General features: G+C 56.1%; 4 protein-coding genes across 4 annotated transcripts in view; 1 reads left to right on the top strand and 3 right to left on the bottom strand.

Annotated features, from left to right (window-relative positions):
• Nucleotides 1–8,290: 8,290 nt before the first annotated feature.
• Nucleotides 8,291–26,202, bottom strand: RFX7 (regulatory factor X7). The gene is made up of 9 exons (XM_056866012.1): nt 26,045–26,202; nt 18,552–18,585; nt 16,608–16,690; nt 16,271–16,393; nt 15,165–15,281; nt 14,783–14,867; nt 14,450–14,657; nt 13,456–13,751; nt 8,291–11,828 (listed from the first exon to the last, which is right to left on the bottom strand). The coding sequence occupies exons 1-9, from the start codon at nt 26,200–26,202 to the stop codon at nt 8,517–8,519; spliced, it is 4,416 nt and encodes a 1,471-aa protein (XP_056721990.1). The 3' UTR covers nt 8,291–8,516.
• A 6,193-nt stretch (nt 26,203–32,395) lies between these two features.
• On the top strand, nt 32,396–40,391 carry TEX9 (testis expressed 9). Its single transcript, XM_056866016.1, has 12 exons — nt 32,396–32,410; nt 32,606–32,694; nt 32,797–32,860; nt 33,651–33,727; nt 36,039–36,087; nt 36,599–36,684; nt 36,937–37,100; nt 37,590–37,672; nt 37,852–38,025; nt 38,743–38,877; nt 39,446–39,580; nt 40,314–40,391. Exons 1-12 carry the CDS (start codon nt 32,396–32,398, stop codon nt 40,389–40,391), a joined length of 1,149 nt encoding a protein of 382 aa, XP_056721994.1.
• A 628-nt stretch (nt 40,392–41,019) lies between these two features.
• Nucleotides 41,020–49,123, bottom strand: MNS1 (meiosis specific nuclear structural 1). The gene is made up of 11 exons (XM_056866017.1): nt 49,096–49,123; nt 47,745–47,911; nt 46,656–46,889; nt 45,676–45,803; nt 45,321–45,423; nt 44,104–44,333; nt 43,149–43,365; nt 42,958–43,065; nt 42,001–42,258; nt 41,507–41,632; nt 41,020–41,157 (listed from the first exon to the last, which is right to left on the bottom strand). Exons 1-11 carry the CDS (start codon nt 49,121–49,123, stop codon nt 41,035–41,037), a joined length of 1,722 nt encoding a protein of 573 aa, XP_056721995.1. The 3' UTR covers nt 41,020–41,034.
• Nucleotides 49,124–52,744: 3,621 nt separating this feature from the next.
• The window catches only part of ZNF280D (zinc finger protein 280D), a 16,440-nt gene continuing 1,191 nt past the window's right edge, over nt 52,745–67,993 (bottom strand). Inside the window, exons 2-19 of the mRNA XM_056866018.1 lie at nt 67,554–67,619; nt 67,181–67,452; nt 65,817–65,910; nt 65,218–65,358; nt 64,044–64,147; nt 62,896–63,122; nt 61,953–62,110; nt 61,086–61,186; nt 60,836–60,982; nt 60,312–60,446; nt 59,122–59,399; nt 58,731–58,868; nt 58,564–58,626; nt 57,893–58,011; nt 57,761–57,797; nt 56,983–57,031; nt 55,947–56,002; nt 52,745–55,040 (exon numbers count right to left, since the gene is read on the bottom strand). Coding sequence (XP_056721996.1) covers nt 52,745–55,040; nt 55,947–56,002; nt 56,983–57,031; nt 57,761–57,797; nt 57,893–58,011; nt 58,564–58,626; nt 58,731–58,868; nt 59,122–59,399; nt 60,312–60,446; nt 60,836–60,982; nt 61,086–61,186; nt 61,953–62,110; nt 62,896–63,122; nt 64,044–64,147; nt 65,218–65,358; nt 65,817–65,910; nt 67,181–67,452; nt 67,554–67,619 — 4,481 coding nt within the window. The remainder of the gene's footprint in view (nt 55,041–55,946; nt 56,003–56,982; nt 57,032–57,760; nt 57,798–57,892; nt 58,012–58,563; nt 58,627–58,730; nt 58,869–59,121; nt 59,400–60,311; nt 60,447–60,835; nt 60,983–61,085; nt 61,187–61,952; nt 62,111–62,895; nt 63,123–64,043; nt 64,148–65,217; nt 65,359–65,816; nt 65,911–67,180; nt 67,453–67,553; nt 67,620–67,993) is intronic.

The raw sequence follows: 67,993 nt of genomic DNA on the forward strand, positions 1-67,993 counted from the left end.
CCCCTCCCTCATTCTGATGGCGGGGTGAGGGGGCAGAGGCCCCCTCCCATAGGGTAGGGGGGTGGGGAGGCCTGACCCCCGTTACAGCGAGGCTCCAGCTGGCCTCTCTCTCTCTCTCTCTCTCTCTCTCCCCCTCCAGGGCTCCACACCTGGCAGTGGATGCACGGCTGCGAACTGAGCCAGGAGGGGCACAGAAGGGGGTACTCCCAGTTCGCCTACGATGGCAAGGACTACCTCAGCCTGGACAGAGAGACCCTCACCTGGACAGCGGCCGACACCCGGGCTCAGGTGACCAAGCGGAGGTGGGACTCCGACAGGGTGTGGACTGAGGGCCGCAGGAACTTCGTGGAGGGGCGCTGCGTGGAGTGGCTGCAGAAGTACCTGGACTTCGGGAAGGAGACCTTGCTGAGAAAAGGTGAGGAGGCGGGGGGGCGGGGGGGAGCAGCCCCCCCACATTATGCCGAGACTGAACCACCACGAGGCACTGTCGGGGTGGTAGAAACCTCTGGGGCTGTTGACATTCGGGCCACACAGCTAGGGAGGGGCAGGGAAACCACCTTTTGGTTTGTTCCCCCATATTTGGGGGGGGGTCCCCACAAATGGAGAACTAACACACTGGAGAGAAACCTAAACTGTCAGCAATGCTGATTCTATGATCTCAGGCAGACCACGGGGGGGGGCACCTTGGCCATTTTCTGGGCATGGGTCGCTGGGTGTGTGTGTGTGTGGGGGAGGTAGTTGTGAATTTCCTGCATTGTGCAGGGGGGGTTGGACTAGATGACCTTGGTGGTCCCTTTCGACTCAATGATTCTAATATGATTCTATAAACTAGAACTTTCCTCGTATATCTGCCTGCTTTCTAGTTGCAGGTATTCAAAAAACCCCACCATTTAATTTCTTGTTTAAAAAAAAAATCCAAGGCAGAATTCAAACACACAGCTTCTCCCTAACCAGCACTCTAAACTGGAACAGTCTTAGACCGGCACCTACTTAATTCGTAGCAGGGCGGACTGTACCACTGCCTTCGGCTGCTTGGACAGATCAGGCCTGAGGGCAAGGCAGGAACACACCGGTGGTGTTTCCCCCCCCCCCTTTTTGCCTGGCTGGCCCCTTTCAGGTGGCAGATAAGGAGAGGGGCATACTGAAGCCCGCCCTGCTGTTCTGTCCCCTACAGCCCCCACCTTGAGTCACCCCCCCACACGCCTTGTGGGTGCACGTCAGAGACCCATTCGTGTGGGTCTCACCCACACTGCCAGCTCTAGAGGCCAACTTGGTATCCCTGGTTGGTCATTCCCCTCCTCCTCAGGTTGCTTCACAGGAAGGCTGTCTGGGCTCGCTGAGGCCTAGGGCGGGGGGGTTTGCTGGTCTGCCGCTAGACGACCACCACCAGGAAGGGACGTTGTTCACTCACCCCGTTGTCATTTCCACAGAGCCTCCCACGGTGAGGGTGGGGCGCAAGGGGGGCTACGGCGACCTGGAAACCCTCACCTGCCGGGCCCACGGCTTCTACCCCAAGGAGATCGCCGTCGTCTGGAAGAAGGACGGTGAGGTCTGGGAGCAGGACACCTACCACGGGGGGGTGGTCCCCAACTCGGACGGGACTTACCATACCTGGATCAGCGTCACGATCGACCCCAAGGACCGGGAACGCTACCGCTGCCACGTGGGACACGACGGCCTGCAGGAGCCCGTGGAGGAGGCCTGGAAGGAAGCTGGTGAGATACTGGGGGGGCTGGGGGGGGGTCACCTCAGGAGGGTCTCAGAGGGCATCCTGCCCCACGGTGTCAGTCTTTCAACAATAACTCTGAATGCATTTCGTGAAATAAAGGTGAGAAAACTCCCTTGTGTTGAAGGTACCCGAGGGAGGGGCTGGGGTTGCTAAAAGGAGAAGGCAAAGTTATTCAGCAAAAAAAAAGGGGGGGTCGGTCTCCCTGGGACCCCAGTTTACCATCCTGGCTTGCTGGGAGGAGCTTCATGCAAAAGCCCTCTCTCTGCTGCTGCTCTTATTTCTGTGCTAAATCAACTTAACGACTTGAAAATGAAAGCAGAAGAAAGAGACGTCGCACTGTACAAAAACTATTAAATTCGGTAAAGTGTAATAGAAAATTACAAAGGAAGCCCTTTTGGAAGAGATCTGGGCTCTGGTGCCGCTGCAGAGAGGGCCCTGCTCCTCGCACACTGCAGTTTCAAACCTTCTCTGTGGGTTCCTTCTCCCTGCCCCCTCCCCACTTCCCGCCAGCTGCAGGCCCTGACCCAGAGCCCCCCCCCCACCCAGTGTTTCCTTTTCTCGTTTTTCAGCCTCTGCCTGGCCTGCCGTGGGGGGCCTCTTGGCAGCAGCAGCTGCCACCATTCTGCTAGTGGTCAGGATCATCTTCTGCGCCAGTAAGTGAGCGGGGAATGCCTTCGCTGGTCCCCTGGTTCTGTGGCAGATTCTTATTGCGCATGCGCTCATTGGTCCAACCATTGGATAGGTCCTGGTGTGCCGCCACCTGGAAAGACATGTTGACTCTAGCCGCTGTTACCTGAGGGGCTCTCTGGCTCTCCTCCTTCCTCGGAGGTGCTCAGGAAGAGTCTGCAAGAGCAGCTGGCAGGCAGGGCTCAGGGTTTGGGTGCTCCACCTCCCTCCAGAGGGTGGGAGTAGATGATCTCAGGCGGTCTCTTCCTGCTCTGACTTGAGGATTCTGTCTCTGCAGGGAAAAGAAGAGAGGAGAACTACGCAGCGACACCCAGTGAGTGGCAACCGCTTCTTTGAAAGGGCTCCACTGGGGGGGGGGGGAGCGGAGGGGCTCTGAGGTATTGCCCGCACTCTGTGGGACAGATGGATGTCCGTCTGGGGAGCTCCGCTGTGCTCTTGGAGGGGCCTTGTCCAGATGCTTGTCTCTGCCGCTCTGGGGCTGGATGAGGATCATCAGAACCACCCGGCCAACCCAAGTTTGCCCTGCTTGGGAGAGGACTGCTTTCGCTTTCTTAATCAGCAGTTGGAATAGTTTGGAAATAGTTCAGGGTGTGGCCGGCCAAGGGCGGTGGGGAGGCGGCCGGAGACACAAGTGTATGAACCAGGGGGGAGTCTGGGCAGGCTGGCGGTCAGCACACTCTTCAGAGGGCGAGAGCGAACGTCCCAGGGCTGGCCTTGATTCGGTCTAGCCGACTCTTGCATGTGTGCCTGACCAGGCCGTCCCAGCCCTTTTGGCCAGAAGTGTCCAGCCCGCTTTGGAGAGAGGGAAGGGGCCGATCCCAGCTCACCCTTCTGACTCCCTCTTTCTCTCCCCCTTTTCTCAGCAAGTGACCGGGAGACGGAAAACTCCACCACGGGGGGTGAGTGAGCTGGTGCCTGTTTCAAAGGGGGAGATGTTGTGACTGGCACTGAGTGAAATGTGCTACAAATTTGAAGAGGTTTTGCGTTCCCTCTGGTCCAAACTTGGAGCCTCCCCTGGAGTTACAAGGGGGGGGCTCCCCCTTAGCTGGGAACAAGGCCTGCCTCCCGGGGCTCTCTTGACTTGCATGGGGTGGGGGTGGAAAGAGATTTCTGGCTCGAGTCTTTCTCTGAAAGGCACCTGAGATCCAGGGCACCTCCAGACTGGGGCCAGGGCCCTGCCTTCTATCACGTTTTGTTGGTGGCTTGTTGGGGTGGGGGAGAGGGGCTTAGAGGGCCCTGCCTTAGTCAGGGCTGGGACCTGGTGATCGTCTCCCCCTTCCCCATCAGCCAGTTCCACAACAAGAGCTGAGAATTTTGCTGTGCTTTGGTGTTTGCAGTCTGACCTGCCTGCCTGTTGGAATCCCTGAGGCGTGCCAGCTGAGCTGTCCTAGACCCCTCTGCACCGCCAGTTGGCCCCGAGTGTGGTTTGGTGAGCTGTCTCATCCCATGTGCATCTGAACATCACCGCCTGGCCTCCAACCGGAAATACAATTTGGGTCTGGGGGGAAATGGCATTTCTGTGGACTTTCTGTGGACATGTGCCAACTCCTTGCAAATGGAATCATAGAATCATGGAGTTGGAAGGGACCACCAGGGTCATCTAGCACTATGCAGGAAATTCACAACTACCTCCCCTCCCTCTCGTCATCTGCCTAAGGTCACAGAATCAGCACTGCTGACAGATGGCCATCTAGCCTTCCCTTAAAAACCTCCAGGGAAGGAGAGCTCACCACCTCCCGAGGAAGCCTGTTCCACCGAGGAACCGCTCTGTTAGAAAATCCTTCCTAATGTCTAGACGGAAACTCTTTTGATTTAGTTTCAACCCGTTGGTTCTGAAATTAAATCGGAGATGCCAGCTTACCAGAAACAGCCAAGTGCTTGGGGTGAAAACATTTGCTAGCGACTATTTACCAGGCTTGGGGTGTTTTGTTCTTTTAATGTATTGACTATGTGTAACTTTCTCTTTTTGGCATGCTGTGTCTGTAGAGCTTATGGTTGTTACATGTACTGTGACTGTATAGTTTTGTGTAGTGTCTCAGGTGCTTTTTCCTGGGCAGAAAAGCAGTGATACAAATAAATTTATTTATTTATTAGAACATTTATGCCCCACCTTTCCTTGTGGTTCAAGGCAGAAAGGTGTGGGAGAGCCATTCTTGGCCCCTCCATGGCTGCCACTTTCCCATCAGAAACTTTCCCCAGTGCTACCCCGCCCCCCACCTTTCCACCTCATCCTCTCCAAGAGCAGGGGCCAGCGCCCCACTGCTGTCCAGGCAAGGGTCGCCAGCTCCCCCCTCCATCCTCAGGGCTGCCCCAGCCCCCCCCCCCCCCGCAACCACCCACAGCATTTCCCTCAGCGCCTTTAATAAACCGCTCCTTGGATCCAGTTTAATATAAAATGATTTATTGTTTCTGAAAACATTAAAAAACAAATTTTGAGCACTTTCAATAAAAAAATTAACTGAAATGCTACTGCAATACCCAACGACCTGTCATTTCAGCAGTACAACAGACAACGTAACACTGGGGGGGTGGAGGGGTTGGGGGGCAGACTGTGCACTTGATGAAGGGGAGGGGGGGGAGTCACTTTTTTTTCCTTTCCTTATAGAAAGCACGGGGTAGAGTACAAGACTTTATACCAACTTCAACGGCACAACTTCCTTCTTTTCGTCCAACAGTCAGTGCTTTTTCTGCAAATATCTGCAAATGCTTTTTTACTTCATGAATTCTCATCATGAACCAACGATGCAAAAAAGGGGTTTTTTCCCCCAACACCAGCGCAATAAAAATAATCAGAGAGAAGAGAACATAGTTAACAATAACTAAGCAGAATTAGTAAACGTAAAAAAAAAATGTAACTAACTGGTGATTCAGCTATGCTTCGCCTGGTTAACGCGGAACCAGTTTCCAATACAGCGCCAACGAGAGAGAAAAGAGCGAGAGACAGCGAGAGAGAGAGAGGCGCAGTGGTTACAGAAGTCTACCTAGCACTGTACAAGGTAAGTCAAAGAACGCTCATGCACGGCGGGGTGATCCGGTATTAACACGGAGAGGCAAACAAAAACATCTTTTTTGTGTTTTTTTTTTCCTGCTGTAATATTCTCAGGTAAGAGAACAAGAAATAGAAATATCTCATTGAGATCAATGCACGATTGCTACATAAAGACAATTTTTTACCTGTCATTCGGATGACATTTTGCCTTTTTAATAGTTGAAAATACGTTAAAAAGTTTTCTGTAGTCGTTCGTTTTCTTGTTTTTCTCTTTCGTCTGTGGGCCAGATTGGTTGCATTTATCCTAAGGAATGTGCCTGCCACAGGTTCAACAGAAGGGCGGGGGTTAGTGCAACGGATGACCCCACCCCTCGGAAAAAAGTCCGATGGGCCTTGCCGACCAAATCCAGAATACTGCTCAGGGCTACAAGATCAGCCACAAAAAGCTGCTCTCAATTTATTCCCAAGAATGTAAACAGGGTCAGAAGTGCCTCCACTCTGGGGAGCCGTCCCGGTCCCTGGGGCTTCTGTCGCGTTGGTCAGAAACAGACCCCCCCCCAAGCTGCTCCCTGCAACCCCAAACACACAAGGCAGCAGCCACAGTGGCCCTCGGGGAGGATGGATTAAGCCAAGGGCAAAAGGGAACCCACTGGGGGAAGGGGGGCCCCTCTCACACCAAAGGGAGCAGATCTCCCGTGGTGGTCACGCGACAGAACGTTTCCACCGACTGAATCAGAAACTTCCTTCTGTGTCTCCCCTCCCTCCCTCCCTGCTCGGGATTAGGCAGGGACCAGTTTGGCAGACTCCCTGCCAGGCAAACAGCCCACAAGCACAATGCCGGCCCCATCTTTGGTGGAGGGTGCTTCATCTAAGCACCCCCCCCCACGGCACCCAAGCTGCTGGAGGAGTCCCATGTGCTTGAGTGGGGGCCAACCAGCAGCAGTACCCCCTCCACCTTTCAGAGGTGGTCCAGAGGGAAGAGGAGCATGTGCCCACTTATCCTGGGCCCCACTGCCCTGCAGAGCCTGCCTTGGAAAACGATGGGCGTACTTGCCCCTCATCCCCCACCCTCTGCAGACTCATTCCAGACAGCAGCTTGTGACCCCTTGCTCCTGCCCTGGGCGGGAGGGGAGGGCATCTCCCCCTGCTTGGCCTGTCCTGGGCAGGCTAAAGAGAACGGCCACTGCAAAAGGGAGCAGAAATGGCCTTTGGCCCTCCCAGCTCTTGTGCCTTCCTCACGGTCAGGAACTGGCCAGCGCCCCCAGGGGGGCCTCCTCTCTCCCTTCTCGGAGGTCTGTGGGGCTGATTAGGTCTCTGGGTCATGCATATTCAGGAGCTGGCAACCCTCAAGCAAGCTCCCTTGGGAACCTTAAAGCCAGTGGTCGGCACAAGGAGGGCTGGAAAGAGAAAGTGGCACCCCCGCCTCTTGCATAAGAGAGGTGCTCCCTAGAAGGGAACCCCAGCATCGACTACTCTGGGGTGCCCCCCCCACTTCTGCGGCCAAGCCAGGCCAAACTCCAACCAGCGGCAGCACCTGAGGAGTCTTGTAGGCACTAGGCTGGCGCGTGCCAGGTGCTGGCCCTATTTTGCCAGGGCTGCGGGGTGAAGAGCGGCCAGCGCTTCCCAAAGAGAAAGCCATGCTGCCCCCCGCCCTGGCCTCGACCAGGGTTTTCTCACCCGCCCCACTGATGCCAGCGGGGGCAAAGAGGTCTGCGCACAGATGCTGGCACAGGTAAGGCCGCAGGTGGTTCGCTGCCACTCTTTCACTCTTCGTGACCCTTACAAAGGCCAAGGACACTATCCCCTGGGAATCTCTCCCACGCAGAGCACTCACTGATTCCTACACTGGTTGTCAAAGAGAGGATCCCAGGCCTCCAATCTCCTGCCGCGTCTGCTAAGCACCAGGAGGCACCCGGCTCTCTTCACCGTCTCCTCTCAACATAACCAGCAACGTCCCTGATATTTTCTCCTCCCGGAAATGCCGATCAACAAGAGGGAAAGCCACTGATTTTGCAACCAAAGTTATTTCCCGGAGTGAGGCAGCAGTTGGGGTTGAAAGGGAAACTACCGCCTCCCTATCAGGCCTGATCATAAAACAGAAACCTACACCCAGCACTACAAAACAGACATGCCGAGGAACAGAACACAGATTATATCGTCTCCAGGGCTCAGAATCCATTTTCGCACCTGGATGTTAAAACCAAGACTAACATTAAAAAGCCTGAAATTATTGTTTAAGATGAGCCTGGGAACACACCGAGAACTACAAAGACCCCTCCCTCCTCCTCCAGTCCCTTTGGTTTTTTCCTAAAAAGCTGTTCCTGCCGTTCCCTCCGCCCCTTTAGCCCTTATCTGGAAAGTTTAATGGTGGTGGCGGCAGGGCCCCCCTCTCCCATCTGAGCCCCCACCCCCTGCAGCACTTCTGCTTCTGCCCCCAGGGGAAGGGGATGCCACGCCTTTCCCTGCAGGGATACACACACACACACACACATAAAACTACTCTGGAAAACCCAGGAAGAGCAGACATGGCAGGAGGCTGGGATCTTCTGGAAGCAAAAATGGGGAGCCCTCTCCTGCCGACGGGAGCAGCTTCCCTGCTGGTTTCCTGGGTGGTGGCACTCAGATCTGCTCCCTCCCAGGCAAAGGGGGCAGGCCAATGCCCACAAAAGGCCAGAGCGGGCACCTGAGTTGATGGGAGCTGGATCTGGGGACGCAGCTTGCTCAGTAAGGCTGGGGGGGGGGTGGCCAGAAGGGAAGGGGGCCGAGGCTTTGCTTGGCGGATTGAGGCTCGCTGACTTTGAAGGTTGTTTTTTCTCAACTGATCTCACTTTTGCTCTAGCAAGAAATGCTAGGAAAATTTAAAATCTAATACTGGTTTCTGAATAGGCCATCTCTCCTTCAGAAATGTCTTTAAAAGTGACACAACTGGATTCCCTGCTGAAGAATAAAGCAGCTGGTGGTATAGCAAGTGTTTTTTTTTAAATGCCACAATGAATTAATCGAAAATGTTTCTACTGCAGGAGGCACTTCCGTTAAGACAAATACAAGACATCTGTCTTTAGATACAGTGTGCTACATACATATGTTTTTTTTTGTTTAAAAAAGAGAGAGTTAACCCAACATCTCCACGGCAGGGTGGTCCTTGCTCTCCATCCAATCAAAACCCGCCGAAGTAATCGAGTTAATGGACTCGTTGCAGATCTGTTGGAACAGGGGGTCATTCTTCAACTCTTCCAGTGTGGCCTCGTCGTCCTGGCCCTGCTGGTGAGCTGGGTCAAACAGCAGGTTGGTGTCCAGTGTGTTCAGGTCGCTAATGCTGCCCGAGAGCTCAGAAGTCAACCGGATGTCACTGGAGAAGACGGAGGCCGCGCTGCCCAGGTCCGTGGCCACCTGGCTCACCAGCTGCTGGCTGGCCTGCAGGCCGTCCTCCCCCAGGAGGTCCTTGACAGCACTGCTGAAGTCCAGCGAGGGCTCTGAGCTCTCCGATTGTGCTTGGTTCTCTCCCGGAGGGAAAGCGACCTGATCCACGCTGCTGCTGCCGCCTCCGCCACTTTTGGTGAGGTAACTCGGGGCCTGGAACTCAAACACAGAAGGGCTGGCGTTGAGCAGATCCCCCTGGGCGTTGGCACCCGGGAAACCACTCGACGTTTCCAAAATCTGCGTCAGGTTCATCCTGGCCGTGTAGTTGGAAGGCATGTTGTTCATCCCCAGCCCCCTCACCGCGTCATCGTTCTCCGGGTCCAGTTTGTTGAGCAAGACGTTTATCATCTTTTTAGAATTCGTCTGTTTCGCAGGCGGAGGGAAAGCCGTCTGCATCATGACCGTCAAGGGGACCGACTGGCTCCTCTGGGCGAGGGTGTTGGCACTCGTGTCTGCGGGGACATTTGCGAAGGTGGCGTGGACCTCCGGGGTGACGGGGCTGCCAAAAGACGCCACGCTGGAGTGGGGCACGTTGGCGACGGGGCAGACGGCGGAGCCGCTGCCGCTGAGGTTGCGCTGGCGGTGGACGGCGGGGCTCACGCTGCGGCACCGGAAGCTGCTGTTGTGCGAGGAACCGGCCCCTTTGCCGTCAAGAGGCGCAGGGACGGCAAAGCCCTCTTGCTTGGTGCTGCTGATGGGGGAGACGGGGGTCACGCGGCCAAAGTGGGCATCGTGGTGCCGGGACTGAGTCTGGTAGGACTGGCCGGGAACTGCAAAGGCGTGCGGCTTCCGGAAACGGTCTTCCACCAGCTCCTGGTAGCTGGGGAGGATGCCGTGGCTGGAGACCACGGGGTTGCTCACCCCGCCGTACCCGGCGTTCATCCACTCCAGCTTGGTCTTGTCGGGGTGGGTGGCCATGGGCCGCTGCATGGGCTTCACGGGGCTGCTGGAGACGATGCTGGCGTCGTGGTAGGCCATGCTGGAACTGATGGGCGTGAAGGCGAAGGGGTTCCTGCACTCCACGGGGCTGGGCGGGACGCTGCTGCTGCAGTTGGAGTGGGGCGTGCCGATGGGGGTGTGCCGGCTGCTGCCCAAGGCGCTGTCCACGGGGGTTGTCTGAGCCATCCGGGAGCAAGGGCTCTCCCGCGAGACGCCCTGGGACCCGGCAATGATTTCCGAGGTGGGAGTAGGCGTGGGCGTAGGGGTGGGCGTGGGCGTGGGGGTGTGGACGGGAGTGCCGCTGTTGTGGATGGGGTGGTAGAAGTGGGAGCTGCTCGGGTGGGAGGACAGGGCTGCCCCCTGGGCCATGCCCGGGTTTTGGAGGGCCATCCCCAGGCAAGAGCCGTACGGGTGGGAGCTGCCCATGGACATCTGCTCCTCCATCAGCACCAGCTCCTCCACGATGCTGTCCTGCGTGAGGTCGTCATCGAAGGAGAAGAAGGCCTCGCTGGGCTGGGAGGCTGGATCCTCCAGCCCCTTGAGCTCCGGCTGCAGAGGGAATTGGCTCGGAGTCTGCACCGGCAACTGCTCCGCTGGCCCCTCCGGTGCCTGCTCCAGGAGCGGCGGGCCGTAGGCGGCCTCAGGTAGTCCCTCAAAAGGCACCGGCTCCCAGGCAGACTTCTCCACCTCGTCCGCACCGGAAGGCCCGGCCAGCGTCAGGACGCCCAGATCCTCCTCCTGCTGCTGCTGCTGACCCTCGCAGGTCACGGGAGCAAAGTCCGAGTTTTTCACCAGCTGCTGCCACACTTCGGGGCTGAAGCCGCCGTCGGGCTGAGTGCTGTTTTCCAGGATCAACATGTTTCCTTCCAACTTCACTTTGATGTTGGGGGAGGAGGCCGCCAGCTGTGGCCCCAGCGCGGGGTCACCAGACGTGAGAATGATGTCCGCGTCCAAGGGGCAGCTGGTGGCCAGGCCGCCGGCGGCCGCGCTGACTTGGATGGTCACCTTGCCAGGGAGCTGAAGCAGGGCCGCTGGGCCGTCGTTCTTAGCCAGAGACACCACCCGCGGCAACGGCGGAGCGCTGCGGCTCCCTGCGGGGGCGTCCAGGCCTGCTGCAGGGGCCTGCTCCGCCAGAAGCTTCTTTGCAGGGGGCAGCTGGGATTCCGGGAAAGGAGGCGCCACCCTCTTCCTGGGGCTCTTGGAGGACAGTCTGTCACCCCCGGGAGACGAGAGGCTTCTGGCGCTGGGGCAGGTTTGGGCGGTGGCAGCAGCCGAAGTGGCAAGAACAGCAGGGCTGCTTTCTAAAGAAGGAACCAGTCCGGAGTCTGCAGGCCGGGCAAGGCACTTCCGCCCCGACTCTTCCGCCCTCCGATCACAGACCTGGGCAGGCTTTGCTTCTCCAGCCCTCTCCTCGCTCACCGCCTTCTGGGGGGGCTCCGCTTCGCGCCTCCGCAGTTGAGGGGCCGGCGTACTTGGAACTCCCCTCGCAGCCTTGGAAGCGTCTGGGTTCTCCTGGCCCCGCGGCAGGTGGTCATCCAGCACGGCTTCTGGCTCCATTTTGACCTCAACCGAAGAGGTGGCCGTGGTTAAGCCTCCGCCACTCGCCCGGACCACGGGAGACTGAAGCGGCACGACAGACCCGTTCTTCATCTGTTGGACGGTCCTCGGCTCCTCTGCCGCTCCCGCACTGCCCACCACCGACGCCGTGGGCTTGATGGAGGCGCCACTGGTGCCGCTTGGGGCAAGAGATATTGCTGTCATCTTCACCACGTTCATGTGCTGGGTGGGAACCATGGTCTTGATGGGACTACTGGTGAAAAGCACGGTTGTTGGAGAGCGGATGGTGAGGGCGCTGGTGTTGGCTGGCTTGGGGAGGATCTGGGGGTACCGATGGCGGGCAGAGCGGTCGCCCACGGGGCTGGCGGGGACATTCTGAGGAGTCTTTGGCGACTGCTTGACCGACTGCATGTGCTGAGTCACCACCTGGACGTTGAGCGGCAGGACTTTGCCTTCCGAGGCGCTGCCCGGGCTAGGAGAAGTCACCAACTGCCTGGTCCTCGGCACCTGCGGGTGGATGACGAGACAAATTTCCATAACACTTCACGGAAGTAAAAACAGTGATGCAAAACAGACGTACCAGAAAGTCGAGAAAGCCAGCCCTGAACACATGAAGCTGCCTTATACTGAACCAGACCCCCCTGCCCCAGTCCATCAAAGTCAGTATAGTCCACTAGGTAGACCGGTGGAGGCTCTCCAGGGTCGCAGGCAGGGTGTCTTTCCCATCACCGACTTGCCTGGTCCCTTTAACTGGAGATGCCCCTGGGGATTGAACCTGGGACTTTCTGCATGCTAAGCAGAGGCCCTGCCACTGAGCCATGGCCCCTCCCCAGAGAACCTTCCACTCTTATGCCCAGCTCCCAGTTCCGATTCGTACAGATCCCCACAACAGCCCATGTGAGTTTTTACCCTCCCATCATGTTGTGCACTGCAATGTTCTCCCCCCTCTCCACCTTATATCCTCAACCCATCCTTTTCTGACAGTGGCCAAACACACAACTGTTTTTCTTCCAGCTATCACCCACTTTCTCTTCTCCTGTTCAGCTCTAAACTCCTGGACCGGACCACCCTGCATCTTGTCTTTGTCTCCTCCACCCCTCTGCAAACTGGCATCTGCGTTCTGCCCACCACAGAACCGGCTCTCCCTCAAACCGCCTCCAAAGTTGGCCTCCAAGTCTGGGGGACCATCTCTCCACAGGCCTCGGTGTCACCACGATTGGCCGGTTCTCCTCCCACCTGTCCCGTCAACATGCCCACCTCTAAGTCACCAGAGGAAAGGATTCACAACGGAAGATTAATTAATTGGCACCTGGTGACGGCAACAAACAGGTTCCAACAAAATGGGCTGACACCTTTCCTGAGAAGTTCTCTTTGGAAGTGGGCTATATATTCAGAATGGGCCATGTTTTGAATTTAGAATAGGCAGGATCAAGATATTTATAGCTTTGGTAATGGCTTCAGAAAATCTGATACTTCATATGAACGTTTGTGTACTTTAAACTATTCTCTCTCTAGTTCCAGACCCTGCTGTACTGTCTGACCCTTTCCGGCTGAGGGACGAAGGGGCCGAGCAGGTGGAAAGTCCCACATAAGAACATCGGGCCCCTCGCCTCCAGCTGTGCAGGCCTTCCTAACCATTTCCATCTAGACAATAGGAAGGACTTTCTAACATAGAGGGGTTCCTCAGAGGAACATGCTTCCTCGGGAGGTGGTGAGCCCTCCTTCCCTGGAGGTTTTTAAGCAGAGGCTAGATGGCCATCTGTCAGCAATGCTGATTCTATGAACTTAGGCAGTTCATGAGAGGGAGGGCATCTTGGCCATCTTCTGGGTCACTGGGTGTGTGTGTGGGGGAGGTAGTTGTGAATTTCCTGTATTGTGAAGGGGTTGGACTAGATGACCCTGGTGGTCCCTTCCAACTCTTATGATTCTATCCGACCGGAATTCTAACTAATTTGCTCAAATTGCTTCTACAGAGGGCTTTTGGTTCTCCACCATGAAAGCTGGCACGCAGTCGATGGGGGTGTGTGAGCGTGTTTCTGGGCCTCTGCGGAACAGCTCCTTCAGAGGCCCTCCCCTCTGGGTCCCGGCCCCTCCTCCTGCCTGCCGTCCTTGGGCGACCTCTCCAAACCCTCACCGTAATTGGGCTGGGGACGGCGGCCACCACAATCCCGATGGGCTGAGGAGACAAGATGGCGGGGCTCCCATTGGACAGGCCGGCCACCCCGTTGCCCATGGCACTCTCGGCCTTCTTGGCGGGGGCCTCTCCAGGCAGCGGGGACTGCAGCTTCTGCTCCTGCTGCTTCTTCTGGATCTTGCGCTGCAGCTGCTGCTTGGCGTCGACGGGGGAGGGGAGGGTCTTCACCTGCGGCTGGAAGGAGTTGCTCTCGGCAGTGGGAACAAATGCCGACGGCTGAGGGAGCCCTTTGAGCCCTGGGAAGGAGAGAGCCAAACTCTCTGAGCACATGCGCTGTGGCCGCCTTTCCCCACAATCCCTTACTCACGCCCACGAGACATGCACAGAGGTCGCTGTGTTCTCCTAGGTCAGGGGTCCCCAATGTGATGCTACGGCACCCACTGATACCTTTTCTGATGCCCAAGTGTTTTTAGGAAGCGGGTGGGGCCAGGTAGGGCTTTTGCCCAGCACGGCTCCTCATTGGCCGTGCAGATTTTTTAAAACATCACTTTGGGCAGCAGCTGCCACCACAGCACAAGGAACTGCACTGTGTTAGAAGAAGAAGAAGAGTTGGTTTTTATATGCCGACTTTCTCTACCACTTAAGGGAGACTCAAATGTGGCATCTGATGAACACACATGCACATGAACACATGAAGCTGCCTTCTATCGAATCAGACCCTCGGTCCATCAAAGTCAGTACTGTCTACTCAAACCGGCAGTGGTTCTCCAGGGTCTCAGGCAGAGGTCTTTCACATCACCTCCTCGCCCAGTCCCTTTAACTGGAGATGCCACTGGGGATTGAACCTGGGACCTTCTGCATGCCAAGCAGATGCTCTACCACTGAGCCACAGCCCCTCCCCAACCCCTCAGGTTCTCTCTTTACATTAGATTTATTTAAAATATGAAGAGAACCCCCCCCCACCCAGGCACCAGAGAGGCAGCCAAGCTCTGACCTGCCGGTGCCCCTGCCATCACGGTGAGCGCCGCCATGGACTTGGTGCCGATGTAGTGGCTTTTGACCAGGAAACGGGCTAAATCCAGGACCGTGTCGAAAGGCTGGCTCAGCACCTTCTGGGCCCACTCGCAGACCAGCTGGCAGGCGGCAGACACCACTTCCTCGTCCGCGTTGTGCAGGTGCCCGGCAGGCTCCGCCCCTTCCAGCTGAAAGACAGGCAAAGAGCAGGCGGCCTTGAGCCCCGGCTGGCCCCCCCGGCACAGGAGGGGAAGCCCTGCCCCACGGCCCACCTGCTGGAGGAAAAGAGCAGGCCCAGGTGTGTATACTTTACCCCGTCTCCCGTTTTGTGGAAGTCCAAGTTGGGGAGCGACGGCATCTGCACAAAGGCTTTCTTCCGAAGTCCACTATAGCAATACGTGAATTAAAAAAATTAAGGGAAACAGACTTGCTACTCTTTGGTATATTTGCTACCAGTGCAACACATTCGTGTGGACAATGGCTGTTTCCCAGTAGGGTTTCCTGCTGTATGAACTTCTTTAGGAAGAAGTAAAACTTACCATACAATACTTGTTTGACCAATGCAGAACTCCCCAAAAGGGGAAAAACAGCCCAGATCTTTCCCACCAAGGATAGAGGGCTCGGGCACAACCACTCTCCCGTGCTGGGGTCCCAGCAGAGGAAGCTGGCCGGCCCCACTTCCCTCCAAAGGATATTTCGATTTGCCTCTTGTGCCCAAGCGGCGGGCCTTCATGTTGGGAAAGACGTTCTTCATGATCTTCCCAAAGTCAGCAGCACTGAGCGGGTGGTAGCCAAGATTGTCGCAGTAGCTCCTGGAAGGAGGGAAGGAGTGGTGAATTCAGGAGACCCCGAGGCCTAATCCCTTCACCACCTCCAGAGGTGGCGAGCGCTCCTTCCCTGGAGGTTTTTAAGAAGAGGTTGGACAGCCATCTGTCAGCAATGCTGATTCGAAGATCTTAGGCAGATGATGAGAGGGAGCGGCATCGAGGCCATCTCCTGGGCATGGAGTGAGGGTCACTGGGGGTGTAGGGGGGAGGTGGTTGTGGGTTTCCTGCATTGTGCAGGGGGTTGGACTAGATGACCCTGGTGGTCCCTTCCAACTCTAGGATTCTGTGACCTTAGGAAAATGATGAGAGGGAGAACAGCCAGGCAGCATGACCAAGCTCTCTTCTACTGAGTCAGACCCCGGGCCTTCGGAAGTCAGCATGGCCAGCTCTGACTGGCAGCAGCTGTAGAGAGTCTCAGACCAAGGCCCTTCCCAGCTATCTGCCACAGACTCTTTCAAGGGGATTCTGAACCTGGGACCCTCGACGCCCTCTTCCACGTGGCCAAGGCCCCAGCCCTGATGCCACACTGCAGCCAGGCACACCCCAAGCAGGGTGCAGACCCCAAGAGGCACCGAGAAGCCACAAAGAGGCGAACTCCTACCCACCCACCCCGTCCCAACTTGCCCAGAGGCAGGAGGAGGCCCGGCAGGAGCTGCTCTGGTAAGTCCCCCAGTGCACGGTGGGAGTTGCCTCTTTCTGCCAATGCCACCCCACCCCAGGAACGCTGCCATGCCGGTCCCACAAGGGCAGGGCCAAAGACACAGGTACTTCCTGCCACCACCAGAACACACAAGCACAAAACCCTCTGACTGGGCAAGGCCCCAAAGGTAGGACCGGCTGCCGCTATTCAGATTTCACCTTCCACCCCCAGGTTCGGAGGCCCCTCCACAAACAGGCAGGTGCCCCTTTTCTCTCCGGGCCCCCAGCAGACCCACTGCCCCCCCCACACACACACACTGCTGGGCATCACTCACTTGTACTCATCGTACACCTCCTGCTTGGGGAGGGAGGTCTCAGGGTGCTCCTCCAAGGTGTTCCGGATCCAGGAGAAGGCGTGCATTTGTTGTGCGCGGCTGGACGACACCGACAGCTGATCGCTGGGCCAGGAGGGAAGACGGACCCCCGGTCAGAGGGTGAGTGACGCCTCCCCAACTCCCAGCTCCTGGCGGAGGGATACAGGGCGGCCCCAGCACCCAGCAAGCGCTGTCCTCTGCTCCCCGCCCACCCCAGCCTCGGAGGGCAGCGGCCCCTGGGAGCCAGGCCACCGGGGGAGACCAGGGGCTGTGTGTGAACTACGAGGGGCAGACTTACCTTCTCTCGCCATTGCTGGGGCCAGAAGGCAGTTGAAGGTAGAGGTAGAGTTTCTGTAGGTCTGTAAACTTCTCAACTTCTTGCTAAAGACGGAATTTTGGAAGAGCGCAAGGGTCACTGACTGGCATTGCCAAGAGGGGGAGGGGGGAGCCAGGTTTACACAACAGACTCAACAGGTACGAGCAGCCGAACTTCACTGGGCAGGAATCCCTCTTTAACTGAATTTAGCACCTGTCCTATCCAACCAGGTGTTCTGTCTCCACAGTTCCAATGTACCAAATATTGTAGATCACCCTCTGTTATTGAAAGCCTCGTCTTACAAAGCAGTCCACTAATTCCCAGTATATATTATGGAACTAGTCTTTCTCTGTTTTAGAAGAAGGAGGAGGTTGGTTTTTATATGCCGACTTTCTCTGCCACTTAAGGGAGACTCAAACCTGCTTACAATCGCCTTCCCTTCCCCTCCCCACAACAGACACCCTGTGAGGTAGGTGGGGCTGAGGGAGCTGTGACTAGCCCAAGGTCACCCAGCTGGCTTCATGTGCAGGAGCGGAAAAACAAATCCAGTTCCGCTTAATCTCCAAACATGCAGGCAGTCCTAACTATTGTGATTCCATGAGTTTCTGTCCAGATAATACAATTTATCTTGTTTACTACAGAATTTGTTTTATATATCTCCCTAGATGGCAAAAGTTAAGCTCCATATGCTATGGCAGCATAGGGTGTAGCAGTTTGAAACTCTCTCTCAAATACTGAGTATACCTGCAACTTCTTATAGAAAATGAAAGTATTTAATTAATTCATTTGTCTAGAAATCAGAAGGAGATTGAGACTAGGAAGGGCAACCGTGAAGGAGCTAGAAAAGATTCTGAAGTATAAGGATGTGTCACTGGCCACCAAGACTAGATTAATTCATGCCATCGTATTCCCTATTACTATGTACGGGTGTGAAAGCTGGACAGTGAAGAAAGCTGATAGGAAGAAAATAGATTCCTTTGAAATGTGGTGTTGGAGGAGAGTGTTACGGATTCCGTGGACTGCCAAAAAAACAAATCAGTGGATTATAGATCAAATCAGGCCTGAACTGACCCTAGACGCTAAAATGACTAAACTGAGGCTATCGTATTTTGGTCACCTTAGGAGAAGACAAGAGTCACTGGAAAAGACAGTCATGTTAGGAAAAGTGGAGGGCAGCAGGAAAAGAGGAAGACCCAACAAGAGGTGGACTGACTCAATAAAGGAAGCCACAGCCTTCAATTTGCAAGATCTGAGCAAGGCTGTCAAAGATAGGACATGTTGGAGGACTTTCACTCACAGGGTCGCCATGAGTCAGAAGCGACTTGACGGCACTTAACACACACACACACACACACACACACACCACCTTCCTCCCCATTGGAGACCCAAGGTGGCTCACATCGTCCTCCTCTCCTCCGTTTTATCTTCACAACAACCCTGTGAGGCAGGCTAGGCCGAGTATGACTGGAACCCAAAGTCACCCAGCAAGTTTTCATGACACAAGTGGGGATTCGAACCTGAGTCTCCCAAATACTAATCCAACCACTGCGCCACTCTATTTTTACTTTTAAATGTCATAAATATAACAAATACAATTTTATATGACAAGTAAGTTATAAGTTATGAATTTTATGTTGTTCAATCAGTAGAAGTAGTTTAGGCTTTGATAAGAAAGTAAGTCTTGCAAATATTTCCCCCCACATTTCCATTTTTTTCCTGGAAAATTGGGGGTGGGGTATCCCCTGTGGCTTCAAAATTTCCCGAAATTGTACAGCTATTGTCCAGCCCACCCCACACGCTGAGGGCCGCTTCAAAAAGGCAGAAAGAATTTCCAAGACTGAGCAAAGTCTACCATTCCTGCTCTTTTCATCCCTTCCCACAAACCAGAGCGAGGATCAGAACAACCAGCCCGGAAGTCCTACTCACCAAAATGCAGTCCACTTTCGATTGTACAGTTTTGCTAGAGAGAAGGGGGAAAAAAAGAAGAGTCAGGATTGACGCACGCGATCATTACTGAAGAACGCACACAGCAGGATCTCCGCCAGTGAGAAAGAGAAGCCGAACGCTTCTTCTTGGTGGTCAGCAACCAGCCTATTCCCACGGCGTGTCTTAAGGCGAGAGAAAACCCATCCCTGGTTGACACGCAGCCAAGCACCACTTCCCCTGAAAAAAAGCAAGACGCCTCCTGCTGCAACACGGTGCTTACTCTGAGTAATACCAAAGACCTGTTAGTTCCAGAACCAGAGGAGTTCCATCTTTCCCCAGGCAGAAATAAGATACAGCTGCTTTCCCATGAAGGAGAACCACGGTTGAGCGAGCATTTTTTTGCACATGCACACATAGAGCCATAACACTGGCCCCTCCTCCTCCAAACTTCCTGATGCAGAAGTCTGTCTCCCACACCTGCAGGCCACTCCACAGTGCCCCCCACCCACTTCCCCTGCCTCTCTTTTTCCCACTTCCCCCCCCACCTTGCCCTGCTCTGCCTTCTTTCCCAGGCTGCCGCTTACCCCTCCCATCCAGACCCCTGTGACCCTCTCCCCCACCCCCGCCGCTGCCTTCAGCACTCCTCTCTCCCAGGAGGCCTCTGGCTTCACCAAGGGGCCCCTCCATGAAACCGTCCCCGTCCTGGCACGCTCTCCGTTTCTGCACTGTCCAGCACAAACGGCCCCCGCCCTCTCAGGGGGGACCTCATGGTGTTTTCCAGGGGCTGCAATCCTGAAAGTGTTCTCTCGCGGAGGAAGGCTCAGATCCTAAGCTAACCCCTGTTCACCCCCTGGAGGGCAGGAGCTCCCTGTCCTCACCCAGTTTCAAGGGTGCCCCACATGAGAAGGGCTCCCTTGCCCCTGCTGGAAGCCCCCCACAGTAGCAGGGGGGGCAGTCTCAGACCAAGAAGCCCCGCTACACCTCCAGAGGGAAGAATATCGGCTTGCTCACAAACCTAACGAAAGACGCATGATTCTAAAACAACTGCCATGGCTCAGTGGCAGAGCCTCTGCTCGGCATGCAGAAGGCCCCAGGTTCAATCCCCGGTGGCCTCTCCAGTTAAAGGGACCGGGCAAGGAGGTGATGGGAAAGACCCTTTTCTGCCTGAGACCCTGGAGAGCTGCTGCCGGTCTGAGTAGACAATACTGACTTTGATGGACCAAGGGGGGGTCTGATTCAGTAGAAAGCAGCTCCATGCGTTCATGTGCTTTCCTATTCAAGCCATCCATGAGCAGACCGCTCTGAGAGTGAGGTGTAGCCGCGTCGGGCACTTAACGGAAAGAAACAGCAATCTTTCATCGACCGAGGCAGCCCGTAGTTTTTCCAAGAGTGTCCCCACAGCAGCTCCTGAGGCATGTACGCGTGCCTACTTGTGGTCACTCACTACTGGATGCGTGAACTGGACACAGAAGGAGGTGATCTGGCATGGGCAACTACGCTTAGTCAATTTCCATATTGTTATTGATTTATTTTTAGTCTGGGGAAATATCCTCTTTCTCCAAAGCCACCTGCCTTGTGACCACACCCAGATGCCCCCATGTGGCATCAACACTGCTGCTCAACGTTAACATCGCTAGACCCTCACCCCCTGATGATGTCATCAGATCCCATCCAATCAGTCTCAGGATCTTGGATGCTGGGGGGGGGGCTGGCAACCCCGCCCTCTTCAGTGTACTCTGCCCCCTTGCCTCTCATCAGCCCTCCCCCCATTCTGCTGATGGAGCCCCCGCCTCCAAGCCCATGGCCTTTTCAGCCTCAGCCCTTGCCCTTTTGGGGACCCCCCTCCCCGCATTCCTTTGCTGCTGGCCCCGGCCTGTCTGCAGACTGCGGCTGTTTCCCCCCCCCCTCCTCCTCCCTGGTTCTCTTTCAGGCTCTTCTATTCCACCACACACCCCTCATGCCTTTGCGACCCTTAGCACCAACCTGCACCATTTCAATAGCACTGTTTGTTTTCATGACAAAGTGCTTTGGGCAACGTCTTTAGCGAGCACGCTGTATAAAAAATATTAGTGCACAAGAGCTCACAAGAGAGGCGGGCGTGAGCAGGGCCAGGAGTGGCCCCGGTGCCAGGCGACCAACACCTTGGCACGGAGAAGCGCCCTTCCCTTGCCTTCTTCCTCGAGGCTCTTAAAAACCCTGTTACCAGGCAGCAGCCCGAGGAGGCGAAGGTGGGGCAAGTAAACACCCTCAACCAGACCTTACAAGGGAACCACCAGGATCGGGCCACTGCTGGCGACAGAGCTAGATCGGGACAGAAGGAGCTGGCCTTTCAATCCCCGCTCAGCCGTGACGTTGGGGGGTGGGGGCAACCTTGGGCCAGCTTCTGCCACTTGCCCGGCCCCAAGATCCTCGGAGGAAAGGCAGAAACGTGCATGTGGGGACTCTGATAAGTAGCTCCCCCCTCCCCCATCCGCAGCTGCAAGACCGCGAGAGACGCGCACACAGAAACTTTCCATTTCACACACGGTCCCAGAACAAAGCTCATGCGCGGCTCAGCCAGGCCTTACGCAGTTGCATCTCCCAAGGCTCAGAGCACAGCGAACCATTCTGCACAGCCAGGAAACCCTCCCCCCCCCCAAAAAAAACTTATTCATAAGCTACACTGAAGACACCTGGAGAAGTAACCTGGAAGCCGGGCTCTTGGTAAAAAGCAAGCCAGGAGTCGAAGCCCCAAGGGAACCTCATCCTGCGCTGGAGGGCAGAAGAGACTAGTCAGCCCCAGAGACTAGGCAGCGGCTCTCCAGGGTCTCAGACAGGGGTCTTTCCCATCACCTCCTTGCCTGGCCCCTTTAACTGGAAATGCCAGAACCTGGGACCTTCTGCATGCTGAGCAGATGAACACATGAGGTTGCCTTATCCTGAATCAGACCCCCCTTGGTCCATCAAAATCAGTATTGTTTACTCAGACCAGAAGCTCTCCAGGGTCTCAGGCAGGGGTCTTTCCCATCACCTACCTGCCTAGTCCCTTTAACTGGAGATGCCACTGGGGATTGAACCTGGGACCTTCTGCATGCCAAGCAGAGGCTCCACCACTGAGTTCACAGTCCCTTTCAAAGCCCAATAACTATTTTGAGAGCCCAATAACAGAACTGCTCTTGTTTGCCACAGGGCAGGAGGCCTCTAACGCACTTTGTCTTCTTAAGAACATAAGGAAAGCCCTGCTGGATCAGACCGAGGTCCATCAGGGCCAGCAGTCTGTTCACACAGTGGCCAAACAGGTGCCTCCAGGAAGCCCCCAAACAAGACGACTGCAGCAGCACCATCCTGCTGCTTATTGTTCAGGCAAACAGGTGTGCATTTGGGGAATAAGGCACTCTGGTCAGCGTCCGGTCCTGCCGAATTCAAGAGGGCACTCCCCGCCCCCCCCAGTGAGCACGCTCAGAAAAAAGCGAAGCAGGAGAAGGCTGCCACCACATCCTGACACCGGAGAATAGTTGTGGCCATTGTCTGAGCAGGAGCTTAAATCTCAAAGCAAACAACTCTTCTCCACGCTGACCCCCGAATACATTTTGCACGACACACTTCACTTCCTTCAGCTAGTAAATAACACTTAACAGTTGATATGTGTTGCTTCGCTGTGGATTTCTGCCAAAAATTTCCTCTCCCCACCAAAACATTTCTTGTGGCAACTTCACATGGCATTTCTAGCTGTCCTCCCCCCCTTTCCACACCCACCTGCTTTACCTCTGAGGGGTCTGCAGGCCTGGCGCGCCGCAGCCCACCACCCAAACGCGACCTCCCACCCCACGCACTCCCCCCTTCCTCTTGCCTGACTCTTAAGGCCCCACGCCAAATGTCCTCTCAGCCATGAAATTCATGGGAGAGGGTGAACAGGGCACACACCCATTCCCCAAACCCTGGGGGAGAGGAGGGGCTGGAGAAGAAGCTCCCCCCAAAAGGGATATACCTGGGAATGCAGAGCAAATGCGGTGATGATGAAAGCAACGTCTCTGGCTTTTTTCAGGAAGCAAACTTGCCAGAAATATTGTCCTGGCGACACCATGGATGATTCATTGCCTGGAAGAAGGTTCAGGAGCTTCTGCCAATGGGCATGGGGCATGGAGTAGGGGGTCACTGGGGGTATGTGGGGGAGGAAGTTGTGAATTTCCTTCATTGTGCAGGGTTTGGACTAGATGACCCTGGTGGTCCCTTCCAACTCTATGATTCTGTGACCTTAGGCAGATGATGAGAGGGAGGGCACCTTGGTCATCTTCTGGGCATGGAGTAGGGGGGGGTCACTGGGGGTGTGTGTGGGGGAGGTACTTGTGAATTCCCTGCATTGTCAAGGGGGTTGAACTAGATGACCCTGGTGGTCCCTGCCAACTCTATGATTCTATGGTTAACACCCCCCCAAAAAAATGCATTGGAGGTTGCAACTGTCAACTCCGAACAAGTGAAATCTTATCTGATTTGCTTTCAAAGAAGGCATCCCCGGTTGCTAGTGGAACAGTTACATTTTTGTCAAACTAAAGTTAATCAATGAAACAATTAATGGGTAGCTAAAATAATAAACTCTTTGTGATGCAAAGAGCCAACTCTGCCACCGTCCACACTGACTGTCGCCACACAGGATTGCGGGTGACCCCCCCACCCAAGACTCTCAGATCCCGCAGCTGCCCTCCCCAACAGCAAACAGAAGAGGAAGTTTAGTCAACAGTCACCTAAAGCAGCAGATGACCCACCCCCCATTAATTGGGGTGCTCCCGTTATAGTCCCTGGGTCTGAAAATCAAAGGCAAACTGTGTGTGTGGGGGGGGGGGTGTTCACAGATTCATACAGTTGGAAGGGACCGCCAGGGTCATCTAGTCCAACCCCCTGGACTATGCAGGAAATTCACAACTACCTCCCCCCCCACTCACACCCCAGTGACTCCCTACTCCATGCCCAGAAGATGCCCAGGATGCCCTCTGTCATCAACTGCCTAAGGTCATAGAATCAGCATTGCTGACAGGCGGCCATCCAGCCTCTGCTTCAAAACCTCCAGGGAAGGAGAGCCCACCACCTCCCGAGGAAGTCTGTTCCACTGAGGAACCCCTCTGACTGTTAGGAGATTCTTCCTAATGTCTGGACGGAAACTCTTTTGATTTAATTCCAGCCTGTTGGTTCTGGTCCGACCTTCTGGGGCAACAGAAAACAACTTGGCTCCCTCCTCTATATGACAGCCCTTCAGGTACTTGAACATGGTTATCATGTCCCCTCTCAGTCTTCTGCTCTTCAGGCTAAACCTACCCAGCTCCTTCAACCTTTCCTCATAGGACTTGGTCTCCAGACCCCTCACCATCTTTGTTGCCCTCCTTTGGAATATTACTGTAGCAGGGTAAGAGAAGGGGGATTATTACCACACAACAAAGCAGAGGCTTTTATTGAGGACTGACTTCCTCCAGTGCCTCAAAAAAATACCAGTGTCGAGGCCCTGACAATTCATTCATCTGCTCAGCTTCTTCCTGGCACCACAATTCACTCGCTCCCCAAGCAAACACGCCCTCTGCCACCAGCACGTGGCTCCCCGTTGCCATTCTGGGAACTCCCGAATCAGCTGCGTTACACCTCCCCGAGTATTGGGCCCTTCAGATGCTTTTTTTCAGCCAAACTCCTTGGAAAGACGAGATGTCACCTTCAGCCCTAACAGGTAGCTCAGGCAGCCCTCCGTTTTCTGTGCGCTGCGCATGTATTGGTGGGATCAGCACCCTGCCCTGCTCCAAAGGAGCTGCTGTTATTTAAAAAACAACAACCAACCACCTGGAACTTCTTCTAAGGAGCTCAGGAGGACAGCACGTGCGGTTTCTTCTTCCTGCTTTTCACCCTCGCTACAGCCCTGCGAAGTAGGCTTGGCCGCGAGAGGGTGACTGGGTCAAGGTCACAACAGGGTGGGGGATTGGAACCCGGGCCTCCCTAGCCCAACACACCGGCTCAGGGGGCTCCGCCGGTATGGTTTTCCAGCACCGCTGTTAGGCTTAAGCCAAAGGGAAGGGCACGGATCCCTATCTCGGCACCCTGCAACCAGCCTGCCCAGGGTTCTTCGGCCCGTCTCCGGAGGGCCAGCAGGGCAGAAAACCACCGTCAGTGGGACGCTGGTGCCAGGGCCCAAAGGAAGAGGGCACGTGCCAAGTTGACGCCCACTCCGGACGCTTTTGGTTGGCATCTTGCAGACAAAGGCCCCGGGGGCGAAACCCTCCGCAGGCCGGCTGATGCTCCAGCCCTGGCAGGGCGGCCAGTCAGGGTCTTGGGGGGTTTTGCATCGGATCGGATCGCTGCCGGTGCCGAGCCCCTGGGAGGCAAACCCCAGCGAGGCCCACCCCTCCCCTTGGGGGCGCGGGGCACAGGGCTTGGGAGGGTTGCTTCTCAAGCCTTATCTTTTTTCAAGGGGGGGGGGATCTGTCTCTTAAATGTCCCGCAGGGCCCCCTCGCCCGCCCCAAAGGGCCACCAGGGCTTGACTCCCCCCCCCCCGCAATTGCAGTTTGTGCCGAAAGGAGAGGGTCTGGAGCCCTCTTGTCTCCCAGCGTGGATGGTGCCGCCCCTCAGCGGAGCGCCAGCCGTGTCAACAGGGGCCCGAAGAAGCGCATCTCGGCATGCCAGGGGGGCGCGGGACAATGGGGCAGCCCGCCAGGCCAACCAACCAACCAACCAAGGGCAGGCGTGAGCAGCCCCCCACGCACCCGCAGCGAGGGGGGGCACCAAGGAGCCAGGGGGGCGGCGGCAGTGGCGGGGCTCTCTCCCCCCCCCCCACAGGGCACCCTGTCCACAAACAAAGGCGGCTGCAGCGTGGCACAGGGCGCCCTGGCCCCCACGGCAGGCGGCAGCAGCGTGCCTGCCCACCCGCCGTTCACCTGGCACGGCTGGCACCCCTGGCCAGCCCCGCCCGCACGCCCGCCCGGGGGGGCCGGGGGGCCTGCCTGCCTGCCGCCAGAGGGGTCGGCGGGCTCGACGGTGCCAAGCAAGCACAGCTGCCCCCTCCTCCTCCTCCTCCTCCTCCCCCGGGCGGCGCCCAGCCCACCGCCCCACCGCCCGGGGGGAGGGGGGGGAGGGGAGGGGGCAGCTCGGCGGCTGTAAACAAGCGAGGGGGCTGCGGCGCCGCCGCCGCCGGAGCCACCATGCGGCAGAGGGAGGGAGGGAGGGAGGGAGGGAGGGAGGCGCGGCCCCGCCGCTCGTGTGAACGCGGCGCCTGCTTCCCGCACGCCAGCCAGCCAGGCGTGCGCGCCCAGGACCCCTTTTGTGTCTTGCTCGCCCGCCAGCCAGGCAGGCAGGCAGGCAGGGCGCGTGTGCGCCGCCCGGTAAACACCGTGTGTCCCCCCCCCCCCACCGGGCGGGCGGGCAGGCAGGCACCCCCCTTCCTCCTCCTCCTCCCCCCCCCGGGCCCGGGCCTGCCCCTTCGGCCGCCCCCCTCCCTCCCTCCCTCCCCCGGGCCCCGCCGCCGCCGCGCGCGCCCCCTTACCAGATGGAGGTCTTGATCTTGTGCCGCAGCGCGCTGGCCTCGCTGGCCTGCAGGCCCGGCACCAGGGCGGGCAGCGAAGGAGAGCCCCCCCCAGCCGACGCCGCCGCCACCGCCACGCCGCCGCCGCCGGGGGGCTGTGGCGGAGGCTGGTCGGCCATGGCTGCGGGAGCGGGGCGCGCCTGGCTGGCTGGCTGGCTGGCTGGCAGGCAGGGGCGGCGGGGTGGGGAGCGGGGCTAGGCCTTCCTCCTCTGGCCCGCCGCCTGGCGCGCCGGCCGGCCGCGGGGGCTCATCGCCCGGCCGAGGGGGGCAGGGGGGGCGGCGGCGGCGGCACCAGCTACGCCCCGCGCCCGGGCAGGCGCATCGCTTGCAGAGCTGCCGCCACCCCGCGCGCCCCCGCCGCACCAGCCGCCGCGCGCCCCCGCCGCCGCCGCCTCCCGGCAGGCTGGGCTGGGCTGGGCTGGCTGCTGCCTGGGCCGGCCCTGGTGCGCGCACGCTCCGTGGCTGGCGTCGCGGGCGGGGAGGCGGAGGGCGCGCGCACGCGGCCGGGCCGGGCTGGGCGGCGCTCCGGGCGGGGGCGTGGGGAAGGCGCGCCGCTGGAGAGGAGAGGCCCGGCCGGAGCCCCGCCCGCCCGCCCGCCCGCTCGCTCGCTCGCTCCTGCCCCGCGGCGGGGTCTGGGCAGGTGCGGCGCGCCACCCGCCACCCGCGCCCTCCCCTCCCCGGCACGACCCCGCAGCCTCGCGGGAGGGGGCCGCGGCTCAGCCGCACAGCCCGTGCTCGCCAGGCACCAGGCCCCCGGGTCAATCCCCAGTGGCCTCTCCAGTTCAAGGGACCACCGGGCAAGGAGGGGATGGGAACGACCCTGGAGAGCCGCTGCCCGTCTGAGCGGACAAGACGGACTTTGATGGACCAAGGGGGGGGGGCCTGATTCAGTAGAAGGCAGCTTCACGTGTGTTCACGGCCAAGGGGGCTTTTGTGCGGGCCCCTCCGAAGCCCAGGATGGGCCACGTGCCTTGCAAGGTGGCCTCAGCCAGCAAGGCGATCCGGGCAAGGCAGCCGGCGCCACCTGGTCCACAGGTGCCAGGGCTGGAGCATCTCTCCCCGCAGGAAATAAGGGCTTTTGGAGGGCTGCTGCAGTTTCTGGAAGAGGACTACAAAGCAGGGAGGGGGCAGAAGGGAAGACCAGAAAGAAAACCTTTGTGGTCGTCCCCAATCTCAGGGGCCAGTAGGTCCTGCTATGGGCCGGGAGCTTCCCCTCAGCCCCTCCCAGGGCCAGGCCGGGGCCACCTCATTCCGGGCAGGAAAGGGAGGATGAGGCCCCGCCTCTGCCCCTTCTCTTCCCCCCTGGCTCAGTCTGCCCACTTCCCGGTTGTGCCTCCTGAAGCCACTCACAGTACAACACCACACTGCCCATGCACTTGTAAGCCCACATGCAGATCCATAACATATCCAAGCATCTCTGACCCCGGCCAGGGAGCAGAGAAGCCACGCTTGGTAGCTTGCCCAAGGCCTTTACCAGTAGAGGGGGCTGTGCAGGTCTCCCTGGTTGGGCGGGACTTCCTGCATCACATCTCGGGGCAAGCAGCAAGAAGGCTCTGCTGCCTTTCAGGGCCTCACCAGAAACACGCCAGGGCATACAGGGGAGGCAACAAGCCAACAGTTTGTTACAGGCATTTTAATTAAAAGTTTGGAAAGCAACACTTCAAATAGAGAGCCATGAAAATATGCCCCCAATAGTTACACGTCTAGCTCATCTCCAACCCCCTCCCCCCGAATGTCTGCTCAGGGCTAAAGCGGAGTGTGTCTGTCCTCACTCTACAGATCAGAGGAGGTTAGACGAGGCCAAACTGGCACTGGAGAGCAGCTCGTTCAAGGGTGCACTGATCCCAAGGCAGGGCAGGCTAAATCTGGGTTCCCCTCCTTGGCTTTAGCGGGAAGGAGCACCCCTCTGACCTGCAGCCAGCAGATCTGAAAAGTGCCATGGGACCCAGAAGAAAAGCCCCCCCCCACACACACACACCCTCTTGTTTTTGTGTCTCTGCACAACCCAGGGCTGTCTGCTGCACAAACTATGACGCCTGCTCTGGTTGGCGGAGGCAGATCTCTCGGGCTGCCTGCTTAGGATCAGCATCTGGTGGTGCCGGTGTGTTTTCTGCGGCTGCGCTACAGCCTCCCTCCCCTGTGGCCCACCTGGGGTTGGGGCAGCAGCAGCAGCCTGAGGCCCTTCCGTGAGCGCGGCTTGCAATAAGAGCAGCCAGGCTGGGCCTGATTTCTCACTCTAACCGACGGGAGTCATTTCCCAGGGAGCTGCCAGGTTGCATTTCCCAGGTTTTTGCATATACGGTCACCGTTCCCCTTCCCTCTAATTTCACCTAGGCTGTATAATCAATCTGGGAAGCAGGGCCTGCTCACATTTCCTGACCTTACCAGTTCTGTCTCTGGCTGGCTTGCTCTCCAACAGCCCACCCCCCAATGTGAAGGATGGAATCCTAAGGCATGAGGGTGCCACAGTTTATGAGAGGGGCATAAGAAAGGAGACCCTGGGCCACCTCGACACAGAAAGGAGGTCTGCCCAGCCCAGCTCCAGAACACTGAAGAAGAAGAGTTTGCTTTTATATGCCAACTTTCTCTTAAGAAAGAATCAATCCGGATTACAATCACCTTCCCTTCCCCTCCCCACAACAGACACCCTGTGAGGTAGGTGGGGCTGAGAGAGCTCTAAGAGAACTGTGACTAGGCCAAGGTCACCCAGCTGGCTTCGTGTGTAGGAGTGGGGAAACAAATCCAGTTCACCGGAATAGCCTCCGCTGCTCACGTGGAGGAGTGGGGAATCAAACCCGGTTCTCCAGATCAGAGTCCACCACTCCAAACCACAACACCACGCTGGCTCCCTGGGCGGGGGAGACGGTGCCCAAGGCCCAGGAACTAATTACGCCCCCCCCCAGGAGCCCTTCTCTCCACATGATGTGCTTAATGGCTTTGTAGAATCCTCTCCTTTTCAACCCCTCCCCTCCCAGCCGAGTTTAGTCGCCCTCCATCCTGCAACAAACCAGCAGGCCAACGTTGCTCTCCTCAAAGAGAGCTGCCCAGCGAGACAGAATTGTGGATGACCCTCCAGCCCACCCCCCCTTCTTATGGGGCTGGACTTTCCCCCTAGAGGTTAATGTAAACACACCACATGGAGCATGTGTTGCGCATGAAACCAGGGGGCTCCCCGTGGAGCACGGCTGGTCCCCTGTCAACAGAGAGAGAGGCCAAGAACCGCCTGGAGCGGCAATTGTCGGGCATCAGAAGATGTTTGTTGTCAGGACTAAAGGATTTACCACAGTTTAAAGTTGCCTAGCCAACAACAGATTGTTAAATCTAGATAATAGAAAGACGGGAGAAATCTGTCTGGATTATAGCAGGGAGATTATGGCAAAGCCAAATGACAGTGTATGTTTTGCTGGCAAACATGAAACAAACATCGTCTGAGAAGACAGATGACGATGCAGAACACAGGAAAACCCCACCGCAGAGAGATCTCCATACTTGGCGTGCATGCGCACGGGGTGGGGTGAGTGGGGTGGGGGGGTGATCCCTCACAATTTACCAGACATCACAGCCAGAATTAAGGTCGCTCTGTTGAGGAATATGGGTTTAGCTCAAGTCCTAGAAAGCAGAGGGCTTGTTGCCAGCGAGCCGTGCTTCTCTTGTGTGGAATTCCCCGCACGAGGTTTTGATAATTTAAGTTCACCGATCCTTCAAAAGGATGCTTCTGGGGGTAGTTGGAAGAACACCACAGACAAGTATGGGAATGCTCAAAAGATCAGCCGTGACGGCCACCGCCCTTGCCTTTCTCTGGCGTGCAGAGCAGGTTGGAGGTACTTGCTCACCCCAAGCAAAGTGGGCATGCTGCCACCACAACCAGGTCTGAGGCCTTCTACAGGCTGAAGATACCTGGTTCCATCACAGGCAGGGCACACACCATCTCAGCAGCGGGTGTCAGGAAAGACCGTTCTCAGTCTCAGCCCCCATCTGAAGAGACAACAGAAAACAGGGTAAGCAAAGGGCCCCCCTCTGTGGAAGGATGCGCCTTGCCTAGCGCGTGAGCCCCAACTGTGGTCACTCACATACCCCAAGAATAGGGTTGCCAACCTCCAGGTAGTAGCTGGAGATCTGCTATTAACAACTGATCTCCAGCTGATAGAGATCAATTCCCCTGGAGAAAATGGCCGCTTTGGCAATTAGGCTCTATGGCATTGAAGTCCCTCCCCTCCCCAAACCCTGCCCTCCTCAGGCTCTGCCCCTGAAACCTCCCGCCAGTAGCGAAGAGGGACCTGGCAACCCTACCCAAGAAGCTGCTAGGCGGGACGTGGCGGGCCAGCCCAGCACCCTGCTTCTGCCGTACCTCTCACAGCGGAGGGGGCTCCGTTGAGCTTGCCAAGGGCTCAGAGCAGTTGGCAGACCCGTCCTCCAGGTATTCGTCCAGCCCTGAGAAACAGCAGCATTAGACGTAGCAGACATCCTTTTGTGTCATTGCAAATTCCAAGCTAATCATGCCCTGGGCAGAAAGGTGGCTTTGTGGCCTGGTGGGCACCTCTGGGATTGATACCTCAAAGGCACGGAAAAGAATTCTGCACAACAACCCCTGTAGCCACAAATGAGACCCGGGCACAAAGGGCAAAGCAGTCCGATCTCACAAAACGCCCCCCGTCACTCCCAACCACACGGGCCTGCTCACCGGCAGTCCAGCATTTGCCACAACAGAACTCTTCCAGCGAGGCCCCCATTGAGGAGGGGTCCAGAGCGGGCAGACCAGCTCGCCCCCAGCCTTACCAATCATAACAGAAGTGACCAAAAGCTTGAGCTTAAAGGATTATGTCTTGAGAAAGACTGGGGGGCATTTTCAAAGAAATTTAACCAACTAACCCCCTTTTTATTGTGCTGATGAGATTTAATAACATTTAAGGCCCTTTTCCCCAGCAGACACAAAGCTGTTGTAATCAGAGCATATTATCGGGGGGGGGGGGGGGCGGGGAAACCTCTCCGACGGAGGATTCTGCACAGTTAAATCACGCCAAGGGCACCGTCCGGATTAGGCTCAAAAGGATGATGCCAGGGTGAGGAAGCCCGCAGGGGGAAACAAAAGGGGGAAACAAAGGGCTCCGTGCATGCAGCAGCCCCTCAGGGGACACAGAATGAGCTGGTGCAAAGCGGCTGTTCTGAGACCCTCGAACAATCCCCTCCCCAGGTACGCACAGGGCTCGGCAGGGGCTCCCTGCACCAGGCACACATATGCTGGCTCTCCCCAAAGGACTGCTGTGGTCACATTCAGTCCAGCTGTTGATGGGTACCTCCGATGTGCTGGACTGAGTGAGGTCAGCTGAGCTAAAACTGAAGAACGCCCCGTCTGCGCTCCCCCGGGAACCCTGCACCCCCGCCCCCGCATTGCTAACCAATTTTCAAAAACAGAGGTAGAAAAATAAAAGCACAGAACTTTCTATAAGACATTATAATTAATTATATTCCATAGCGCTGCTGTGGTACTTATCTTAAAATAAAAAAATATATCAATTGTCAGTTGCATTCCCCCCCCCCCCAGAAACGAATCAGTTTAAAACTGTGCCCCTCGGGCCAGTTCTGCGTCCCTCTGAGGTCTGGGCCCTAGGCGGCCACCTGGTTCGCCTAAGGGTAGCGCTGGCCCTGGTCACACTGGCTGCCTTTGCATCCCATACTGGGCAATTTCCCAGTAATTTGGGGTTCAGGGGAACACGCAGAGGCGTCACTGGTATTCTGATCCTTTATTGCATTTTATTCGGTCTACAGCCCGCCCTTTCCTGGCAGCTGAGTCAGCCCTAGAAGCCTCCGGGTGGCTGCAACAGGCAGGGTTTCAAGCCCGCACTCTCTCTGCCTCGCCCACCTTGCAGGGTTGCTGTGAAGACACCAGTGGCGGAGAGAATGATGCCAGCCGCGTCAGGCCTCTTTTGGAGAGGAAACGAAGGGAGACCACAGAATCACAGAGGGCGGACGGGTCCACCAGGGTCATCTAGTCCAACCCCCCCTGCACAATGCAGGGAATACACAACTACCTCCCACACACACACCCAAGTGACCCCCCCCCCACTCCATGCCCAGAAGATGGATGCCCCCATGAGGCGCCCCTTCCGTGGCGGCTGGCCAAGGCTGCCTCCCGGGCCCCCTTGTGGCGGGACCCCCACTCCTCGGCCGGTGTGTGTGTGTGGGGGGGGAAGGGGGTGAAGGGGAGGGGTCTCTGGGCCCCTCCCTCCACGCCCACCCTCCACCGCGCGCCGGGCCGCCCGCCTCCCCACTAGGCCGCGCGGTTGCCTAGCAACGCCTCCTCGGCCTCGCAACATGGCGGCGGCGGCGGCGAGAGGAGGAGCAGGAGGAGGAGGGGGGGTGGACCCCTCTGCGGCCGCGGTGGGTGGGGGGAGGTGTGGGGGGGAGGGGGGAGGGGGAGGTGTGGGGGGGAGGGGGAGGTGTGGGGGGAGGGGGAGCTCCGACTCTGCCGGACACCACAACCACAACCACCACCCACCTCCCCTTCTCCCCCCCCCGCCGCAGGTGCCGGCCCCCCCCGCCAGGAGCAGCCCCGCCGCCGCCGCCCCCACCGCCCCCACCGCCGACTTCCTGGCCAAGGAGCGGGAGTACAAGTAAGGCCCGTCCCCCCCCGCCCACGACAGCCCCGCGGGGTAGGCCGGCGCCGCGGGGCCCCGGCGTGGGCCTGGCGCTGACCCTCCCCCCCTCCCTTGCAGGCGCCTCAACGCCCAGCTGCAGGCCCAGACCAAGGCGCTCGTGCGGCAGGCCGAGCGGGTCCTGGTGAGTGGGGTGGGGGGTGGGGACCGGGCCCCCCTTAGCCTGACCCGCAGGACCAGCCCTTTCCCTTACCTGCAGGGGGGGAGGGGAGGGGGCTGTGCTGGGCCTGCAGGAGGTCCCAGGCTCCATCCCCAGGGGCCACCGGGCAGGGAGGGGAGGGGAAAGACCCTTTTCTGCCTGAGACCCTGGAGGGCCATGGGCAGGGGGGCCGGGGCTCCCTTTGTAGAGCCTCTGCTGGGCGTGCAGGAGGGGCATCCCCAGGGGCATCGCCCTTTAAAATAAAGAGAAAGACCTCCGCCTGAGACCCTGGAGAGCCGCTGCCAGTCTGAGCAGACCATACTGACTTCGATGGACCAAGGGAGTGGGGGGGGGTCTGGTTCAGTATCAGGCAGCTTCTTATGTGTCCAATGGTCTGCCTAGAGATTGTTTGGGGAGGGGCATTGGCTCAGTTTGTAGAGCCTCTGTTGGGCGCGCGGAAGGCCCCAGGTTCGATCCCCAGCGGTGGCGCCAAGGGACGAGGCAACTAGGTGATGGGAAAGACCTTTCTCTACCTGAGACCCTGGAGAGCCGCTGTTGATCTGAGCAGACAATATTGACTTTTCTGGACCCGGCGGGGGGGGGGGTCTGATTCAGTATGAGGCAGCTTCAGGTGTTCATGTGCCACAGAAGCCACTGGTTTCTGTGCTTCTATGGACCACCACCAAGATGTCTGTGAGGGCAGCCAAGTTGAGCTTGCCCAGAAGGGAGAGAGTCTTTCCCAGTCATGCAGAGTCTTATTCTTCCCTCCTTCCAGAGAGATCAACACGAAGTGCTGTCCAGGCCGATCTCTGCCCAGCTCCAGCAGGTGGATGAAGAGACGAAACCTCCGAGGTCAGTGGCTGGCCCGGTCCGGCCGTCTTGAGCAGCGGAGACCTTTCTGGATGGAGGGGGTGGGGAGCATTAGATTTCTCTTTAACCGAATCCGGGTTATGCCGCTTGAGAGCAAGCGCCAAGGCACAGCTTTGCCTCACGCCAAGTCACCAGGCACTGTCACAGGTGGCAGGGCACACTCCTTTTGTGCGGTGAGTGAGATCCTGGCCTCCCTCTGTGCCCTTCTCCTTCAGGGAAAAGCTCCTTGGAACACCATGGCCAGGCGGAGCGTCTGGCTCTGCCTGTGCGCTGGAGCCAGAGCCCCTCCTGCCTTCCCTTCCTGGAGCACGCGGCCGTGTGCAAGTTGTACAGACCTGCTCAGGGTGCCTGAAGTGTTGTGAGGCTGGCTCACAAGGCATCCGGGTCAGTCACCTGCCAGGAAATGCCCCAGCCTCAGTTGGTGTCGTTTCCAGTGACAGTGGCAACCGGGCTTCCAAGTTTCCCCCTTAGCCCCTCTTTCTTCCCTCTAAGTATTCTCCCCCACTGAGTCCTCAGACTAGCAGACAGAAGAACAATGCCAGTACATAAAAGGGGACCTGCTGCATTCCACACATCCCTTGACATTTGGGAAGGTTAAAAATATCCGGCTTTTGCCATCCGAAACTGGCGCTGAAACCAAGGAAGATCCTCCTGCTCAGTTCTAAGCAGCAGAGGAAGAAGTACTTGCCGGGGTGTTTCTCCTCAGGTGGGCGTCTGCTGTAGATTGTCCTTTTTGCTGCAAGAAAGTCTGCGGCAGCTTTTTTACAGACAGAGGCCCAGGTGGGAGGTGTGCGGAAGCCGCTCAGGGTGGCAGGTCAGGGCTCCTTAGCCAATCCAGTCTGTGACTGGGGAGGCCCAGAGGTAAGATCTGGCGGGTGAGTGTTGGCAGTCTCACTCAGTTGAAAGAGCCTTGAGTAGATTAAGGATGCGAGTGTTGATTAATAAATTAAACCTGCAGATATTTGAATATTAAATCAAGCTGTAGCCTTGACAAGAAAGCATGCCCTGTTTTTGGATCATGCAAGTTTGTGTTCGAGGGGATATTCCCTCCTGTGTAATGGAAGGTGGGGGGGGGACAGCCCCCTTCTAAGTGGCATTTCCTGGCTATAGATTTTGTTGGTATTTACAATTAAAATAAAATACAATACAAATACAAATTCCTTAAAAATCTGCCTGGTTAATACTATCGAAATAGTCTGATAGGTCCTGCCTTAGTTACTATGATGAATGTTAACGAGTAAACAAAGAGTATTTTCAGTCATTCAAGAGACTAAGGCTTGAGAAAGTGGACATTTGTTTAAATTAACCCATTGGAAGCCAAGCGGTCAGTCAGCCAAGCAACTGGACATCAGGTCGCTCCCTCTAGTGGCCAGCAGGAAGAATGCCCGATTCCTCTTCCGACTTTCCTGGCTTCCACTAGGAAAACTAAAGCAGGGAGGGATTGGAAAGGCAGCTCTGGATGAGGCCCTGCCTGCCGCTGAGCGGACCTCATACGGGCGCCACATTTCCCGCTCTTGGGCAGAGGCAGAGGCCAGGGTTCCGAACTGGAGAGACCAAAGAACTGGACCCTGCCCAAGGTGTGATCGCGTGTTTGGTGATGCGGTGGGACCCCTGCCCCTATTCAATAGGGGGACAAGGAAAAAAACCAGACTTCAGTAAGAGAGGAGAGGGATCCTGCATACACACGGGACACGGAACCAGCAGGTGGGCAGGAGGCTGCCGGCGTTGGGGCTCTGTGCGAGTTGTCTTCTGCCATGGATACTCCAGCTGTCCCTTCAAGCCGGGGGGGGGGGGGAGACACTCCGCGGTTTCCTTTCACCAACCCAGCAACTCCATGCAGCTTTTCAGGGCATGGCTGGGGTGGAGCAGGCCATACCGAGGGCCCTGGGGATCTGCCGCCTCACTCATTGTCAGGGGCCAAGGAGGGCAAAGGTCAGCAGGGGAGGGTTGGAAGAACAGGAGAACGCAGTCAAGGAAGGCCGTCTGCCCTGGGGCTCAAGCCAGGGGGGCCTGGACTCCGTGCACATCCGGACCAGCGGGCAGACCGAGTGCCCTCTCTGCACTCCCACCTGTCTTCCTGGTGCTGGGCGAGGTAAGGAGGCCCTCTCCTGAAACCACCTTTCCTCTGAATTCTGTAGAGGGGGTGGGGGGATCATTTCTCTCTCAAAGAAAAATCTATGAAAAGGATTGAAGAAACTCCATAGCTTTTTGGAGGTCTATACTTTTCTACTTTTCAATATTGCTTTTATTTTTTAAAATGAAGCCTGTCCTGCCATTGTTTCTCTTTCACCAGAGATCTGCATTCCCCCGAATTGCCAGCTCTTCGGCATGCCCACAACAAGGTACTGAAAGGGGATTAGCTTTGGCGCTCTCCGCTCTAAGAGGTTGCCGGGTATCTTTAGATGCTAATATGGGTTTATTTATGCGAGTCCAGCAAGGGCCTTCTCCGCCCTCCCGCATGAATCCAGGGCCAGCCGTTGACACCTGCTGAGCCAAGGCCTGGGGTGGAGCAGTAGGGGTGATGGCCCCTGGCTGCCTTGGGAGCGTTGCACAAGGGAAGCAGAGGAGGATTTCACACAGGGTGGATGCCAGGAAGTCTTGTTCTTTGCAGGGAATGCTTGGCACTGTCTTCAGCCAGACTCTGAACTGTCCCATTTTTATCCTCTTGGTGACCCTCGGAGGTTGGCTGAGGGGACTAACCCAGGTTTCCCCAACCAAGTGCATCACTGCCCCCTGCGTGCAGGGAGAAGGGGCAGACATCCCACTTTTGAGTGCCCTGCAGGAATCTGGGGGAGGGAAATGGGCAGAGAGGCAGTGGAAGAAATGAAAGCATTTTGTGAACTTCCTTTTTAGCCAGCAAACAAGAAGAAATCTGGCTCTGCTGCTGCAGCTCGGCTGAGGAGCCAGTCCAGCACAAAGGGAACCGGAACTGTATCGAGGTACGGTGGGTGGGGTGGGCAGGGCTCAGGCTCCTTTGCATGGCCCCCGCCAATTTGGGCACCTGGGCAACCCCCTCTGCGATCCTCTGCCATTGGATGCTTGGCCAGAACAAGGACAGGGTGGTCACTGGATTAACACCCCCCACACACACACACACATTTGAGAAAGGGCTGCCTTTCAAGGGTCCAGCAATGACCCAGCAGTCCTCCTTGTTGTGTCTTCTGTTCTCTGGGCTGCCTGTGTCCTTCCAGTGCCAAGTCAGGGCCACGCACGGTCCAGAGCGCAGCTGACGTGGCGGTGCCAGACTTCTCTCTGGCGAAGACCATTAGCAAGATTGAAGGGAAGCTGGAAGAAGGAGCCTGGCCGGAACTCGAAGAGGATGCCTTCCTCGGTGCGGGAAGTGAAATCGGAGCAGGTAGGACCGCTTCCACTGCCTTCTCCCGAGCCCTCCAGGTTCCCTTCTTCCCAGAGCTATAGAAAACTCAGGGAACCATGAAAGGAACGAGGCCAGCGCTGTCTTGCAGGGCAGACCAGGAGCCTGGTCTCAGTTCTTCCCCATTTCAGATGTGTCCCCTTTAGCCTTTCTCTAGGGCAGGAGGGGGTGAAGCCAGCAACGGGATGTGTGTTGCAGAGCCTTAACTGGTCGCCAACCAGTGGCCACACTTGAGCAGCTGGAGAGGGGACTGGTTGGCGCAGTGACGCTCGACAGGGAATGCCTTGGGAAGCCGCTCCTGCAGCACCCCTTCTGGTCTGGGAGCCCCTTTGGCTCACTTCTCAAACTGCAAAGGGAACGAGATGTCCTAGCCCCACTGCCGCAGAGTCGATAAGCATGCCTGTTCTACAGTTAGATGCTTGAGACAGTCAGCACATATGAGCCTTAAATGAAATAACTGGACATTCGCAGAGGCCCAGATCCGGTTTCTAAAGGCAAAACTGCGTGTTATGCAAGAGGAGCTGGACAACCTCGGACGGGAGTGCAGTCACAAGGTAAGAGCAGAGATACTTCCTGCCCCCCAGTGTGGGGCTGCAAGAGGCAGGCGGCTACCGAAAGACTGGGGTTTTCCCCTCGGCTGCTTCCCCCCCCCCCATGGAACATCAGTACTCTGACGTGTGGGATGGACGCTTCCCTCCCTCAAAGCACCCCCGTGCTCCCTCTTGGCTTGCAGGATGACGAGAGCCAGGATTTAAACCTCCGGCTTAAGGAGGCTGAAGAGGCCCATGGGAAGCTGCAGAGAACGTCAAGCACCCAGCAGGCTCAGCTAGAGAAGTACAAGCGGTTGGCGGAGGAAGCCAACCAGCGAGCAGAAGGCCTGCAGCAGCAGGTCTCAGGTCTAGAGAAGGTGAGGGCCCACTTGGGGCGCTTGGCTCAGGCAGTCACCCGACAGCTGTGGCCCTGCAGGTGCGAGAAGGGGTGGGCTGGAAGGTGAAGGCAGCTCTGCTTCCCCAGCGGTGCTGATGGGCCGGGCAGCTGCCTTCTCCTCCATAGGTGCTCGGAGGGTGTGAGGGCCAGGCAGGGATGTGTCCGGGGAGGAAAATGTCCTCTCCCACTGGGGCAAAGGGCACGTGCCAAGCAGCCTCCAGCTGCCCCCTGGGTGGTCGGAAGGGAGCCCCTGGCCAGAACCTGGTTTATTTTGCCCAACAGGCGTCTGCGTGTGGGGAGGGGGGCTAAGGAGGGGAGTGGAGCACCGTGACCCGATTGGCTCTCTCCCTAAGCTGAGGCCAAAGGAGAACACTCCGTCCCCCTGGCCAGGGGCTTCTTGGCCTCTCCAGCGCATGCAGCTCTTCCTCACAGGCCCACGTGACCAGGGAGCTGGAGCCAACAGAGTTGCCCCACGGCCTGTGAAGCTGCAGGATGGAGGGCAGGGGGGGGGGGACAGCCTGGTTTCTTTCCTGCTTGTGGGCACTGCCCCTGCAGCAAGTGAGGAGGAGTTCTGGGAGCTCCATTAGTGCCAACCTGGAAGAGAGGCAGGGGGCCACTGCCGGGCCCATCGTCCCAGTCCGGCTTCTCGAGCGTCGCAGTCTGACCCCCTTCTCTGTCCACTTGGCTGATTGTGCAGGAGTCGGAGACACTCAAGCGGGCCCAAAAGCAGGCCTCGGCCAGCCAGAGCAGCATGGAAGTGCGCCTGAACCGGGCCCTGGAGGAAGCGGAGAGAGCCAAACTGGAGGTGATCAAGCTGAGACAAGGCAACAAGGTATGCTCAGGGCCGGCACCAGCCACAGTTGCGGGGAAGAGGCCTCAGCCTGTGTCTCCTCCCTCCAACAAATGGGGGGGGGGCATATGTGGCACGCCCACCTCCCTTTTCCCTCCCAGGAGGTGGGCCGCCTGAGAGCGACCAGAGGCTGTTCTGTGAGCTTTAGGGCTAGACCAAGACTGGAGCTCCAGGCGACGTCTGCTGCTCTTGCCACGAGTCTCTCTGTCCACCTGTGTGTGCGCCACCCATTGAGTTCAGGCTAGAATGTGAAACTTGTGCAGACAAATCTCAAGTTGGCAGAATACCAGGCGGTTCCTCTCCAGAAGCTCTTCTGGTGGGCCTGAAAGACCCTCACATTGCTCCTTTTTCCCCCAGCTGGTTATCTGGACTAACTCTGTCAGCCAGGGCATCAGCTGGGTTCCCTTCCGGGCACCACGTCTGCAGGAAGCCACTTGCAGAGAGGCAGAGCGTGGCTGGGCCCCGCTTTTGGGCCCTCCGGAGGGGGGGGCTGGTGGAAGGCCGGGTCTCCTGCCTCCCAGCCCGCTTTTCTTTTTTCCTTCTCCACTAGGATCTGGTCAACCAAGAGCACAAAAAGCTTGAAGAACTGAGGGTGGAAAAGAAGAGGCTCGAAAAACAAAAAGGAGAACTGATGTCTGCTTTCATTAAACAGTTGAAATTAATAGACATTTTAAAGAGGCAAAAGGCAAGTTACCCTCAGCAACCAGCAGCCTGAAATGAACTAAATTAAAGTTGGAGGGTTGTTGTTTTTTACCAGCAAATGCAGGCTGCAGCTTCCACGGTCCTCTCATGACTGTTCTGAACTGACCCAGTTATGAAGGAGAGGCCCGTTCGATATACACTGGAGACCTGCTCCACCAGCAAGCCCCCTCCCCCAGTCCAGCAGGGATCCTGTCCTGTGATCTGGTCTTGCAGGAATGGCTCCTTCCTGAACGAGGGACATTGCTTGGCCTGCCAAAAGCCCCAGGTTCAGTCCCCAGTAGCATCTCCAGCGGAAAGGAGCCCTGTTTGAGGGGGACCGGCTTTCTCTTCCGAGGCCTCCTTTGCTATCTTAGGACATTCAAGTCTCGGTGTGAATTTCTGTTTGAAGTAACACAGCAGAGGAGCAACGAAACCCCTTCAGGAGGCAAACCCCAGTTCTGTGTGGAATAGCACAGAGAGGAGTCCCAGCAGACAGGGTGCCCCTGCCTGGCAGATTCCACTTGGGGAAACACACGCAGCAGACTGCAGTGCTGTGCCACCAGGCCAGAGCTGTGAAGCCAGGTGCCCTGTTGGGAATGGGGGTCAGATGTTTGCAGCCCTTCTTGCCTGCCACTGGCTTTCTTAGGGCAGGGGAGGAGGGGACTCTCATCCAAGGTGAGAGGCTTCCTCTCATGGATGCTTAGTCTGACCTTGTTAAATTCTTTTCTTTTTCCTAGATGCACATCGAAGCTGCAAAGATGCTTTCGTTCACTGAAGAGGAGTTCATGAAAGCCCTTGAATGGGGGAATTCCTAACTCCCGAAGCACAGACTGGAAGATGTATGTGGGGGGTGTGTGTTCTGAGAAAACACCTTTTTGGAGGAATCAATTAAATGTGCAGTTTTCTATAAAAAAAGGTGTCTCTTACTCGGCTTGGTCTCTCTTCCCTTCACATCAGCAGCTAGCTGAGGAGCTCTCCTGCCTTCTTAAAGTGACCGGCATTTATCTGCAGCCTCTACAATTGTTTAGGACTCATGTGTGTGAGAGCTCAGGCTATGCTACCAGTCCAACCCCCACCCCGGCCCTCCTGCAGGGCCTATCCTCCACCTGGCTCTAGAGCACCTCCCAGTGGACAACAGGAGAAGGGGCCCTTGCTTCAGAGCAAGCCTCCGTCCTCCACTGCAGGGTCACTGAGTAAAGTTTTCTGCCACTTAATGGGACACAAAACACTCTGCCTACACAGACTCTGTAGAAGCATTTTTAATGCAAACCGCCGTCCAACTCATCTTTCCAGCCCCCTCTGTTTCCCGAGTCAAGATACAGCCAAAGATCGCTTTCCAGAGGGAGCGTAAAGTATAAACTGGAATGAACTCTCCCTCTAGAAGGGGAAAGAGACAGGCTCACACTTGGACAGCGCCTGCCTAAGCAGCTCCCGCCTGCCAGGCCACGGGAGCCACGGCTATCGGGAAGAAGCAGATTCACCTTCGTTTTCTTCTGTAAGCCCATCATTTTTTCTCTTCTGATAAAGTTGCCGAAACTCTTCTCCGAGCATGTCGACATCTTGCTCATCTTTAAGAACTCCCTGGAGGCACACACAAAGGACGGGAGGGGGAGAGAGGAGAATTAGTGACCCAGAAAGGACACAGGTCCGCTTGTGGAATTCTTGCCGCTCTGTCTTCTGCTAAAGCTTCCGAACAGTGGAGAAGCCCCCACCTGCATCTAGGGATCATCTAAGAGCAGCTGTCCTCAGCCTTACACGTTTCCTTCTACCACCAGGTGCAGAGGGTGGTTAATGGCCACACCCCCATCGCCACAGTTCAGGGGTGGGGGGTGCCTGTCGTTTAGAAGAACCAGCGGTTGGGAATGGGTCCTGCCTCAAATTATGAGGCCAGTCTCCATGGCAGAGCCCCCACAGCCTGCGTCCCACTTACTCGGGGAAGGTACCCCAGCAGTTTGACAGCGTGTTCTTGAAGCAGCTTGCGGCGCTCTTCTTCAACGATGGCCTTCACGGCTTCCGCCCGCCTCTCTTCCAGCTGCCTCTCTTCCAGTTCACGCTTCTGCCCAAAAGATAAGGACTTTCATATGTCTCCTCACCGACAGCCTTCCAAAATGGAAGAGCAGAGTTCCAGTTGCCCTCATTCACACACACACAAGCTATTCCTGCCGCTTGCTCTAGGGTGCTAAGCCTCCACTTGGCTACTGCCTGTGCCTGAGCTTAACATAACCCACAATGCCTACATCTGTTTCTACCAAAATTGATGTTTTTGCAGACATTGGGCAAGTTCCTTTTCAGCACGGCACTCAGACCCCTGGAGGGTCCGTTTGGGAGGGGCCCCCGTCCGGTATGCGGAACGTGGTGCTGGACGGCTCGTTTGGGTGGGCTTGAAAGTCCGGCCCGCTGCCAGGCTGGACAGGGCCGGCTCACCTTGTCTGCCAGGAACTGCTTGCGCCGGTCTTCGATCAGCTGCTGCACGGCCCTATGGTGCTCCAGCTGCTTCATCCTTCGCTTCTGGGCGTTCATCTGCTCGATCCGGTCGTCCTCCGCGAACTTGGCCAGCATGGCCCGGCAGAAGGCCTCCTCCTCCTCCTTCATGGCTTGCTGCAGCACCTCCCGCACAGCCAGCTGCTCTTCGTAGGAGCGCCGCAGCTCCAGGCGCTGCCGGATTTTCTTCTCCATCTCTTCCTGCAGGAGACAAGAGCCGTGTGCCGCTGCCGGCCGAGTGCTAACAGGCCACCTCCCGCATACCGATGTGCCCACCGTTGCGCTAACTGTGGGACGGTGCCACGGCTGGGGCCCAGGGCACAAAAGAGGCAAAGGGCAAAGCTTCGGCATCCGGCCAACACCCGAGGGGGTGGAAGGGCCCTTCCAGAGGACCCCACTGCTTCTTTACCCCAGTCTGGTCTGGGGAGATGGGAGGGCCGAAAGACCAGCTGCTGAGGCTGAAGGCTGCCCTGTACAGGCACACGGAGGAGAGGGCCGGAGAAAGGCCCCCTTCTGCTCCCCTCCAAACAGTGAGGGGCCAGGCCTGCCTCCCTCCCACCCCCAGATTGCCACCTGCACAATAGGGCACGGTGACACAATGGCACAGGTCGAAACACCCCCAACTGGCAAGCAGGCTAAGGATGCCCCCCCACACTGGGGGTCCCAAAGGAACCCGGCGCCTCCTTGCCCCAGGGCTGCCGCACTGCGCCAAGCAGTCACACAGGAGGGGCGCGGGCTTTTCCCTCAACTGCAGAAGGCAGGCCGCTGCACCCCGGCCTGCTTGAAGTGGGCCCCTCACACCAAAGAGGGCTCATACCCATAGGGAGGGATGGGGAGTTGCCTTTGGCTGCTGCTTACAAGCCCCGCTGTTCAAATCAGGCCTCTTCCACGCCCGCTCACCCTTTCCTTTCTCCTGTCCGCTGCCGCCTGCTCCTCCAACGAGAGCTCCTCACGGACCTGCTCCAGCTCTTCTCGCTCCCGCCACTCTTTTTCCAGCTGATCCACCACCTGAAAGTGGAAGGACGGCAGTCAGGCTTGAGGGACTGGCCCATGGACCGGGGCTCGAGGCCAGGCCAGAGCGGAACCCCTACCATTTGGTGGAGCCTGCGCTTCTGCTCCTCATTCTCGTGGACTTGAACCATCCGCCTGTCTTCTCTTTGCTGCCACATGTTGGCAAAGGCCAAGATCTTCCTGTTCTCCTCCTCCATCTCCTCTTGCTCCCTCCTCCGCCGCAGGTCCTGATCCCGTTTAAACTCTTCTATGAAGCGCTGAGTCATCCTCTTTTTCTCTAACCTTTCCTGCCTTGCCCTGCAAGAGGTTTGAAAAGTTGACTTTGGGCATGCCCCCTAAATGCGCTGAAATGTTTATCAACCTGCCCAAAGGAGCTGCGTGGCTGCTCACCTCTCCTGGTGCTCCAAGCATTCCCGCCACCCCCTTCTAGAAAACAGGTGCCCTGTCCCAGACAGCTGTGTGCTAAGCCTGCGCCAGGCACAGATGCAGCAGCAGGAGGGTATTCCTCACCGCCCACTGGGGTGACTTTAGGGCGGGTTCGCACAGCAAAAGTCGCTTTACATTGTGCTTAAACAGTCCACGCCTTCACAAGTCAAGTTTTGGACCAACACACACACACCCCTATCTTGCTGTAACATTTCTGTTTAATTTACTGCTCTGTGAACGTTACCTTAAACCAAAGCCCGGGGGCGGGGGGACACACCCCAGAACCCCACCTGCCCCCTCAGTTCCTCCAAAGGGCTGGCTGGCAGTACAGCACGGGGGCTACCCTGCATGGCCCCTGCTGCTTTCGGGCAGAAGCCTCTGAGCCACAGAAGGCCCCAGGGTGGCATGAGCTTCCTGGTCCATCATCTGGGCACAAGTGGAGAGGGGCAGGTGCCCCTTGCCAGAAGGCCCTTCTCAGGCTGCTGCCTGAACCTCTCCTCCTGCCCCAGGTCAAACCTCCGAGACCCCTGTGGCGGCATCTAACAGCGGACTCCTGGCCAGGAACATGCTCCCCCCCGCCCCCAGGTGGCCCGCAGAGGCACAGCTGACCTTTCGTCTTCCTCGTAGATCTTCCTCACAATGTCGTCGATCAGGAGCTTGTCCCTGAGGAACTCCTCGTAGGCGGCCTGCTTCCGCATCTCGCCCTCCTCCAGCTGCTTCTCCAGCTCCTGCTGGTAAAAGACCTTCTCCTGATTCCGCCTTGTTTCAGCGGCGCTCTCCGCCTGCTCGGCTCTGTCCTGCTTCTCCTTCATGACCTTGGCCAGCTCTGCATCGCTTTTCTGCCATTACAACGGAAAAAAGAAAAGGGAAAAAAACTTATTCAGTTCCTCTGAACTCAAAGAGATGGAACACGCACACACGGGGCTACTCGCAAAGACTCCAAGAAGGGCAATCTCAAAGCACTGGCAGCACCACCAACACCACCTCAAAGAACGTATGGGTGTGGGTGTGTTTGCAAAACTGCTAGCTTCCTGCCAGCACATCAGCCACACAGAATTAAAGGAGGCAGAACTCATGGAAAGCTGAGTGACAGGAGAGCTCCGAAGAGCGAGGAGAGGGGCTACCTGAACAGAAGGAAGTCTTGAAGAATAGTCATGTCTCCTACAGGGATGCCACTGAACATTTTTAACTTTCACGTCTTTGAGCAGCTTGCGCCACTGGCTGTCATCTTGGACAGAAAGGCACAAGAGTGACTTAAATCCCGTTGAAGAGCCAGACCTGAATGCTCCATCAAGAAGCACACAGCTAGGCCCACATAACATCCAAAATCCAGAATGACAGCAGCATCACAAGGCAAGCATTCAGACTCAGACTACACAATAGGAAAGGGACGTTTTAACACATAACAACACACAACTGCATGAATTGCAGCAGTTCCCACCGGCCCGTGTTCCAAACAGGCAAGGCTTCGTCAGTCACGCCGGGGGGGGGGTGGGGGGGCATAGCTCAGTGGCACAGCATCTGCTTGGCATGCCAAAGGCCCCAAGTTCAGTCCCTGACGGCATCTCCCACTCAAAGGCTCAGATGGTAGGCCACAGGAAAGACCCTTCTCTGCCTGCAACCCTGGAGTGGCACTGCCAGTCTGAATGGGCAATACCAAAATTGACGGGCCCTCAGTCCGATTCAGTATAAGGCAGATTCACGTGTCTGCGTTTCTAAAAAACTCTGCACTTTCCAAAAAGGTGCTGCAACCAAACGGAAGAAGATCACTTAACAAGCCCTGGGAAGGACATCCAAGACCCCAACAGCCACCGCCACCACGTTACCAATTGTTCATATTTCAGAGCGTCTTTTTCAGCGATCTGGGCGGCCCTTTCTTTGTTCATGTATGCAGATTTCAGTTTCCTCTCCAGCTCCCGAAGTTCAATACTAACAAAAAAGAAAGGGGAAAAAAGATGAACACCACACTGTCCTCACCGGTATCAGTGTGAGGAAGCAATTCCAAGAATGGCAGGGAAGGGGTGGTGGTGAGGGCTCTACACAAACCCCCCCTCCTCCCACTCCTTTGCCCCACTCCCAAAATGTTACACTCAGGCTGCAAACAGCAGAACTTTCAACCGTATCTTTCAGAGCACAGGAATGTCATTCAGAGCGTTTCCCGGACGGCTCCGAAGGAGGTACCTGCTCTCTCTTACTTGCTGCCTCATTTTCTCATCTTTCAGCTGCTCGTGCTTCAGCTTAGCCAACTCTGCAGCCAGCTTCTCTTCCTGCTGCAACTCCAGTTCTCGCAGCCTTTTATTCTCTTCTGACTGTGGGCAGAGCACAAGATTTGGCAAACCGGAACCGTACTTTAGAACGTCAAAGCAACAGTGTAAAAAAAAATCTGTCGGGGTAAATCTACCCTACCTATCTCCAGACTTGCTTGATAATTCAAGGTGCTGCCCCTGAAGGAACGGGGCAAGCTGTCCTAGAATAACCACCCTCGCCCTGTGGTCTGTGGCATGGAAATCACCTGCTGGGCTTCGAATGGAAACACGACGCTCAAGTCTGTCCTCTGTCATCACAGTTCTGTTTTGTGGGACAAGGGAAGGCCACATCATCACGTGCCAGAAATTATGCCGGGAGTTTTAAAGGGGTGCCAGTTTCTCCAGCAGCGTTAGAGCTTCCGGAGTTTAAGGAGAAAAGAGAGCTGCTGCTGCTTCTTTGGACTCAGAACTATTCTGAAGTCAGAACAGATGAGCTGACAAACCAGCAACCCAAAGGCAAGACTTCAGAATCTCCTAACACGAAACAAGATCTCCTAACATGAAACCTCTCCTGGAGGTTTTTAAGCAGAGGCTAGATGGCCATCTGTCAGCAGTGCTGATTCTAGGACCTTAGGCAGACGATGAGAGGGAGGGACATCTTGGCCACCTTCTGGGCATGGAGTAGGGGGTCACTGGTGTGTGTGTGTGGGGAGGTAGTTGTGAATTTCCTGCATTGTGCAGGGGGGTTGGACTAGATGACCCTGGTGGTCCCTTCCACCCTCTATGGTGTTATGGTTTCTATCTGCCGCTTGACCATTACTGGAACCCAAGGCACACTGTTCCTCGGGATGCTCCGTCTGGACCACCTGCTCTTGCAAGGAGCCTTGGGTGCCCCCCCACCCCACCCCCGCTCACCCTCTGGATGGCGTCCTCGAGGCGCTGCTCGTGCTCCTCCTCCTTCAGCAGCCGGGTGACGCGCTTGCGCTCCACGCGGTCCTCGGCCTCCCACATGACCTCCAGCTGGTGAATGCGCTGCACCTTCCGCTCATGCGCCTCCTCGGCCAGGCTCCGGAAATAGGCCTCATGCTGCTTGCGTTCCAGCTGCTGGGCCGGCGTCAGCTGCGGCCGACCCCCCTTGCGGGCCAGCGCCTGTGGAGAGACGGGGGCGGCGGCGGAAGGGGCCCAGTTGTCATGGGGCCTAGTGCATCCGAAGCCTCACAGGGCCCCTGCCCTGCCCACCTGTCAGAACCCCTGCCCTCGGCCACAGCCCTTGCCTGCCCTGCCACCCCCACCCATCACTGATGGGGAGGCAGGACTTGCGGCCACAAGGGGGAGCCCCCCCCCACTGGCCTCGGTGAGCTCCCAGGGAGGAGGAGGAGGAGGGGAGGAATGGGGAGGGGGCTGTGAGCTCAGTGGTGGAGCCTCTGCTTGGCATGCAGGAGGCCCCAGGTTCAGTCCCCAGTGGCATCTCCAGTTAAAGGGACGAGGCTGGTGGGTGATGTGAAAGACCCTTTTCTGCCGGAGACCCTGGAGAGCCGCTGGCCGGTCTGAGTAGACAAGACTGACTTTGATGGACCGAGGGGGGTGGGTGCGTGGGTGGGGGTCTAACTCAGCAGAAGGCAGCTTCATGGGTTCATTCTGCACCATGGAAGCTGGCTGGGTGACCCTGGGCCAGTTGCACACACTCAGGCTCACCTACATCACAGGGTTGTTGTGAAGATAAAACGGGGGAAGGGGAGAATGTCTGAGCAAGACCCTACTGGACTCGATGGACCGAGGTGGGGGTCTGATTCAGTATAAGGGCGGCTTCGTGTGTGTGTTCAATGGGGGCGGGCCGGGGCCCTCCTCCCGGGGGCTCTGGCGGCCAGGGCAGCGGCCGCCTTCAGGCCCTGACCGGCCACTGCTGGCGCTGACCCTGCGGCCGGCCCCCGGGGGGGGGAGGGAGGTGGCCAGTGCTGGCCTACCTCGCAGGGCTGTGGGTGGCAGGGAGGGGCAACAGCTCACCATCTTCGCCGGGAGCGCCGTGACGCCGCCTCTCCTCCCGCTCAAGCGCGCCGTTGCCCCGGCAACCGGGCCCCCAGCGCCACGTCCGGCGGAAGACCCGCCCCCTTCTTCCTCCCCGACGACTTGGCGGCGCCCCGATTGGCCCGGCCGGGCGACCGACTGAGCCACTCACGGAGACCGGGGAGGGGGAATGGACGCTCGGTCTCCAGGGCAACCACAGGACGGGCCGTACCATTCGGGGCTCCTGGCCGGGGGGAGGAGGCGTGGCTTCTCCGAGCGCCCCGCCGCGGACCTCCGCCCTGCAAGGTGGGAACAAAAGCTCCCTCCCTCCTGTGACAGCAAGAGGACTCGGTTGCACTTGGCGCCCCTGGCCTTAGGAGAGCCTCTGACTCCGCCACCCCCCCCCACTGGCCTACCTTGAAGGGCTGTCGCAAATAGCCACGCTGGTTGCCGGGAGGGGGGGCTCCCAAAGAGCCCGGCGCCTCTCATACGGAAGGGGCGGTGGTGTCCCCCTCCCCCCCCCGCCTTCCGAAGCCCCTGCAGCCCAGCAGGGCAAAGCAGACAGACCAGGGCGGGGGGGGGGCCCTGCTCGCCCCACACCCCCCAGCCCAGCAGCAGAAGGGGGGGGCACCTTGGCCGTCTTCTGGGCATGGAGTAGGGAGTCACTGGGGGTGTGGGGGGTGTAGTTGTGAATTCCCTGCATTGTGCGTGGGGGGGGGGGTTGGACTAGACGCTCGGTCTCCAGGGCAACCTGGTGGTCCCTGCCAACGGTTATGATTCTATGAGTAGAGGGAGGAGTTGGTTTTTAATATGCCAACTTTCTCTACCACTTAAGGGAGACTCAAACCGGCTTACAGTCACCTTCCCCTCCCCTCCCCACAACAGACACCCCCACAACAGGTGGGGCTGAGAGAGCCCTAAGAGAGCTGTGACTAGCCCAAGGTCACCCAGCTGGCTTCGTGTATAGGAGTGGGGAAACAAATCCAGTTCACCAGATTAGCCTCCGCCGCTCAAGTGGAGGAGTGGGGGAATCAAACCTGGTTCTCCAGATCAGAGTCCACCGCTCTTAACCACGACACCACGCTGGCTCTTGACCACCCTTCCTGGCAGATTGGAGGGAGCCCCCGTGGGTGCTGGGAGAATCCACCCCCGCCCAGGAAAGCCGTGCAACAGGTGGTGGGTGGGAGACACGGGAGTTCCCGGTGCTCATCTGGACAGCGGGGCTTGGGGACGGGAGAGGTGCACCTTAGCAGGCCTCCCCCCACCCTGGGCAATGCCAGCCCAGGCTCCCACCCCAGCCTTTGTTTGCCCTGAGTGGGTCACCTCAGCTGCATTTCAGGTCTTGATTTACCTGAAGGGCCCCCCACCTTCTCAGCCATCTTCCGTGGGTAGCCCCAGGCTTTCCAAGACGGTAGGAAACCGCTGCCTGGGCCGTGCGCATTCCTCAACTAACTTCAGCATCCAAGTCAACTTGGGGGCTTACCTTTTATTCAAAGATGCTTCTTCACCTGCTGCTCAGACTTCCCATCACCAACAGCATTCCCAATGCACAAGGGTAGCTTAAAAGAAGAGACCCTTCCAAATAATTCAGCACGGAACGGGGCCGCTAAATCTTTTGATAGAGGCAATGGCCCGGCCCGCAAATTGTTAACGGCAATGTGGTGTTTAGAAAAATATAAGTCCGCACACCACCCTGCAGATGAGAAGCGTGGAACTGAATTGCAAAGAGCCCCCAGATAAACCGTTCTGCCCCCTCTTCTCACCACCTCATGCCCTCGAACCCCCGGGGCAGGATCAAGATCGGAGAGCTGGTCGGGAAGACAGACGCAGCACATCGTTCTTCACCACCACAGGGGAAAGGTCTGCAACCCAGGCCCTCTACAGTTCGCCCCCCCCATCATTATTATTTTCCATTCTAAGACCCTTTGGGAGTCCCTGCCTAAGTAAGCGAGCGGGTTGTCCATTTTAGATCCGGACAGTACTTCTGGGCCTACGGCAACTGCTGTCTGCTACCAGGGAGTCTGTTCTAACGCCAGAGATCGAGCTAACAGAGCACCAGTTCTTCCCCGCTCCTTCAGCTATTTTTACACACCACCAGGCCCTTCCCAATTTGCGTTAAAAGGCTTCCCAGCCCCCTCTGCTGAAATTTGGGCATCTGCTGATGTTGTGCGCTCTGCCACCAGCGGCCCTTGTCAGAAGAATTACATCGCTCACCCGCGTGTGCGTGTTTATGGGCACGGCCACTGTCAGAAGGCTCCCTTGAGCCTCACAGCTAGATGGGGGAGTTTCTCCCCCTCCCCCAACTTGCTTTATGAAATATTTAATTACTTTTTTTGTTTTGTTTATGCGCAACCTGATGCTTGCAGGTGCAGACAAGAAAAACAAATCACCCCATCCAGATGTTCCGAAGCATCCACCGCATACATACATTTGAGATTAAGGAGAAAAATTGCATCAGATAAAAGCCGCGCTTCGGCTGCCGTTTTCTGCTGGGTAGTTAATAAACCTCTCATGTTTCACTGACAATAAAGGCTCTCGAATTTAATTTTCAGGAGACCAGGAGCGTTTTTACACAGCCCTCGGCTGAACTCATTTGTTATCAATTTTGCAAAATGTTTCATCCAAGCTGAAGGTGGCCCGATCCCCATCTCCCTCCTCTTTTTCAATTCTGCAACTCCCTTCGTCCAGAGATGTTAGGGTCTCAGGCGCTGGCGTAGCTGCCACGTCCAGAGCTGTCTCTGCTCATTACTGAATTAGCGGGACCGGAGGGAGCTTGGTGGAGATTCTGTCTCGTGTCCAGAGACAGATGCCGGTTTGAAACAAAGAAAAGAGCTCAAATATTCGGAATTTTGGACCGCTTCTGCCAGAAGCAATTAGGCTGCTGAGCTCGTTCATCCTCTCTGTTACGCCCATGTTCTGTCTTGCCTTTCCACACAGGAGGAAGGCCAGGATGGCCAAGGGAAGCAACCCTTGCCAGCTAATTAACAGGAGGCACGTTACACGCCGCACCTTTCCTGCTACACCTCTCCTGCCTGGGGCTTTCGCTTCCAATGGGAAGTCACAAGCAACAGCCGGCTGTGAATTCTGGGCCACCAGTTAAGGTGCTTTCCTCCCCTCTCCTGCCTTTGATGCTGCTCCAGCCTTACTGACCTTTCCTTGCCCTTCCACCTCTGCAAACTCCACAGCCCCACAAGATAGCTCAACTAGCCCCATGCAGTGGCAGAGGGGGGAGCACTGTTGCACCCCAATCCTTCCTTTGCCAGGCAAATTACCTTCAGGGGTAGGCAGAGGGGTGGACAACTCTTTCATAAGACCAGCCCCCCCCGAACAAGCCCCAGATTCCTGCAGGGCTTCAGTGACCCTTCCCCGTCTGCTGTTGAGACACAAGTCCATCCTTCCCAAAGCCTTGGTATGACACACACAGGCTCATCTGGAAAAGGGGCAGCCATTTGGCATAGGGAAAAAAATAATGACATGGGCCCCAAGTCCAGACACCCCCATCGTGGCACTAGACAATTCAATGGAATCCACAGAAGCGCCCCCCCCAACAGAAAATGGGCCTGCTGAAGGTCATATGGAATACAAGTGGCGCTCCAGGACTCTTACCACTTCAGACAGGACTCTTACCACTTCACGTGTTTAATGGTTTCTCCCTGCATGCAGCGATCTAGAACATCAGGGAGAAGGCTGAGAAAACCATCTTGTGACACCACGCAGAGTTTTCTTAAGCCTGGGCAGGCAGTCTTAAAGGCAACACACCCGTGTGCTCTCTCTCTCTCTCTCAGAGGAGGTAGCTTCAAAGCAGGGAAGCCCCTTGGCTCTGAAGAACTCCCCTTGCCAAAAAGCGGGGTGGGGTGGGGGGACACGGACGGAATACTCTCCCTCTGCATGTCCCACCTGAACCTGTCAAAATGGATGCCTGAGCAGTTGGGACAATTCTCCCCCAGCACAGACCAGCAGAATACTTTACAAGGAAACACATGAACAGCAGAATAGGTCACATTTTCTTGCAAATATTTACTCCAAAATATGTACATCTCAGGGTCTTAACGGATGTTCAAAACATTTAATGTTCATTAAAAACCAAAAACGAACAAGTCAAAAGAACTTTCTGAAAGATCCAAAGTGATTTCATTAGGCATGATAATACTTAAACACAAGCTAACGTTAAATCATTGGATGCATTCCTTCACCTAACTACGTATCAAAAAATTTTCCATGCCAAACCCGCCCCCCCCCAACAATGAATGTTTCAAGACTTGCTTTGGATGGCCCTGGTTTTTTTGTTTGTGTAACAGTTTGGTGTATTTCCAGTTCAGTTCTCTATACTTTTTCCTTTCAAAGTCAGCTTGGGGCTTTTTGGGGGTCTGCGGCTGATAAAAATATTTCAGTCACAAACCTCAAAGACGCAGGCCGAGGAACACCAGCGTTTATAACCAAGAGTGTGTCAGATTTCCCGCCCAGCTGGCACACTGGGAAACCCAGCAGGTGTGTCTCACAATAATTCCACTTTCACTGAAAGTTTTAGGTCAGCCGACATCCTCTGCACATCACACCAATCCGGAGGGGCAGACAACCACAGCCAGCCCTCCCCACCCCACCCCACCCCCGGCTCCCACGGGGCAGGGTTGCAACATCCCATCCAGAATTAATCTTTCTCCACACTGACAGAGGCCAAGAGTCCTGCATGGAGCACAACCACTCCGGAACTACTAACAAACAACACGGGTCTACGGGGAATTTACTTGGAGCAGAATAAATAAATCTCAAATGTTTTCCTCCTGGCCTCACAGGTGAGCTTATGGCGGGCAGCCTGCCCAGTTCCAGTGCGCACCTTTGATATCACGGGGCCTACCTATTTCAGCTGTGACCCATAACTTTCAACCGTCTCCGAGGTCTCTTCAGCTTTCATGGACGGTGTCCGTGAAGGGCAGGCAGCCAGCCGCTGGTTCCCCGCCAGGCCTCTGCGTGGCCCCCAGGCCGGTGCCGCTGGCTCGGCTTCAGCTGGCGTCCTCACTTTCCTGGGCAGGGCTTGCCGCCGCTTCCCCGTGGGCAGGACTGCCCTCTCCAGAGGCACCAGCCTCCGCCGGCTCACAGCCCGGCCCCGACGCCTTGGCTGAAGATGCCACCGAGCCACCTTTCTGGAGGATCTCTGTCGCCTCGTGCTCCAGCACTTCCGATGGAGTCAGGGGCTCCAGGTGGACGCTGCCTTGCTCGCTCACGTCCGAGCTGGCCGACTCTGGCTCACCTCTGCGCCTCAGGAACTGCTCAAAACTGACGTCGCTGTCAGGGGGCTGGCTGGCGGAGTCTGCGTCCACCTCTTCGAGTCCGGCCTCCTCCAAATCGGACTCTTGCTGCTGCTGCCGGTCCTCTGAGCCTGGGCCGGTGTCCTCTCCTGTGGGCTGTTGGGAGATTTTCTCACCTGCATGATCCCCAGTCGCTGAATCATCACATTCGGCCCCTTTATTATGCGAGGGCTCCACAGAACAGGGCTGGACCACCGGACAGGAGCCGTCTCCTGCAGACGGTGCAGGTGAACTCTCCTCACCAGGAGCTGCCGCCGCCGCCTGGTTTCCTGGGCTGCCCTTGGCTGCTGCTTCTGCTGAACCTTTTAAAGGAGCTGGGACCCTTGCGTCCGAGGAGCCTAGCAGGAGTGCAGACATCTGGTCTGAGCACTCTGCAACTGCCGACGTTTCCTTAACCTCTCCTTCCGGATTGTCTCCTTGGTTTTCTTCCGCAGTCTTTCTGGAGTCCTCTGAACAAACCGACAGTCCGGGACTAGAGGAGGAATCTAGAGCAGGAGCCACGTTCTCTGCACACGGAGCAGCGGCACAATCTTCGTCCATCGGACTTCCAAAGCACGGGGTCTCCTCTGCAGAGGCTCCCAGGTCTTCTGAGCAGGCTGACAGTGCCAGGCCAGAGGAGTGTTCTACCACTGATGTGTTTCCTTCACATTCATCGACGGTGGAGCTTTCAGCAACCTGATCCTCACGGCTGCCTGCGTTGCCTTCTCCTGCAGACGCTTCGAGGTCCTCTGCACGGGCTGCCAGTCCAGGACTGGTGGAGTGCCCTGGAACGGAAGGAGGTGGGTTTTCTCCACCCTCAGCAGCTACAGCCCCTTCAGCCAAGGGATCTGTAAGGCTTCTTTCTTCTGGAGTCTCTCTTGGGTCTTCTGAGCAGTCTGACAATCCTGGACCAGAAGGGTGGTCTAAAACAGAAGGAGGTGGGTTTTCTCCATCCTCAGCAGCTACAGCCCCTTCAGCCAAGGGATCTATAAGGCTTCCTTCTTCTGGAGTCTCCCTTGGGTCTTCTGAGCAGTCTGACAATCCTGGACCAGAAAGGTGGTCTAAAACGGAAGGAGGTGGGTTTTCTCCATCCTCAGCAGCTAAAGCCCCTTCAGCCAGGGGACGTATTATAAGGCTTCCTTCTTCTGGAGTCTCCCTTGGGTCTTCTGAGCAGTCTGACAATCCTGGACCAGAAAGGTGGTCTAAAACGGAAGGAGGTGGGTTTTCTCCATCCTCAGCAGCTACAGCCTCTTCAGCCAGGGGACGTATTATAAGGCTTCCTTCTTCTGGAGTCTCCCTTGGGTCTTCTGAGCAGTCTGACAATCCTGGACCAGAAAGGTGGTCTAAAACGGAACGAGGTGGGTTTTCTCCATCCTCAGCAGCTACAGCCCCTTCAGCCAGGGGACGTATAATAAGGCTTCCTTCTTCTGGAGTCTCTCTTGGGTCTTCTGAGCAGTCTGACAATCCTGGACCAGAAGGGTGGTCTAAAACAGAAGGAGGTGGGTTTTCTCCATCCTCAGCAGCTACAGCCCCTTCAGCCAGGGGACGTATAATAAGGCTTCCTTCTTCTGGAATCTCTCTTGGGTCTTCTAAGCAGTCTGACAATCCTGGACCAGAAGAGCGTTCTAAAATGGAAGGAGGTGGGTTTTCTCCACCCTCGGCAGCTACAGCCCCTTCAGCCAGCTGATTTCCACTCTGCTCCATCTCTCCACTTTCTGAGGAGTCTTCTGAGGAGGCCTGGTCTCCTAGGCCAGAGGAGGGCCCAAGAGCTGAAGGAGGTGCCACCTCTTCACTCCCAGCCATCGCCAAGCCTTCAGCCAGGTCACCTCCAAGGCCGCCTTCGCCTCCTTCTTCCGGGGGGTCTTTTGAAGGCGCCGAGGATGCCGGGCTGGAAGAGTCACCTTGACTTGGGAGAGACGCCTTTTCTTCCCCTTTATCAGCTGAAGAAGTTTCTTCCCCTTGACCAAGTGGGTCCTTATCTGTTCCTTCTGCAGAGCTTTTCATTTCTGAGCTGTAAAAGGCAAAGCAAACAGTTGATTGCATCATAAAATATCCTGGGGTCTGCTCCAACAATGCTTAGGAAAATTCTGTGCCGGATGTTTGCGACTTCCTGAAGACCCGAAAACATGGGACTTCCCCTCTGTTGTAAACAATGAGGACTCAAGTCCCACGGACTCATTCTCAGAGCGCATCACCAAGGAAGCCTGAGGCACGGCAGACGCACCCTTTTTAGGGGCAGAAGAGGATGACCCAGAATGGCTCCCTCCCTCCTACTTATGGCTATTTACATCCCAGGAATGAAGGTCTCAAATTGTGGATGGATACAGCTTTAAGGCACTCACTGGAACTGTGTGTGGGGGAGCTTAGGGTTGACCTGGAAAGGCCAGCAGATGCCACAGATATGCAGAAAAAAATAATTCAGGAGTGATGACTTCTCCGCAGAGCCCCCCAAATCAGTCCCGGAGGGCACGGAGCAGCCACCTCTTGGAGTGGATGGCCAGCACTGGCCCACTGCGGTGCAGAGATCGCTGGCTGGCCCACTCTGGCAAGACATCGCTGATGCTGATGGGCCTCAAGGTCCAATCCAGCACACTGGAGTACTGATCAACTAAACTGCCCGGCCCTGGAGACGTGTGCTGTAAAAAGACACCCCCAGGCCACACACACGGCCACCCTGAGATTCAGTTCAAGCACCAACTTGGTCCCATGCTGGACTTCTGTGCCCCCTCCTCCCCTCACCAGCCAGGGATTCCTAACCACACTTTTATCCCCTCTACGAGTCGGGGCTGCTGGGAAGGAAACGAACCTCCCCTTGCAAAGGGGCGGGAGAAGCCTTCCACCTCCAGAGAGCGGGCAAGCCCTCCTCGCACCAGCCCAGACTGTGACACAAGGTCCTCTCCGGCGTCCTTAGACTTACCTCCCAGGAGCCGAAGTTCCTTCGTGCCCTTCCGGGGTCACGGGCCTGGAAAGGACCTGAAAGGCAGAGCAAAACAAACACTTTCACGCACAGCGGCTTCAGGCAGAGGCACAGCCAGGTGCTTGCGGCAGCTCTTCCGCCACGCCTGTCTAGGCACTTGCGAAGGCCTCCAGCAAAAGCTCAGGCACAGGGCGAGGAGAGGAGGAGCCCCCCCCTCCAAGCAATGCAGTTCTAAGCCTGGTGGGCAACCAGAAGGCAGGGCTCGAGATGACACCCGCCGAGAGACTGTGGCAGGGAGGGAGGGCAGGGGGAACAGCTGGGCTCAAGAGGCGGGAGGGCAGGAAGAAACCCAGCAGGGCAACACTGCCATTCGGAGAGCAGCCTCCCCCGTCAGCAGGGCTCACAGTGGCCCATTTCCCTCCTCCAGGGACTTCTTCAGGCATAGCGGCACAAGGCCAGCCTCCTCCAAGGTGGTGGGATTGGGGCCATCTCTCAAGGAGGGCGGGGCTAATCTGCAGACAGAGTTGGGAAATGCCCTTTTCTCTTCCAGGTCAAAGGTCACAGGGCTGGCCAGCAGCACAAGCTGGACCAACGTGAGAGAAGCCTCCTGGGAGAACAGCGGCAGGGCCTTTCAGCCGGGTTTACAAGCCCACCGGGCACGTGACAGGTTTAGGACTTGGTACCTAAAGCAGGAAAGGCTGCAGACCACCAGGGGGTGGGGGGGGGGTGATGATGTGGTCCAGCAATAAAATTAACACCTACGCACACACTTCTAAGCCCTGGCCAGCCCCAGGCTAGCCCGATCTCATCAGATCTCCGAAGCAGCGTCAGCCCTGGTTAGTCACTGGATGGGAGACTTCCAAGGAATACCAGGGTTGTGACGTGGAGCCAGGCAATGGCAAACCACCTCTGAACATCTCTTGCCTTGAAAACCCCATGAGGGGTCACCGTAAGTCAGTTATGACTTGACGGCTCAAAAAAACCCACACACTTTGACGTGTGCTGGAAGAGTGAGGATGCAGAAAAAAGACTTCACCTGGGATTTGTCTTCACCTTCCTTACTTAAGGATGTGTTGTTCGTCTGGCTGAAGAAGGGAATAAAAGGCAGGATTTTCAGAGAGCAGATCATCAGCATCTAAGCAGACACGCGGTTGGGCTCACAGGAGCTTCCAACTGATGTTTTGACGAAGAATAAGCCACACAACCCCGGTGTTCCCTCCCTCCCCCCCCCAGCAGCCTTGTGATCTTTCCACAAGGACACCTTCTCTTCCCACTGTCCCTCCCCTGGCACCTCCTGAGGCCAGCCCCGTTCGTTATTGCCCCACTGACACGGAAAGAGCTTGACTCGGGTCTCCAGTCAGGCCCTGCAAGCTGGCCTTTAGGAGGCCATTTGAGTTATCTTCTCTAAGAAACTGATGCTGGCTGAATCTTCTTTGCTGAGGCAGCATTACAAGAAACATTGAATCTTACTGACTTTATTTCTATCCTGCCGTTCTCCCCAGTGTGGACCCAAAGCGGCTGACATCCTTGTCCTCTCCTCTGTTCTATCATCACATCAACCCTAAGCGGTGGGGTGGGTGGGTGTGCGGTTCAAAAAATCCAAAGCTCCCTTGGGTACAGGCAGACCTACTTCTTTGAAACTAGGCCCTTTTATACCTGTCTTTCAAACAGCTTGATATGTACATCTTTGTATTTGGGACCAGCAGTACCGTGAAGTTTGCTTTTTAAGGCCTGGAATAGACATCAGCAGAAGCAGAGAACCCACACGCACACTTCATTGATTCAACTGCTAATTAAAAAAAAAAGCCACTTACTCAGGAAGGTCTTCAGTAGCAACATCCTTTGAGGAAGCTGCAATGAAAAAAGAGAACAGTTTCCTGTTAGGAACAGCCCAGCATGACCAGCCCTTGAAAGTCACACCACGTGTACACGGGACGCCTACGCACCCTTCTCCACAATGACCTGGCACCTGTGAGACCGGCTTTCGTTCAAGTGTGCAGCCATCTTATCGAAGCCTGAATCATCCATTACGAAATCACAGTTCAGACAAACAGTAGTCATGCCCCTAAGAGGGGGGAAAAAAGAGTACAAGTCTATGAGTACAAGGCAGAATAGGTTACCAAAGGTTCTCTCCTACTAGTGCGGTCCAGAGCATGAGCTACCAGCTCACAGAAGCGCACACTTCATGATGCGCCCCCTCCCTTTCCATGCACTTTATTAAAAGGCCATGATAAACACACAAACCATCAAGCAATTGCTCTGATTCTGGAAAGAACCAAGGGAAAGGCAGCGCTCCTTGTTGCTACGCAAAGGTATCTGTGCCCCCCCCCCTTCTCCAGAGGCGTTTCGTGGCACTGCTACCAGTCTGAATGGAGCACCCTCACCACAAGGCATTTCAAAGCCGCCACAAGGGCCAAAAAGCAAAACTCAACCAAAGGGCGGGGGGGTGGGAATCGCACCTGAGGACGGCCATAGAGAGAGGTTTTGGGTCTTGTTTCAAGCATGAAGTCCTGCTCTGACAGTCAAGTTATACCTTCATGTGTTCTAAAACCCAACACAACAGCAACCGGGTTGCCCAAAATGCACACCACAAGGGGGAAGATGGGGAGAGGGTTACCTCAGTTCTTCAGAATGAGCTTTATAAATCCAAAACCGTTTATTTTGACGGGCGCTGTGGAAACTGTAAGAAAAGGCAAGACTTCTGAGCCGACGCCTGCAGGAAGGAGAGCCAGCCCCCCAGTCAACCGAGCAGCACCCCGCAGCCTCTCCTCGCCAGCGCCCTACCTCATCATGTGGTTCACGTAGGCTTTGCTGCAGCTCGTGCCGTAGCGGCACAAACTGCAGTGCACATAAGCAGGGAAGTGGCTGGCGAACGTGCGGATGTCCGCAGAACACTCGATGCACTTCTGGATGTCTGGACATCTGTCGGAGGAGAAGAACGTGAACACCAAGAGCCGGACCACTTGGTTCAAGCCCACGAAAGAATCCTAGGAACATCTGCTTCCTTGCACTCACAGCCGGTGGGATCCCAAGATGCCTGGCCGCCAATCCCACTCTAGAGGTCCCTCGGCAGGAATCACCCCCCTCCTCCACGGGTGACTTTCCAGAAGCCCTGTCTGGACGGCATTTGGGCTGACTCCCCCTCCCCCCCGGGGAAAACGATCAGAAGATTTACCTGAGGCTACTTAATGCTGTGTTTGCAATCTTATTGTTCTTTTTGTTGCTGCTGCTGCTGCTGTCGCTGCTGAGGCTGCTGAGCCCAGGGCTCTGCCTCTTCTGAGCGCCCCATGGCTTCAGTTTGGGCTTCGCTTTAGTGACATTCAGCTTACTGTAGTTTTTAGTGTTTGTCGTTTTAACATTGGGGGACATCGGCAAAGTGGAGGTGCTGGTGCCGACCAAAGGGGTGGCCGCTGACCCTGGCGGAATGGATCCCAGGGAAGCTCTGATAGTCACCTAGGATTAGAATGCAGGACCCCCGTCAGCCACTCTCCAAAAGAGGAAGGCCGCCGTCTCTCTTGCTGCACAGACCTGAGCTCGCGTGCAGGCGCAGGGGGGGCCCAGCCGCAGCAGACAAAGCAGCTCTGGGCCACCCGGCCAGCAGCGTGGCCACAGCGGGGGGGGGGGGGCTCCAGGCTCTGCCAGCCCCGCCTTCTCCACCAGCAAAGCAAAGCAGCCCCAGGTACAGCCCCAGGCACCTGCCTCCATGACAGGGATGAAGAAGGGCTGCAACCTCTCCGTTGGGAATGGACCCCAAAAGGACACGGTGGGGAAAAGAAAACTGTTCTGTTTATTTACACCACCATCCCCCAAGAAGTGATGGCACACAAGAACACCATAGGATGAAATTTCACCTGTCAGTGACTGTCAGTTAAAGTCCTATTTCCCCTGCAGATCTCATCCTGAGCCTGCTTCTAAACAGTGCTGGATTTTCACAGGTCTCCTGGAAAACATGCTGACCAGTTTTCTAAGCCCCCCCTCAAATTCAAACAGATTCCTAGAACAACTTTATGGACTCTTCTTTCTCATGAAACTGCAGTCATGAGGGGCCATGCTCTCCTGCCGGAAACCGGCTTCTCAAACAAGGAGGCTGGCCGGCATTTGAGAATCGCGGCAATGGGCTCTCTGGCCAGGGATTCTCAGAGGGGCCTGGGGTTGTGGCAAGCCCGGCCCCAGCACAACCAAATCCCAGGTGAGCCGACAGAGCCAACTGGTTATCACGACACACGACAGCCCCACCGGAAGTTCCAGGGGGGGGGCGGTCAGCAGGGGGTTAGGCCTGGTCATACACGTGCAGCTCCCCCCTCCCAACTTCTCACGACCTTTGACCATTTTTCACAAGTGCAAGGATAGGGTGTTTGAGATTACTTTGGTTCCTGGAGGCAAGCCTTCCAGCTGAGGAGGTTTCCTAAACGTCCGGTGGTGCTGAGACTTATGGTCCATTTTCTCTTTGCAAGTCAGGAACTGGAGTCTGCACTTGGTACAGCGATGCACTCCTTTTTTCTTTGAAAACGTAAGACAGTCTGTCGTTAACTTCAAACTGGCTGATGAACTGCAGCTCTCGTGCCAGACTGAGCACAGATCTCAAGGAAGGAGCTCCCCACACCGTGGCTGTGAGCAAGCGGTCGCCGGGCCTCCGGGCATAAAAGCCCCAGATCTGGGAGCGTAACACAGTCCTCCTGCCAAGGCACAGCCCGCCCCCCCCCCCCCCCGCCCAGCCACTCAGGCCCGCTGAAGCCACCCGGCCAGCGGAGACCAGGAACTGCTCAGAGTACCAGCTTTGGCAGATTTAAGCTGGATCACGGCCCTTCATCAAGGCTCGGGGAGGGAGACCAGAGACCCCCCCCAGCCACTCCCCCTGGCACATAAGGCCGAGAAGGAAGAGTCGTTACCTGGTGCCTCATGTAGTGGTGCATGTATGGGGCCCCGATTTTAATGACTTTAAGGCAAAAGGGGCAGAGCAAGTTCTTCGTGTTCTCGTGGACGGCTCGGAAGTGTTTCTCCACGTCTGAAAAGGCCGACGATCTGTAATTGCACACCTGCACACGGGGGGACACAGGCTGGCTTGTAAACGCTCCCCAAAGAGCACCACGCTTTCAGTGTACACACACACACAAAAAAAAAAACAACGCCGGGAGGTACCTGACAGACGTAGGGCATTTCCCCGGGCTTGTGATTGTCCTTCATATGTTGCAAGAGAATTTGCTCCGATTCAAAGGATAATTCGCATATTCTACATATGGCTGGAGAAAAACAAAACCCAAAAACAAAATTTAAAAGCGATGGAACAGGGCAGATCTCACCATTTTATCAGGCTCTTTGACGAACAGGTCGTCAACATTTCATTAAACGGTCCCACACACACCCCACCCAAGTTTCACTCATAAGAAGAAACCAAACCGTTTTCAAGCAGTCAGAGACTGCGGATCCTGCAAAGTGCCAGCAGCAGAAGACGCTGACAGTCAAAGGTGCTCCCCAGCCCCACCCGGGAAAGGGCATTCTGAGGCTGGAGGAGTGTATGCGCTGCGGCGGCAGGGGGTTGGGAGGGGAGGGTCCCCGTCAGTTGGGGGAGGGTCCAAAGAGGAGGAACCAACTCTGCCGTGGAAAGCCACTGATCTTAGAACTAAACTCTCTTGGGTGGGGAGCAGAGCATCAATTGAGTTTAGGTTGAGTTCTTCCCCTTTTCGTTTATTCCATTATAGCAGCGCATCAGTGCCAGCTCCTGCGGAAAACTCTTCCGGGAAAGACACAAAGCGTGCCTTGAGGCACCTTCTGGACAGACTGGAAGGCTCCCTCGGCCACGGGCCTCCGCAGGGAGTGGAGTCAGCTCCTCAAGCAGCAGCCGCTCCGGCAAGCTTGCCCCTTATTCCTGGCCTTGCGCACCAAGGGTTGGGAGCCACCCACCCCAGGAGAGGGAAACTGAGCCCCCAGGCAGAAGGAGACCCCGGGGAGAGCTGAGCCACCTTCATTTGTCCACTCATCCATCCACTCATTCATTGGGGCACTCACTGGATGACTCGTAAGGGGTGTGGGTGCTCTCGATGTGGCACTGCAGCTGGAAGGGGGTGGGGAACTGGCGGTAGCAGTGCTGGCAGGTGGTGTGGCTCTCCCAGCTCTCGCTGTTCTGCTTCTCCAGCTCCAGGTGGTGCTTCATGTGGTTCATGAACCTGAGAGGGACAGAAGAAGAAGAAGAGTTGGGTTTTATATGCCGACTTTCTCTGCCGCTTAAAGGAGAATCATACCGGCTTACAATTTCCTTCCCTTCCCCACAACAGACACCCTGTGAGGTAGGTGGGGCAGAGAGAGTGCATAATAGAACTGTGACTTGCCCAAGGTCACCCAACTGGCTTCTTGTGTAGGGGTGGGGAAGCAAACCCAGTTCACCAGATTAGCCTCCGCCGCTCATGTGGAGGAGTGGGGAATCAAACCCGGTTCTCCAGATCAGAGTCCACTGCTCCAAACCACCGCTCATAACCACTACACCACGCCAGAAGGAGCCAGGAGACTGAGGGGCACCACTGTCAGTGCTGGGAGAGGCTCGCTTTACAACCCAAGGTGGCAAAGAAAAGGAAACTTTAAAATATGTGGCTATCAACATTACCCCTTGCAGGTGGATTACCTGAAGAGGGATTTTAAAAGCCTAAATAGGGCCATTCCCTCGGGAGGGGGAGGAGAAAAGGACAGGCAGTGCCCTCTCTCACAGGCAAGGAAATTTCCCCTCCCTTTCCAAAGGGATTCCTAAAAGCTGCCAGCATCAGACTGCTTGAACTGGGAGGGCACCAATTCCGAAGAGGCTGCAGAGCAGGCTCCCCATCAGGAGGCCACTCAGAAGTGCCAGCCAACTATGCCCATTAAAGGCTGATGATGATGAAGTGCCAGCTGGCAGCGCCACGCTCCCAGATTTCCTTCTGGGCCGAGGGAAAAGGCACGCCCAGGAAAGGCGCCTCCATACCGTATGTTGTTCTTGAGGAGCTTCATACAGCTGGCGCACTTGAAGGTGGTGTGCGTCTTCTGCTCCTGATTCACCTGCTGGACGTTGCCCTCGTAGTTGCCGTAGTAGAAGTCATTCACCAGCATGATCAGCTTCCCTCTCTCCGATTCAGCCATCTTAGCCGACGCACCTGAAGAGTCTGCTGTGGAGGCGCCCTGATAGGAGTGGCCCAGGTCTGGACAGCAATACTGCAAGAACCACCAGCAGAAACACTCTTTGGACAATCGCCAGAAGGCTGTGCCAAGCTACCGTCCACATCGAGTTTAACTAACGTACTTCTATAACTTCCCCCTTGATACCTGGCATTTGACCACACAACAGATACATGAACCACCCTGGGAAGCAGGTGAATAAATACCAAAGCAAGCGCCGCAGGCTTCAAGGGACGGGCTTCCCAGCACCCCCGCCTAGAACGGGGTTGCTTCTTCTTGTAAATGTGAACAAGGCATGGTCACCAACAACACTCGCCCTTGTGGTTCTCGGCCAGCGCAAATACCAACAGGAGTCCCAAATCCGCTAGCAATCATAAAAATTTACATTCTGCTCTCTGTGCATTTTCTAGCACTGGCCAAGATAGGTATCATCTTTTATCTCAGTGGGATATATGTACAAGGTGGTATGTTGACAATTAAATTGGAGCTGACGGGTATGATTTCTTCATAAAATGACACACAGAACAAACACACATTACTTCAGATTTCTTCTCAACTGTGTATGTAACTCACGGCTCTGTCGGGCGGCTGAATTTCATACATATTTTCTAAGCTGGACACAGACCAGACAAAAAATGCTACACTTGATCTCAATGATCTTTCATTCAAAACGGTATTTATCCAGGGCTAGGGAAAACATGAACACATTCTAGAAAGAGCAAGACCTGTGCAAACCCAGAAGCTGCTTGATGCAGAGGAAAACCAGCACTTTCCTGTTCTCCTGATACTGAGCTGCTTTTTACTTCTGAACATAAAGAACACCCAAAAGCCTCAGCACGGGGGCAGCTTGGCCAAAAGCCACGACACGATTGAGACCACAAGCGCAAGTATCCCTGGTGACCGTGCCTTGTTCACATTGACAATTACATCTTGCTACAAAAAAAAACACACTTGTACCTTCATATGGTTTTTCAAGGGATCCAAAAGGTTGAAATGAATATTACACTTGGGACAGGCCTGTGGGAAAGGGGCTCCATTCTTAGTGTTGCCGGAGGCCATCCCTGCAAAGGCAAGACATGCAGCGTGAGAAGGGGGCCCATCGCAGCCAAAGGGAAGCTCTCTTCAGATGGCTCACTGTTCATTCATCAGCTTCCATCTGCGTACTTCTGACGAGCTCCACATTGATAACAAAAACAGATGTAAACACACCAGCATTACTGGTAACAAACCCCCTTTGTTTAAAATCACACAAATGATCAAATGTCCATCCCATAGGAAGAGCCCTGCTGGATCAGACGAGCGGCCCATCTCGTCCGGCATCCTGTTCACACAGTGGCCACACAGTTGCGCTGGGGGTCCAGACAGACGGGGCATAGTGAGGCCGGGTCCCTCCGCCGCTGCTGCCTCCCAGCACTGGTGAGAACATAAAACATCAGAAGAGCCCTGCTGTATCAGACCAGGGAGGGTCCATCTAGTCCAGCACCCTGCCTTGCACAGTGGGACCCACAGGTAGGCTGCCCCTGGATGGGGAGGTTCCCTTGGCTAGTAGCTTCTGATGGGCCTCTCCTCTCCCCCGTGAATCTCTCCAACCCCTTTTTAAAGCCACCCCTGTGTCTTCTAGCAGCGAATGTCACATTTTGATCGCTCGCTGAGTAAAGGAGTATTTCTTTGGGTCCATCCAGTACCTGCTGACCACCAACTTGGTTGGGTGGCCCCAAGCTCCAGTATTTGGGTAGTGGGAGAAGTTATCTCTGTCCACTTTCTCCGCGCCCATGTATGATTTCATCAGTTTCTGGCAGGTCCCCACTTTCCATCAGAAAATTTCCAACATAATACCAAGATGTCATATGAAAACCATATTAAGTAAGCAGGAAAGAGAGGGCAAAGGCAGGGTCAATAGAGTCAACTGACCACAGTCCCAATTTCCCAGAACTTTGCACCCAGACTGGTTTCTGCATCTAGCTGGCTGCATATGCACATTCTAAGCTCTCCTATCCCCGGCCATTTGTCTTTTTTTAGAAGCCCTTCTCATGCATGTAGCCTTTTCATTTTCCAATTTTAAGACTGTTTCTGTTCTCCATGAAAAGGACGCATGGCAGGGGGCAGCAGGGTCCCTCCCAATGCCTTTTACCTTTCTGAAGTGACGACACCTCATTTGGCGATCTCACCGAAGGCAAAACGGGTGAGCTACTCCCGGAACCTGTTTCTTCAGCCTTAGCCTTTTTGGAACTGACGCTGTTCCCTTCAGAAGGAGCTGGACGCTTGGACAAGCCTGAGTTTAAAATTAAAGACACCTCCGTTTCCCCTAAGATCTCTGACCCCTCGTCTCCCAGCGAATCACAAGACTCCATAGCCAGAGACCTCCTTCCTCAGGGTCAACGTGAGCCATTAAAATAAGGATGCCCTCAAAAACTCCATCCTCTTTAAGTTAGGCGTTCCCACCACCTGCTTTCCCAAGAGCCCGCAGATAGCGCTGGCAACGCCCGGGCGGCTCAAGCCACGACCTCTCCTCAGGGGCCCAGAAGGACAGTGTCCTGCAGCCCTCGGCTTCACAGGGTTCTTACGAGCGCAAGAGTCTCATGCGCTGGCAAACTCCCCAGCTGAGAAGCACCTTTTGATTTTGGTTGCGTTGCTTTTTGATTTTGGTGACTGCTCCCTGATTTTATTAACATGCATTAAAAAATGTATTCGTAGGGCAACCAAAGCAAGAAATGTCTAAGTGACACGTACCTGTTGCCGTCAGCGCTGCACCGCCCGGCCCCTGCGGTGCTCCTGAACTCGGCCTTAAACCAAAAACCAGGCTTGAAGTATTACTTGGGGGAACCTGCGGTAGGAGGGTTTGTCAGTTAGCTCAGTCAAAGCATTTCAAGGGTGAACTCTGCTATTGCGCTTTTAAAAAAAATCCAGATCTTTTCATTCTAAAGGCTCAAGTTCAGTTTTCAATAAGCACGCTCTCAGCCTCTATTTTATTTTTAAAAAATCCAAAATAATTAGTGACGCAAGTTGTAGTGTCACAAATTAAACAGGTCTCCTTATTTCTGCTACGAAATCCCCCCCAAGTGACATGGCTACTTCCTTGCCCACAGGATTCAGGATCTGGCCATGCCGATGCAGCCAACCATCTTACAATCCTACTCGCCAGCTGGGACTGAAGGAAGAAGGGGCTTCTGGAATTGGCTCTTGGCCGCATTCCTCAGGAAAGCGGGGCCTCAAGACAGCACTCCTCCCCCCACCCCGACCATTCCAACACAGCACATCCATCATACAAAGGTAGAAACAGAACAAGTTGGCAGCCCACCCACCCCAGTGCAAAATACTGGCACTCCTTAGGGCTCACCGGGCGCCTGAAGGGGTCAGCCTGCCAGAGAAGACAAAGGGACAGAAAGCGCAAGGGCAAAGGTATCGTCATCTCCAAGGACTTGTCCAGCGGCATCCAAAGTTAAAACAAAACCCCAGTTCTCAAGACTTAAACTGTAGCAGAGCATGCCTAAAGCATTCAATACTCAAACACTGCTGAGTCCACTGTTACATTTGCCTGAATAGTTGACAGAACTCAACGGTAAACAGAATAAAGTCAGCATAAATAAATAAAATTTAGGATTTAAGTTGAACTTTAGCAGCCACGCACTGAATTAGTTACAGATTTTGCAGCAAATTTCCCGCGTCAAGTCCTCTACTATAATGACAGCATGAGAGAAAGCCACAGTACTTCTACCTGCCACTGAGAAGGGCAGAAGTGGCAATAATGAACTGAGTCTGATTTGGCCGTCGGGAACATGAACGTGCTTGACACCACACACAAAAGCGTCTGTAGGCTACGCATTTAGCTGTTATGCTGTTGTGAAAATTTTAGAAACGGAAAGAACACCTTTAAGCCTCTGATATGGCACAGCGTGTTTCCAAGACTGTCTCACTGATGAAAAAACACTAGCCTGTTGCTCTTAAAACCGTAGGAGTTCCCAGCTCAGATGTTAACGCCACATTAACAAACGTAGGCAAAGTTCAAAAAGTTTAGCCCCGGGAGGTGTGAATGAAAACTATTCAGTAACATCCAGCTAACAAAACCAAACCCTCTGAGAAGAGAAAATATCTACCCGATTGAGTGCTACGGGTTGTGCGGTCACCGTTGCCACAGGCCTGGCCGGAGACTGGGCCATGACCGGCACGTTCAGGTTCCTCGATGGTGTTGGGGCGGATCTGCCAATGGGCTGAGAGATGCCAGCGCTTGGCTTGGCTGCCTCTTGTGGCGGCGAGCTTCCGGGAAGGGGCTTCTGCAGGCCAGGTAAAGTCCCAGAAAGACTGCCTGCGCGCGGCTGAGGCTGAACGGCTAGCGTGCTTGCTGCAAGACGGCCCATCGGCTGAAACCCTGGAAAAGCAGCCACAATTACCGATGAGAATGTCTTACTGCAACAGACCACCGCGCACCCCTGCAAGAGCTTTCAAGTCACCCTATGGAGAGGGCCCTACCTCTTTTCGGCGTCCCATTCTGCACCGCCACTCGTGTCGAGCCGGGGTTGACTCTGTTTAATATATCTGTTGAAAAGGGACAGGTGTCAAGTTTGTAAGACATTTCTGCTACAGACTGAAGAAAGTCAAATGACACACGCATGAACGTTATTGGAGAGCGACTGGAGACCTTCCCCTGTGAAATGAGACCAGCCCAAGCATACAAATGTCTGCCAGCCTATAAGGCATACAAGAGGAAACCTTTACACTTCCAAAAGCAGCAGCAGCAGCAGAACATGCCTGCTCCACGGCCACCAGGAACAAGCCCAAGAGGCCCTCCCTTCAAACCTCTCTTTGGTAAGCAGCATAATTAAATATCTGATGCAAAGGGGGATCAGAGATCATTTCAGGTTACCATGATGTCATTTTCTTTCATGCAACTAAGACCCAACTGCTGGTCA

The sequence above is a fragment of the Euleptes europaea genome, chromosome 20, assembly GCF_029931775.1.
Source record: "Euleptes europaea isolate rEulEur1 chromosome 20, rEulEur1.hap1, whole genome shotgun sequence".
Classification (NCBI taxonomy): domain Eukaryota; kingdom Metazoa; phylum Chordata; class Lepidosauria; order Squamata; family Sphaerodactylidae; genus Euleptes; species Euleptes europaea.

Excerpts from the sequence above, each read along its gene's own strand:
- RFX7 (XM_056866012.1), bottom strand. The coding sequence starts at position 26,202 with ATGGCCGACCAGCCTCCGCCACAGCCCCCCGGCGGCGGCGGCGTGGCG. Across the intron at positions 16,691-18,551 it reads CGAAAGTGGACTGCATTTTG|CAAGAAGTTGAGAAGTTTAC; the intron begins GTGAGTAGGACT and ends TTCCGTCTTTAG. Across the intron at positions 14,868-15,164 it reads GGCACAAGAGGCAAATCGAA|GTATTGCTATAGTGGACTTC; the intron begins ATATCCTTTGGA and ends TTTTTAATTCAC.
- TEX9 (XM_056866016.1), top strand. Across the intron at positions 36,685-36,936 it reads GGAACCGGAACTGTATCGAG|TGCCAAGTCAGGGCCACGCA; the intron begins GTACGGTGGGTG and ends GTGTCCTTCCAG. Across the intron at positions 37,673-37,851 it reads GACGGGAGTGCAGTCACAAG|GATGACGAGAGCCAGGATTT; the intron begins GTAAGAGCAGAG and ends CTTGGCTTGCAG.
- MNS1 (XM_056866017.1), bottom strand. The coding sequence starts at position 49,123 with ATGGCTGAGAAGGTGGGGGGCCCTTCAG. Across the intron at positions 47,912-49,095 it reads GAAGGTGGGGGGCCCTTCAG|TGGCTCAGTCGGTCGCCCGG; the intron begins GTAAATCAAGAC and ends GGTCTCCGTGAG. Across the intron at positions 46,890-47,744 it reads CGGCGCTCCCGGCGAAGATG|GCGCTGGCCCGCAAGGGGGG; the intron begins GTGAGCTGTTGC and ends GTCTCTCCACAG.